This window comes from Trichoplusia ni, unplaced genomic scaffold (genome assembly GCF_003590095.1).
Source record: "Trichoplusia ni isolate ovarian cell line Hi5 unplaced genomic scaffold, tn1 tig00002118, whole genome shotgun sequence".
NCBI lineage: Eukaryota > Metazoa > Arthropoda > Insecta > Lepidoptera > Noctuidae > Trichoplusia > Trichoplusia ni.
This window is the reverse complement of record NW_020800201.1, coordinates 5,938-78,026: the sequence shown is the minus strand read 5'-3', so window position 1 is coordinate 78,026 and position 72,089 is coordinate 5,938. Positions and strand designations below refer to the sequence as shown.

At 33.4% G+C, this 72,089-nt stretch overlaps 1 protein-coding gene and 1 long non-coding RNA gene across 2 annotated transcripts in view; both read right to left on the bottom strand.

Moving 5' to 3' along the window:
* Nucleotides 1–11,634: 11,634 nt before the first annotated feature.
* LOC113507443 lies at nt 11,635–52,893 on the bottom strand. The gene is made up of 3 exons (XR_003401857.1): nt 52,709–52,893; nt 49,437–49,776; nt 11,635–14,272 (listed from the first exon to the last, which is right to left on the bottom strand). It is a non-coding gene; the product is annotated as an uncharacterized LOC113507443 (long non-coding RNA).
* A 15,990-nt stretch (nt 52,894–68,883) lies between these two features.
* Nucleotides 68,884–72,089, bottom strand: part of LOC113507444 (dnaJ homolog subfamily C member 11-like) — a gene marked incomplete at its 5' end in the record, with an annotated part of 8,574 nt that continues 5,368 nt past the window's right edge. Inside the window, 1 exon segment of the mRNA XM_026890299.1 lies at nt 68,884–71,871. Coding sequence (XP_026746100.1) covers nt 71,846–71,871 — 26 coding nt within the window.

Below are 72,089 nucleotides of genomic sequence, written 5' to 3'. Positions count from 1 at the left end.
TTCGGCGGCTGAGGCCAGTTGTGTCCGGTTCGATCTGATGCGGCACGGTTGATCGGGATGAAGGCGGTTTTATCATATGTCGTTGATCCCAACGTGCACAAACAATTGAACACTTGGGCAACCGAGGCATCGAGGAGGAATTGACAACAACCTTCGTAAAATTAAGGTTGCTTACACAATGGTAAGTAAATTCGTTTGTATGTGTACACATGCTCGTTTAAAAACACGGGTATACTTACTGCAAGGCATGCTAATGCAGATATTTTAATATGGATAACATGGTACACTCTGTAAGACATTTTTTGGGAGTTATTTCAATTTCGAGTTTTTTATGCATACTTGTTTTGGATGTGAAAAATATAAACGTGTAAAAGATACCTGAGTGAAGCTAATTTCTAAAACTGATTATTATTATTTTTCTTTTTAATTCAGAAAAACGGATCAATAATCTTTTCGTACCAAGTTTTAATTTAAATACTTGATCAATTATACGAAACAAAAAAACATATTTTGTCATTACCAACATGTACGTAACGTGTTTTCCAATTTTATTTTTCTTAAATGTAGTGAGTGTTAATAGCTTCTAAGATTTTTTGTTGAATTAATATTATACTGTTTGCTTAATCGAAGGTTGTATTATTTAGTTCTTAAACGATTAACACAATATTTTTTTATTAATTCCAAGAATCTATTAGCGGCAAAGTATTAACGTTACATGTCGTCTTTATTAATAGCTTCTTTCCCATTGAGATAAGTACCAATTAAATTGAAATGTCTACTTTGCTACGCGGCACATTTTGTAGAATTCCATGCGTGGTAAATGACTCGCTAATTAATAATCGTTCGCATATATTGCGAGATTTGGTACGCACCCTGTATCAGTGAAGTTATAGCAATATACATACATAACATAATCTAGTTTCGTCTGGTTTGAGATGGCATTCAATTGGTAATACCGAAGGGTGATGACGAGAAAAATTGTTGTGATAAAATGTTATACGAGATTCTAAGAAAACCATTCACGCGAGTTAAATAACTGTTTACTTATTCATAGAGAGACTAAAAAACATATTGGCTCTCGTTGTTTTGGCATCTCCGATCCGTTTCGCTTGCCAACGCTACTTGCCCGCTTGTTGAAGGTGCGGCAATCTCAACGTCAAGAGTCTTTATACTCATCCTGTCCGTGACTTTCGGCATGGCGTAATCTTTTAGCGATTTTAGCGACTTGACGAGGTTATATTTTGCATTCATTAAATATTTGCTACCACCTAGTAATTATGTTTAGTTAGTTCAGAGTTGGAGATATCCTTCAACAGAATACGTTTATGAAATCATATATTTATGATAAGGTTTCCGTATTATTCTGTGCATCTTCTTGCAATGCATGAACGAATGATGCATGTCTACGTGTAGTTCTTGGGTAAAGAAATACAAACGGAAAGTGAAAGTTGATGGATACTACGTACCTCATGTTGAATCGTGAATAATAAAGAAAGGTATTTATACTGGATCGCATGAATATTATGTTTACATAAGGACCTCTATGAAGAATTATTCTCATAATATTCAAACAAGCTGTTTTGGTTACTTGGTTCATGGAACAAAGTAAATTAATGAAGCGATTGATTCGTTATTTAAGTAGTGTAATCGATCTCACGTCATACATTTTTAGGCGCACAAACAAAAGAAGGATAACGATTAAAAAAAAAGTGGTTTGAATAAAAACTTTGCCGCGGAAGCAAGAATTTTGAAACGATTGGCCGTTATTTTTTTTTATATAGGAATATGTATTAGCATTGTATGTAAGTAATAATGATTCAATGAATTTTACATGAAGTCGACATCGCTTTAATGATTTATTTATTGTTTGCATACATTAAACAAGTAAGCTATATCAAATTACACTATAAATTCTATAAAGAGGATTTCTAACAGAACGATACCGTATATATTATGTGTGTGCCTTTGACTGCATTAATATAAGCCGTAAAAAAAAACAACATTAAAAAGAATTCCAAGAATCACACGCTTCTTAAAAAAATCTTTTTGGGAATCACTGCATGCTTTATTTTTTATCATGTTTTTTCCTTAAACTGTCAAACTTGAATGAATTTAAATTCTACATAAAACAGAATAACTATTATTTTTATTAAGATATGCTAAGTAATTATAAAAAATGGAGTCTACGTCAACAGCACACTAATATTTGCGGGGCCTACCTTTTTTTCAGTTTCCTCAAAAGATCAATTGCTTTACAACAAGTAATTAATGTTCATGTTTTTTCCCATGTCTAGGAACTGCTCCCGATGAGAGAATGCGTTGTTTTATTATGATTATTCCAGTAATGCGTGTGACTTTCAATGCAAGTGACACGAGGAAAAATGTCTTAAGCTCGATACGGCGTCGTGCATAATCTTTGAGGTCAACGCCATAGTGGCGAGTTATTTTTTTTTACGTAATATACAAGTTTTAAAAGGACTTCCTTTTTTTGGTATTTTAACGCTACTCTCATATTATTTTCTTTCTTACCGGCCAGTAAACGTAAAGACTCGAGTTCCGATTTTGAATTATAATGGCTATGAAATAATAAGTCCAGTGTTTTATTTACTCTACTATTCTCAAATTGATTGATTTATTAGTGCTTACGTTGTAAAAACTTTTTATCAACTTAAGGATAATACTTTAGTATTTCTAAATAGTTCTTTTTTAGTGACGCAATTCATTTCCTAGAGTAAGTATCAGAATAAATACTTAGGTAGACTAATTCAATGTTAAATATTGGTCCCGATAATTTTATTGCTCGTTTGCAGACATATTTTTATAGGACTCATGTTTTTTTTCTTTTTTCCTCATTAGTTAATATTTATGTAAAACTGGGAAAAACCATTACATAAAAGAAGTCAAGAAGAGTATTTATATTTAGAGCAATAAAAATCTACTAGGATAAATTAAATTCCTCAAAGATGACATGATATCGGTTTCAATGAAATAGGAAAATATTGCATATTTTCCCCATTTTTTTGTTTATTTTAATTAAGATATATTGAAAAGGTATTTTTTGTGATTTTTAAATCATAGTACAGCTGTTTCTCAATGTTAGGTAAACATACCAAGCTGACAGTCACCAGACATCCTAAACCAAGCGACTTTAGGGTAGAGTAGAGAATTAAATCGCGTTTTTTGGGGTTATCGATAGGAAGCAGACATTTTCACTGATGACGTACATAATTTACCTCTATATCAATAAATACTAAGAAATATTTTTCGGGCACTCATTTCACGCACCTGTTTTTTGCTGTTCTTATAAATAAATTAATAATGGACTCAATGTTAGTGCGCACTCGCACTTGTCCGGTTTTAAATACAATTCATTTTCTTTAGCATCTTTTCTATGTTTTTGGGTATTTCCGATGGCACGAGTTTCTATGAAGCTCTAAGTTTCGCAAGCAGTGCAGTGTGCCGCGGTGTTTCCCGGCTTAACTAATGTTCTGTCACATTTAGCGAACAAGTGTTTCGTAACAACGACTCGCCAGAATCGCGATTATCTACCTGTGCTCGCTAATAATGTTGTGAATGGAATTTATGTATAAAATGTTTGTGTTTCTTGGGAAATATGGTAAATTGGTGATTTTGAAAGTTGCTCTTATGCTGTATCTGTACAGCTCTATTACAGAATAGGTGAAGGAAAGTCAATTTGCCGAAATTCCATGTCATTTTTATAAAGGAGAACCTTCAACATACCTACTTCATAAATATCTTAATAAAGCTTCGCATAAAATACATCATGATAAAAACAAAAGAAAACAATTAATTAGAACCTCGTAAAGAAAAAAGTACAATTACGCTTTATAAATAGAATCATATCTAGTAATGAATTCAAACCATCTCAGCCTAAATACTATAATTGCGATACTTAAATAGCCTTATAAATGACGCAATTAGCATTGGTCTGAATTAATGTTTACTTGTTTATTATATAATAATTTATTACTATCACGACATCCGCGCGAGAAACAATAGTCATTAAGGCGATGATCATCGACCCGTATCCTCTCGATTTTATTATAAAAAACGCGATATGAACGAAATTAATTAGCGACCAGGCCACCTAACTTAAACAACCTCTTAAGTTAAACAGTTGAGAACAAAACTGGTCTACACTAGGTTGGCAAAGGAGATGAACAAGAGAAGAGGTTTTATTTTTTGAATCAACATATTCTTGTGCAAGGAGTTTGAGGAAACGTCTACAGTCTACAAATGGTCTGTGGTCAAATATGTCGACCCGTCAATAACAGAGTTCGACTATAATTCGGTGATTCAACCAAACCTTGAATCGATGTTCATAGTTCAATGCAGTTTGCATATTAAGTGGTTTGGCAATGTTGGTAAACATGATACAGTGATATACTCGGATACATGTACATAATATGCTGGATTCATTGAGTTTCGATTTGCTTCACTTGTTTTCATTGCAGGTCATGGTTGCATTTGATTGTTTCTCGACGTGTCGCGATTGGCAACATCGCCCCTATTGACGTATGAATATTAGGCTTAGTGCTCAATTCCAGAAAAATAGGTCATCAGCTTTTTATAAACTGTTAACATTGAAATTGAACTTGGAATTCATCTTTCAAGTAATGCGGATGTCTGTCGTGTTCATAAGGTTCATTATGGCATCACATTCGGGGTCAAAATCAATTTAATACTTTCGTGAGAAACGTTGAAATCGATCATTTCCTGACACGTAAAACGCAACATTCAAGACCATTTTAAATCTCCTTTTTACGGAAATACGTAATATAATTAGTGGAATATTTCTATCAGACTACTGAAACGGTTATGAGTCTTGTTTAAATAGATATTAAGTGTAATTTGACTGGGCAGCTCTGCGGGTTAACATCGTGACTTGTTGCTAACAACTATACAATTTCTTAGGAATGTCTCGAGACAATTTGCGATTTGAAACAGTTGGATTACAAGTGTACCTGCAAACAAATGTATCCTTAAAACTTTATCAGAGGCCTTTTTGAATTAAAATTAAATAAGTAGTTACCTCTCTTATTTTTTATTTGTCTAATCTGGCGGATTTTGGAAATGTTCTGGTAATACTTAAATAATATAAAAAAAGATAAAATCAGCTATCGCTAATTCAATAAAATATTATATACCATTAATACTCATGCTCACATATTTATTTATAATTTTCCTTCAAACGAATGAATGAAAAATAATACTAATATTTATTACCTACGTCTACGAATACTTCATGAATATTATTACCAAGGCGCATACAAAGTTACGAAGACCGAGTGTAATAAAAATGGACACTATCTCTCTTTAAGTACCTACGTACATATTTAGTTTAAAATGTATCAACAAGCAAAGAGTTCGCATTAAAATTCATGTTAAACTGCCTATAAGTAACTGAAGTCGCTTTTACTACTTTGTAGTTTGTAATCTATTTATAAACTAATACCTTCTTGTGTACGTTTTTTAATGCAGCCATCGAGTTGTGTGGCTAGTTTTTCTAGTTACCTAATACGAGCTCCGATTGACTAAGATATTCCAGACTTGTTCCAGACGCAACTAAGGCGAAACCACTTTTATTTTTAGCAGAGACTTCGACCCGACAACCTCTCCTTGCTATTAACACATGCATTTCTGAACATAAGATGTTCTGTGTAACCCTGGTGGTATTTGTGTATTCTTTTCAACATGCTTTAAAGGATATTGCGTATTTCTATGTTGTTATCGCTTAAATAGTTCGAATAATACAAAAAACTTTGAAAAATTTGGCTATTTAATTCTATGGTTCTTTATGTGTTTTACCGTGTACATATGAGCGGTCGTAAAGGAAGATTCGCAAAGAAAAGTGACACAGAAAATCTTTTTGTTACGCCCACAGCTATTTAGTGAAAGTAACCGGCGCGACTCGACAACCGATTTAGTTTACGATGGCGGTACCTGGTCAATGATGTTCCGTTTACACTGCCAACGACATGCCAGGAAACAACATTTAACGACACATATTATGAGCAAGATCCTTCATATTTTTTAACCAGCATACAATAAATGACACGCGATTTTATTTTTTTGTTATTCAATTCTAAATTCAAACAATCTTTAAAAGTTTGTTTAAAATCCAATCAATTTTATAAAAGAGGTTCCATTCAGTAATGACGTCATCATAAGGAAATGTTGTCGATCAATGTTCGCTCTTTCTAGGTATCACGTTTGTTGTCATAATGTTGTCCGGTAAGAATTGGATTGAATTGTTTTCGACTGGCGCTAACTGATTAAGCATCTGCCCGTACTGGCAAGTGTTTGGCCCTTTAATAACATTCATTTAGTCCTACAGTTGCAACTCTTACCACTAAGTGATTGTAATTACACTGTGACACAAGGTCAAGCCGTTCGTCGAACCGCTATGCTGCACCATATTATTATTTTCATTATTAACAATTAATTTTAGTTTACAATAACAAAACTTTATACGCATTTTAAAAAGGAATGATATTTAATTTTCAATCCAATCATAATCTTACATTTTAGAGAAATTTAAGTAATTAAAATTTAACAACGCATTTAAAATAATCGTCTGATTCAAGTAAAAAAAAAACCGGTTTTTTTTTCGACCACATTTAAAATTATTATCGTTTTCTCATGTGACTTGTTTCAGCTTTTGATAGTTTTTGTGTGAAATATAAAAACAAATAAAAATACTATTTAAGAAAATAATAATTAAAATTAGTTGATAGTATTTTGAGGTCATGCTGACTAGGTACTATTATTATATTGTACCTGTATCTTGGTCATTAAAACGAATGAAAAAAAAATCTTTCATTTTTAAGAACTAGTTTTTGATGATCTATGTTTCGAAGAATTTGGGTCTAGCTTTAGTAACTGCTTTAAGGCTTGAGATTATATTTTGGACTCTATCTTACATGACGTAAGATATCAATTTGAGTAGAAGAGGTTTGCGTTGCAATAAGTATGCATAACACGTCCACAGCACCCAATGCAGATCAGTTAATTCGTGTTTTTCTAATAGAATATTATAGAAAACGAAATATATATAAAAAAAAATACAATTAAAGTGAATTCTACAATTTTTATTAAGACAGAAAAATTACATTCGTTCTTTTCTTTTCAAATTCAAATTTATTCGAAGCCACACTGGCCTAATATTATGGTAAATATGCGACATAACCTACCCATGCATTTTAATTTTGGAACACTGAACCACTCTTGTTAATTTAAAAAGTAATTCATCAATGTTATTTATTACACAGACGTTAATGTATTTCTCATGCAAATGTTACAGGTATCGTCTTACAAAATTACAGTTTTAGGCAATTCTGAAATATTACATTATTTGCAAATTGACGTTACGTTTTTCAATTTTACGTTTATTATTTGAATCAATATTCCGCTTTGTTCGATATATTAACTTTATTATATTAAACATTTTTGCTAAAAAGAAAAAAAAAAAGAAATTTTCTTAAATTCATGAAAGAACTGCATGATATACAGATAGCTGATTACTTGCATGCGAATGCAATCTATAAGATCGCAATATGAAGGTTATTACAGATTAACTAAGGGCAAACACTGCACTATTTGCAGTGCAAGGCATATTAAACTTAATTAGTCACGTGCATTCTATTTTTATTTTTAAATATTTAACATTAATGACATTGTAATAAGTAGTTACGTCACGCATAACAATAGTACCGTCGTCATTGTGTATATTAATAAGAATATAGGTTTTCAATATTTGATCGAATTGACGTCGTAGAAATAAGTATGATTCGTGTTCAGCCATTTTCCGAAAATTGTATTTTTTTTTTCATAGAGTTTAAAAACAACCTCGTCTTTTGAAACTGCGTCTATTGCCGACGTTACTAACTAATGTGCTCTTTGTGACCCGAGGGTCAATCACCAGCGAAATAATATAGAAATGACGTAACACTGGTCATTCATCATTGTTTCCGTGACTCGAGAATATGAAAGAAACGAAACCGCTTACTAAGATATGTACCGACAATTTGGCAGCAAAATGCGAACTGTTTAGATTCCATTACAAGTTGTTGTCAGTAGCACTAATGACAATGGAATTGTTGTTTTGATTTAGTTACATGAAAATGTTTTTATGAAAAGGGAAAATTTAATAAAATACATAAGGAAAGAGTAGAGCAAATACTTACCATGAAAAATATTAAACACTTAAGGGATTCAAGGCTAGGAGCGAAAAGTGTTTTTTTATGATTTCTTATTTATAAAGTAAGTAAATATTGAATAGAATTCTGTGAAGTTAATAAACGACTAGGCTTGAACTCTCGACCTTTGAGGACTTAAACTGGTTGTTAATACACTGAGTTACATAAGAGGACTTTATTATTCACTTACATCCTGAAACATGAAATTGTGGAAGAGATACAGGTCTTTACGCCTTATAGTGCAGGCTAGAATCGAAATTGCTAATGGGGGATAGTCACTAGTCAGCACCTAACAATTTTATTAGTTTAATAAGTAAACAGTCATTAATATACCTATTTATAATCCGTACAAAAAGCGACGAAAACTCCGTTCAAAAAGCGCCAGTAATTTTTCTTTCATCGAACTAAAATCGCCATAAATACTTTTTGAAGTCAGTCTTGTTTTTCAAAAGCAATCCTAGCATTGGGGTGGTCCTACTAGTAAAGGCAAACCGCAAACCATTGTATTGTCATGTTTTGATGAATTGCATTTGCGGTTTACAAACCCAATAACTCCACTACATTCGTCTTGGCACCACCTAGTTGAGTTCAAATTAATTTGGAGGAGAAAAGGTAAGACCTGTTCCAATTCATCCCGTGTTTTGCGGTTTTAAGGATAATAGTCTTGCGTTAAATGTGTCTTAAATATTTACGGAGATAATAAAACGTGATAACAAAAAGGAAATGGTTTCGTTTGCAATTCACAGAAGGGAAGAAAACAGTTTATGGTGCAGTTGCAGATATGATCTGAATATTCGCCAATTTTTTTTTTAAAGGACATTAATATCAAAATGTTTAACAGTTTAAACCTACCTCAACACATTTACATACATATAGCAATGTTTCCCTTCGTATATTAGCAATTCAAATAAGTTTCCTCTTTAACTATAAAGACATATTTCCGTGTTGATGACCGCTCGCTTCATACAATCAATAATTGTAAAGCGTAGCAATAGTTTGCTCGATTTACAATGTAAACAGGAATCAAATAGAAATATATTTTCTTTAACTCATCACTTTATGTAAATTGTCCCGTGATTTACAACTTCCTATAGTACTGTTATGAATAAGGAAATATTTTCAAGACAGCGAAACAAGTGAAACAAGTGCACCAAACCTTTTTTCTTCGCACCTACTTCAGAATTTGCAAAAGTTCGATATTTAAACTTTTGCATGCCAGTTATTCCTACATGTTGATTTAGTTTTATAATTGTGTTGACTAAGGAGTCTATTAACCAAAGAGATAGGTAGTTGCATCATAAAAGGTTCTCAAACAATGAATGAACCCTGAAGAGTAATTTGTTGGACTCGATGGCCCTGCTCCTCCGACGATTGTTTTTTTCTTTAATTGCAGTAATTGTCACAGAGGAGACTCTCGATGTAATCATTGTCATCGTCAGACACGCAACGCCTATATATAAACCTCTTGTTAAAGCTCAGATTATGATCAAGTTAATAATTCGGTAAGCAAAACAATAATCAGTTACGTTTCTACCAGAAAAATGTTTTCATCGGTTTTTCCAGATTCTTTATGATGCTTTTTAGTATTGCAAAATTATAATGATGGCGCATGGTTTTCGTCGAATCATATTTTTTATAAATATTTTTCGCAGTTAAGATAGGTACTCATTTACTTTAATATGAAGAAACTTGTGTTGCTAAAAATAACTCGTATTTTATTCGCGCGTAGCTGACATTGCAACATGAAAAAGGTTGTTTTTATGAAACAATGTCTTCCTTTGTGTGATTGCGTCAAATTTTGTATTTTATAGCTCTTTTTTTCATTGACATTGTTGTTTCCTATAATTCCTTTCCAACCTTTGTAATTGCGATGTATTAAAAATCGACAACATCGAACAATCCCAAGTGGCCGACATCGAATAAAATGTATTTTGAATTACTTTATTGCGATCCTGAATTACCTCCCATTGAAACATGAAATATTATTATTGTCAATAAAATTCTGTTGATACTAAATTGAAGATGCAACGATGGTTACTAAAAGTAATATTAAAAAGTATTTTCATAATTAAAAAGTCGTGTCTTCGTTGGGCCTTCGAAGAACTGAAGCTATAAAAATGATATTGCACCTGACCAAGATTTTTTGTATCAATGTAAATACGTTTACCGCTAAAAGTTCTGAAATCCTTAAGGTAATATCACCGTTAACTTTAGAGCTATCGAAAACGCTTTCAAGAGCTGTAATACATGAGCCCAATAGAAAGAAAGGTGGACAAAATAAATGTACAAATAAAACCTATTTAACCTAAAACTCCTGGTATTAACAGAGCTAATTGTAAAAAATGTATAAATATCCCGGAGAATGAGTAATGGCCTATTAATCATTTAGCATGTAACATTATAATTACTACGCTATGTATAACCGTGGCTTTAGATTGATTTTGATTAGATCGAGGTCGCAGCGATCATCTCGCTTATTAGCTCCATGGCTGATTATTCCTGTCACGGAGATACGGAGATCCTAAACATTGTGTGGCTACCACACACGCAATTGTATTACAGATAAATAATTATTATTGACAATAGTGTTCTTTATTCTTCTGAATCCTAGATTCTTTTTAATCCTACTACTACTTGATGTTTGTTCCTCTTTAACTCAAAAACCACTGAACAGATTCTGAAGAAACTTTGTTAACAGATAGTTTATAACCATGTTTCCGTGGGATCGTTTTTGATTTGTATCGGGCAGGCCCGCGGTCTACAGCTCGTATCAATATATTGTCGGAGCATGCGCAATAGTAGGTATTACAACAAAATACTATTTGTAGTTTACTGTCAATTTGATTGTCTGCGCTGTGTGATATTGTTGCCGTGAATTAATTTCACTTCATATTTCTACACTTCCCTCAATCTTAGTGACGAATATACGGTCAATATAGATACAAGGTTAAGTAGCTCTTGTCGCGGTTAGGTGTTCGATCAACATTGAACATCTTCACATTGTGAACAAAAACTAAAGTACCTATGATGTGATTTAAAAATAAATTTAAAACATATGTTCTCTTAAAAACAATTGAGATTGTCGTTTAGAACAAAACATGGGTACATATTTAGCTATATAGTATAACTTGTTCGTCAGAAATAACTATGTACAAGAATAACCACGGTAAATATTAATAAGCATATCGAATGTTTACAATATACCATTAACAAAAAAAACCTCTATTTACAACTTAAACGCTTATTTCCTTGTTTTAGTTAGGTAGTGATCTTAAGCGAGTTTAGCTGAAGAATTGTTATTTATTATTTACAATCATGGTTAAAATATGAGAAATCACGAACTTTCAAATCAAATATTTATCTAAAGAACAATAACAAATAGTTTTTACTTAAAAATAATTTACAAACTAGGAAGGAATAGAAAATAAAAATGTTCTTTACTCAAAAACAAATAGATAATTTATGGCAAAGGCATCAAGCATACAGCCAATACTGCTATAGCGCGGTATGTAAAAAGCGCATTTACGCAATCGAAGTGCGCAATCAATAGAGAATAACCGGTATACTAGAAGTATATCTTAAACATTTTTTCTATACATTTCTGACGAGGATAACTTGTTGGAGCTTCCTAGATGTCCTACTCCACTTTCTTGACGTCATAATTAACAACAAAGACATTAAATAAGTACTTATGTTTCTTCGAAGCACGATAGAGCTGCCTTTTGACATTCAGAAAAGAAAATAACTTAAAGAATTCGTATTATTACCTTTATCGGTAGACAAACAGAGTAGGTAAGGTTTTCTTACTATTTTTTAAACGGTGGCTGAATGACAAGATACTGTACATTCTGGCCTCAAGAATAAAAATACAATGTCACAGCGCTAACGAGAAAATTATGACGTCTCATCACATCCCATGAGAATTATACAGTGTCCTTAAAACAATGTAGGAAAATGACTACTAATGTGTTGAAGCAGTTTTTAATTACAGTATGCATCAATTCTATGTATTTTTTTTCACGTTTTGTTTCTAAAGTTTCCATTTTAATTATATTTTACGCTAGTCTTAATGTTCGAGGTTGAAAGAGGTTACAGTTTAACATAAAATTGAACAGACAGGTGACATTTAACATTCTTTCTTAGAGTAAACATAAAAGATAAAGAGTCTTTTGAAAATCCGTGAATAAATCGTCTGCATTACTAAAACTGTCAAATGTTTTATTTATGGACGAAATAAAATTTCCTTCTAAAACTTGTTTTGAAATTGCATCTTTGTATGCACTGCCAGTATTCATAATTCATGAAATTGTGTGACAAACCCAGACATTTCTTTTTTGTTTTAAAAATCGTTCCGGTTCGAAAAATAAACTACATTTAAATGGCGCAATGAGAATTTAATTTGTGACCGTTTAATCCTAATTTCTAATACCTATATTTTTAACTAAGTATACTCGTTTTCCTGTGTCTCGAAAAAGAAATATATTACAAAAATGAATCACAGAAAGTCACTATAAATTTGGAAAACCCGTTGTTAGTTGATATGCTATGAAAAACTGTAAGGATGAGTTACATTTAAATCCTTAACTATATGTCATCGTATTGTTTTAACATGAGTAACGCACTATTATCTAAGCCCTACCGAAGGCTTCAGGTAAACACAGGGTTATAAAAAACATGAATCACTATCTAAACATTTTGAATGCAATGCAAAACAGCTGTGATAATAATCAAAATGATAAAGATGTTTCAATAAAATACAGCGTGATTCATATTACTGCAAATTTGACGACACTCTGACACAATTGTTTTTATAATATTAAGAGCAAGTTATAATGTAGCTTGATTTTATCCTAGCTCTGTATGAAGCAGCTGCGTCAACATTGCAGAATTGTTCCTCAATCCATTCAATATCATTCACTGGACTACTTGACATATCCCCAATCAAATCAACTTGAAAATAAAATTGTTTCATACAGACAAAGATTCAATCTAAAATCGAAGTGATTCTCGAACAACTGAATCATGCTCGAATAGATACTAACCCTGAACTAACTTTCCCAACAGCCTATAATACAAATACAACGCAAAGTATACACAGAACCAAATCATCAGCTAACTTCGTCAGTTGAACACAAATATTCCATTCAAACTGTTCAAAGTCACACGAATTTCAATGGCACATGTCACCATGACACCTTTAACATGAGCATAGGATTACCCACTAATTAGTACAACGATAATAACAATTGATTCGTAGTCCATCGCCTGATTTGCATAGCTCCGTTACTAAGGCCGTGTAAGTAAAACGGAATAGTAGATAAGTTGTGGCAGTGCCGTGTGAACGGACTCTACGAATTAGAAAATCTTGTTGCACGGACACGTAGCAAGCTAGCATTTTAATATTTGTCGTTTAGACTCCGTTCGGCACAAATGAAGCGTGAAGCTGAAAAATCACAAGGTCGCTGTCACCGCCCGCAAAGTTTATTTGAGACTTATACTAGGTACTTATATGTTTAAAGCAAGAACTCTACAAAGTCGGTCCACAGTTGGATAAGTACCGGCGCGCGGCGGCTTGTTGACACGCAACTACCGGATAGATAATGTACATTGATTGAAGTTCAAGTCAACATTAATTAATTTGAGTACACAGTTTCTTGTAAATTATTTTGACGATTAACCCGGTAAACATTCCGCATTCGACTCTACAAAGAAATTAATAAACGCTAGCAAAAACATAACCCACAAACCGTACTGTTGAGCGGTTGATGTATATTAAAAAATGAACATTAACGTCTGTACCACCGTGTGTGTACTTGCACAGCACGAGAAAGTTTCAATATAAGACTAATACATATAAAGAGTTTATATTAGTTGTTAAAACCAAAGACAGGCCGTAACAAAAAAAAAACAAAATAGAGTACATTAAAAATAAATAACAAAATTAGATTTAGTCTTAAAATATACATACTACGTGTTTGTTGTTATCGCGACGTCGATGAGTCCCCGCGGGCCAGTGGCGGGGTCCGGGCGAGTGGCAGGCCAGTCCTCGGCGACTATAACCAGACCGCACCGGTAAGAACAGGTTCCAACTCGATTGCACAGCCATCATTCGCAAGAGCCAACATTCGCTAGCAATTGAAAGATACCGTCTTACACGGAATCGCTAAGTGTGACTTCGTCCCCACGTTTCTATTTAAGTGTTTTGATATTGACCACAAATTATAATAAATTCGATATCGATAGAAGTCTTGGACTTTCAATGAAAATTGTTGTTGTAATAAAGATAATAGAATAATAGAATTTAGAAGTGTGTTCAAAATGTTTTTTAGTATTTACCAACATATTACCAAATCAGCCACCAACACCTTAAATTAAAATCAAGTTTGCAGCTCGTTTGCGACCGCATTATTAAGGAGCTATATCGGTCAAACTTTATATCTCGTGTTCACAATAAAAACTAAAAAAAATGATGACGCACAGCGAAAATTTCAGACATATTTGACCATTGGATACGGTTTTGTTTGAGAAAATCACTCGGGTGACGTCAGGAAATAAGGCGGAGTTTTTATTGAACTTTACGAACGCAACTCGTTCCTTTATTCTTATTGACGCAGAAAAAATGTACACAGACCAAGGAAGTATTTTTTCTTCGCCATTCTATTATGTACAATAAAAGGTCTGTGATAAAATGTGTCATAACTAATGGCTTATTTCATAAATTGTTTTAGACCGTTGAACATTCATAGAGTCATGTTTGGTGTTTCAATAAAAAAAAATGTTTGCCAATCCCAAACATTATATTTTTATTATACTGTTTATCATCTATTCAAATATCATAATATTTGTTTAGTTTGATCATCAAACATGTTCTCTTTGACGTGACTGGAACACACATCGTCAAGATTTCTTTATTTCGTTATATGTGCGAGCGAGTTACTTAATTAACTTATTACCTATGCGAGTAATAACTGTAATTTGTTGTAATTATGATGTTACGAGCACTGCAATAGAGAATATTATCCAACAACACGGGTAACCGCAGAAAAAGTGTCTAGCTGATATGGAAAACGGTTGGTATTATACTTGTGGTCTAGTAAGCGCGTTGCTTAAGTACCACAATCTGAATCTGTTCTTAGAACCTAATAGCTTTAGAACAAAACAGTTGGTGACACAGTCACACATAAACATTTTCTACTATTTTGCGGCATTGGAAGACTATTGAGTAGAGGCTATAGGATAGGCTTAGAGGCTGGATAAACATCACAACGAATGCAATAGAATTTATCTATCTGTAATAATGATCTTTAAAGCAGGGTTGAAGGCCTCTAGTAAAGAATCAAGATAATAAAACCGCGCATTTTCCCAGCTAATGATCTCGCTCGTTGACTAATGTTTTGCAAAAACAACAGAAAAATGATATAATCCTGATACTAGATCGATGTTTTTCAAACGCTTCGCAATCTTCAGACCTTGAAACAATTATTTCTATTTGATCGACTTTTTTATTCACATGCGTACACACGTACGTTATAAGTATGTAAATGTTCATGTGTAATATTTAACACATTAACGTCGGTGGAAACTGCTTAATTTATTCGCTAAATTATTTGTTCGCATACCAGTTATTAATGATACAAGTACAATCTAAGATAAAACTAAGCACTTAATAAAAACATAAGTAAAAATATTTGCGTTCTACATTTTTTTTATAACTTATCAGTAGTATTCAATACCTTAAAGTGAGATATATTAAGTTGTTAAAGAGAGGTGCCACATTACGTCGTGACTGAAGAGGTACCAAGCTGAGCCGTCGGTTTGTAAGCGTCGCTTGAGGAAACCGCTGCACTCAGCTACGCAGTATAGACATCAGATCTTATCACAACCCTCCACGCCAGTTCCTTTTTCAATGACGTGCGAATACCTTTAATTGCTGAACTTACGTTAAGAGTATTGCAGGTTTCCGACAGCTGATAATCTGTCAATAGTGGAAACAATGAAGTCTTGACTAATGTGTTTGTGACCTTTTAGGTCGGTAGCTAATTATCTAAGTACTTCTAAGAACCTATTATCATTCTTTTTATGATCTGAGCAGACATACTTTTTAAACATCAACCTAAGATGTTATCAATGACTGCCTACCTCAAGTATTAATAGATAAAGCTGTGAAACAAGTCGTTTGCCTAAGCGATGTCTACGAACAGTTCTAAGAACAAGCAGGCTATAATGAGTGAGTACTCATTTTAATTGGTATTTAAGTAACTATTGGCTTCCGCAGGAGGCGCATGCGCGGTGGGAAACTTGGACAAGAATGGCAGTGTTATGGCGTTAGATTTATAAGACAATTATGCTTCGCGGGGTTTCCCTGCATGGTTGAGGAGGCACCGGAAAATGCAAATTCAATGAACATTATAGCTCGCAGGCAAGCCTATGAGGTGAGCAAAATTCTAAGCAGTGTTAAACTCAAGAGATTGCAATCTAAATGGCGACAATGTAACTTGTTAGCCTGCGTTACTGGTTTGTTTATTTATAGAAGTACTGGCGATCCGCCAACGACTTCGTTCATCTGAAGTATTTGAAAATCTTTCACATATGTACACGTATACGAATACTTTTACTAAGTCACAATAAAATCGAAATTTGATTTCACGTGTTTACTATAAAATACAGGTGTGATTTGTTGCACGAAGATCACACGACTACACAAATGACAAAGATTTCTATTTTTTTTTTATACGTCAATGACTCTCGTGACGTCAGTCAAGTTAAATGGAGGTTAAGTTGTCCAACATAATTTGCTTAATGAGCGATTCTAGATAATGAACGGAGACTCGCGAATTGATGCGATCTTTCACGACGATCTGCGCAGCCACATGCACTGCTAAACAAATGGTTTTTATCACAAAAATTTATCTTTTCCTGTTAAGCTAATTGATGTAAAGGTTCTTTGTATTGCTTCACGTACAAAGGTTAGAGAACGAGGTCTATAGATAGGTAAGTTCAAAGTTGGAATTGAATGTCCTAGCGAGTAGTAAACATTGTGTTTATACATTGCGTAGTATGCGTGAACCCACACCATTTTCCGAAGAGAAAAGCAGAAACGTACCACGCCTTTATACATGCTAACATAGTACCTAGTGTACCTACGTTTTCTGTTCTGTTAGCTTACCATCACATCTGTTGCGGATGTGGAATGCTGAACTTTAGGGTAAAGCGGTATCTCTCTTGTACCACTACAATCGAACAGTCGTCGGTTTAAATTCCTCCCTCTAAAGAGATGTAGGTACTTTTTTTTCAAAACGTCATCTCCAATTTTGTCATATAAAACGATTTGTATATTCAAATTTGCGGTAAAGTTTTTACTGTCATATTTTTTGTTTCATTAACTATTATTTATTATTGTTTTACGATCACAAATGATGATCGTTGATGGATTACTATAAACTACCGAAGGATTATCACCTCTGGTAAAGGTTGTGCACACGCGATACTTTGTCAATGTGTTCAACGTCGAATAGAGATTGTCCACAGTTTACATAAAAAAAATAACTAACTTACAACTACAAGTCTGTAAATAAAATAAAAACGAATAAAACTGTAAACTAAATTTTGAAACCAATTAGCAACCTTATAATTTCAAGATTCCATTTTATGTTATAACATTCAATTTAACTTGATTTGATCATTCTCTTATCAAGAATAAATCGTTGTAATAACCAATAATACATAGTAGGGGCCAATAGAAAACGAAAGTGGCATTAATCTTATAAACTTGCAGTTTCTATTGCTTTAATGCAGCTGAGTTAACTATTACAGATGTGTAAGTACCTTTAGACGCCATGTTTTTGCTTGAATCACAAAAGGTGTCGAGGTAAATTACATTATAACAACCTAATCATAAAGACACAAGTCGGTATCCACCATTTATTACTTCTTTCATTATTGTTTTGTATCACGCCTTAAACATTGTTGGTTAACTAGCCAGTTAATTAAACGTCATATGTACTTACGAGTGAAACAATGTATATCAAATGTTGATTTGTTTCACAGTAACTTGATTTTTTTAAAGTACCTAATCTCTACTTTTTTATATCGTCCTCTATTCTGCCTTTTGTTTTAATGCATTGAGTATTCTTCGAAATTGAGATGTCCAAAATAATCATATATTCGATAGGTAAATAAGTGACATTTACCCAATAGAAGTTGTCTTACTGAAACCGTAGCTATCCAAGTTAAAACAACAACACACCTGTCCGTGCCATTTGACGGCAAGACCTGCCTTCAGGTCGTCGAACTCCATGTCATTTTTATGTATTATTTGGCCTCAAAAAGATTAAAATATTACAATAGAGTTTGAAAAACCAAGAATATAATGAACTCAGTTTTTTCGTAGCACTGTTTATTTGTTCCACTTCTAGGTTTCCACAATAATATCTTTTTAAATTAACAATAACACAGATATAGATTCTTTCTTTAAAACACTAATTGGGCTCATTGTTTTATTATTACTAGACTAGTGCTTAAAAGAATTTTAATTTGATTCTATTATTTGCGCTAACTAAGCTGTGCAAATATGTTTATTGTGTTTATTTCCCCGACTGTTACTGATAGGTATACATATCTATTATATTAGAAGAATTAGAACGAACAAAGAAATCACAAAAACAGATGAATGCTATTTAAAATTAATAGTGTCATCAAATCAAACGAGTATCTCCCGATAGTCAAATATTAATTCATATTATTCGCAAATCGCGCAACACCAACTTATTATTCACATGATATTTATGTATGAAAACAAATGCTTGCGAGAATTCCAGTATGTCAGCGTTCCACTGATTCAGCTGCACAGATAATAGTGCACAAACAAGCGCAAGTACATAATTACCTCTAACGGGCCCTAAGTACTAAAACTTACATTGTACGGTTAGGTATGTAGGACTATGTTAGCCTGTGCAAAGTCTTGCGAAAGTTGGTAAAAGTTAGGCAGGGCTTAATGAGGGGTAATTAATAGACCACAAATAGCCGGCGTAAAGCAAGACAACACTGGCTCACAACCGGTTACTTAGTCTTCATGATATAATCTTACTTATTTATCTGCTTGTTTCGTTTTCCCTTGCGAAATAAATTGCGACGTCAGCTCTAAGGGTCTACACTCTACACTGCACTATACAAACTCCTCCAAAGAGTTTGTTTCTAATTAATAAATAAAACACTGTAGAATAAAAAATACTAAAGTCATGTTTTTATGTTTTTAATAAGTCTGTTGACTTGAAACACGTGAGGTAGCACGTTTTTACAAGCCCGCCTGACCACAATGATAATTATTGATTGTTCATATTATATACTTCTAAAACTACCGGTTTTGCTCACTAATTATACTCCGCTCGTGAATTTCATGTATTTTTGTCATACTTAGATCGGTAGAGGAATCATTGTAACTCCCATTGTGTAGTCTGTAAGTACACGTTGTTTATACGTTCCCACATAATTACTTAACAACTCTACAATTAAAATAAAACTGTCTGTTTATTATTTCAAAATAGCTGAATTTTTCGTAAAATTTCCGTAAAAATAGCTCTAAAACGGCTGTACCTATTCTCATGAGACCTTGAAAAAGCTAATACCGCATTCCGAGTGACGTGGCTCCTTTAATTAAAAAAAGGAATAGAATTTCTAAATATTCATGAACTTCCGAAACTTTTCGCGGACAAAGTCGCGTGTGTGAACTAGTAAAAGGACCTCAATAAAAGGTTTCATCACTGACATCCTTGTGAGGTAATGTTGAACATAATAAATTGTATCGCTTTGCAATCTGACTGATGTTATGTCCGCTGTTAAATCCGCTTTAACAAAAAAAAAACACAAAGACGAGAGGAAAAAAATTGTTCTTCTATACGTCAGGTTTTTTTTTCAATTTTAGAGGCCTTTGGCCTACCGAAGATTTATGTAGCTTAATGAATCGTATGTGCACATTAAGTTGGATGTATTTCGACATACTAAACGAGTTGAAATATGTCTCAATTTTATTCTCTCAAGGTACAGTCCCTTATGCCATAGATTACGACCATCGTATAAAAATAATAGGATATTTTTAAACTGTAATAAGAATATCTACAACACTGCATAAATGTAGATAAGAGACAACGTTCTACAAAACTATGTGTATTTTACACTTTTAAATAAATACAGCATGACTTCATTACTTTTCATAGTTTTACTTTTATCATTTAGTTTCCAAGATTTTTAAAATGGCTATGTGATAGTTTTCAGAATAACGTCTTTAATAAAACAGTAACTTCGTTTTCACGTCATGTTTTTAATCATTTTTCTATTTCAACGAAATGTTTCGTTCAATTTTTTACGAAGGATTCTCGCGAGTCACTGGCGTGCGAAAAAAAATAACTATTGATAGCAAAAAATTAAGGGGAACATATTAAAGACTGACCGAGCACCACGATTACAGTGAAGCAATAAAAGTAATGATGATATTAAATAACTTATTAATTTACAAAAAAAAACTATTAATGTAATTTTATTGGAAATCACAGTGGAATTATTAATTTAAAAACCTTTTGCAATTCTAGCTGAACAATCTCATACAGACACTTTAGAATATGGTTTTATCGGATGGTATATACTAGGACTAGGATCTGTCAAGGCTAAAATATGTAGTTAAATATTCCTAATTTACACCTTGGCGTAGAACAGCCCTAACAGGTTCACAGATACCATCTAGATATAATTACTGCAGCTATAATTATCTCGTTTAGAATACATTGGATTATAGCCAGCCATGTCTAACATTAGTAACATTTGTTAGACACAGTCATTAACAACAACAGCCTTAAATTAATTTAGACCCAATTGTAAATTCAACTTTAAGTAATTGTGTAAAAAAAAAGATTTTTGTTCAATTTAATTGTTTTTTTTTTAATAATTTCAATATTTGCTGTTACGAGTCACTTATGATATAAAAATAGAGTTATTAATCGATTCAATTAATTGATTTTATTTCCCTTTGATAATAAAACTTGTCTCGTTCCTGTGTAGCGTATGAAATCATTGTTCTAATATAGTATTGTTTAATTATGTTCGCCTTGTCTTCAAGTTATTTTATGCAACGATGATTCATAATCGTTTCGAATTATTTATTTCGTGTGATAAAATGTGTGAATGGAAATTTACGTACCTAGTGCTAATCATGTGGTCTGTGCGTCATTTTAATTTGACCACAAACGCCCCTAATAAACATACGACTTCTTCAAATAAGTGAATTAATATGTGATGTGATGTAAATTGCTTCCGAAACATGACGGAATTTTAAGACACCGCCCTCTGTAATAAATGTGTAACTTATTGTCTTGTTATTTAGGACTGCATAAATCGAAGCATCATAAATCATTGGTATCCATAAAATTATATTTTCTTTATGTAATGGCATTTTTATAGTTCATTAAACGCATAAACTTGTCTATTTAACTTCACTTGTATGTCTGTCCACGTTTGCGACTTTCTCTTGCTCCGTGTTGACGCTAAATACTTGAGCATTGTCATAACTTTGCAGTTTTATTTTTGTATACAATCCTTCGAATAGATGTCTTAAGGATTAATCATCTGGTAACCGTAACAGGCGACACGTGAATGTAACTACACATCTTATTTCCGACGTTTTGTTCAAGTTTCTATTATTGTGTCAAGAACTGACATTATAATGTTGTAAAGACGAACGGTAAAGTAAGAAGCATATATATTTTTAAGACTAAAAGATTGAGAACTTGCTAAATAAAGACCAGTTTTCACTGTTATTTTACTTCTTTCGGAGATAGGACCGCGAATGATAATGTTTTCACCGAACTTCAATTGGCCCAAACGTGCCTTACACAGTAATGTGACGCCATTAGAGGTGCATTTACATATTATGTAGGCTCATTAGTGTTGGCATCATGTAGAGCACGAGAGCATGTCTGATGTCGAGTATCGATGACATTTGTCGAACATTTATCCCTATGAGCGAAGACACGTAATGCGAGAAGGTTACAGGGTCAATGTTAATTTGAAACGAATCATCAACGTTGAACCTCTTAGCGATGAGGTGCGGAATACTAATGAGTATATTTTTATTGACCGTACCAACAGTTAAAATTGTTTTATTACTAAATCGGCCACAAGGTCGTCGCGAAGATTCAGCCTTCGATGGCTTTTCTAAATATTTATACATTGGCCCCTCAACTATGACATTAGGATACGGACTTCCGCGAGTTCGCAAATAAGTTTGTTGGAGAAAGTTAAATGTGAAATCAGATGTACTCGTTTGCAAAAATATGTCTGTCTTCGATGCGAAGGACTGAAGTAGTGTTGAAGAGGTTTGGCACCAGTAAGCACGGCCTGTTCGACTATCGCGATGTTTGACCAGCTCGCAATTTGGGAAGGCTAGTTAATTTTATGTATCGTGTTGTTAATTTTAATTAGTGTTCAACAATTACAGAGCACAAAAAAATAAACTTTAAACTTGTTAATCTGGAAAATCCTAGCAGTCAGACATATAGGTATATTTAGAAACGAATTTAAGATTTTATTATTGTTGCTGTATCACATCATTCCTTAACCAGTGGAAGTTTTAGTAAATACCTATCGTTTTGAAGTAGATATGTATGTCGAAAAACAAAATCAAGGTAATCTAGTAAAAAAATTCAAGATCGCAGGCGTCATACCTGATGCAAGAATTTCGAACGTGTAGTTACATATCAAATACTGGAACCATTAAAAACGACCCGAAGGTACGGTGAGAATTGGCGCCAAAGTGACCAGACACTAAACATTTATTTAAAATGTATAACAGAAGTTGAAAGACCACTCATTTCAGTTTTTAGTGATTTTGCAGTAGCCCATATTAACAAAATAATGCAACAAGATTTTCTTTAAACTGTTCCGGCTGCTTCTATGGTTAAAGCTCCTGATTATATTTTTGAACAACACCATTAGTCTTGTTAATTTTGGAACACGTTTATGTAACCCTTAGCAAGGTATCTAAGGCAGTACGTACGTGTTGGCAATGTACCATGACTTCGAATTGGGTTCTTCAACCAGCACCAAGGCACTCGATAATGACACGTCAAGGAAACAACAATGCCCGCATACGAAATTAGCCGTAGGACTTGTATAAAAATTGTGAAATGACGAGACACTGCGAAGTATAACTAATAGGGTTGTATTTATACAAAATGTTTTCTTGTGTAACCTGTAGGTGCTAAATGTTAAGACATTGCAGGGTCATCGTTGTAAGTAGGTACACCCAGTTCTCAGAATCTTATATTCTAAGTTTAGAAGCGACGCTTATCAACATTCACCGGGCACTATTCCAAGCCTACTTAGAATTTCCTAACAGAAAAACCCAATCACAATTCGTCCTATTCATCAAATTCACCAGCTCACGAACCTCCAACAGATGCCTTGTAAATATTAAATGAAAATTTTAATTAAATTATAAATTGTTTCGTGTACAAAATAAAAGGTACGCGCATTGGATTTTCCCGTTATCGTTAAAGGCTATAAACGATTCTCGCGTGCAAGTACATTGCAGTAACTTAGACGTTTATTACGCTGTAAAATTGAAGAACTGATAAAACGGCCCTCTTTACTTACTTTAGGACTATCTGATTAAAGGAAATCATTATATTTTAATATTTAAATGCACTTATCCTTATCAAAAGCCTTTATTATGTTATGATTTTCTTGTTCTGTTTTGAAGAGTAATATTGCTGTTTACATCTGTAGCAATCTATGTTCTAAGTCAATAATACGGTCATTTCAATTTGATGATTTCTTTTTATCATTTTAAATATCTAGCTAACTATATGCAGGTAGATGATAAATTGTTTTAATTCATCGCCCATCATGCCAATCGAATGAATGCACGGACTGGGCGTGGAGACGTCAGTCATTCAGATCTGAATCTAAAACGATAAAAAACACCTCAGAACATCTTAGCCCGTGGCGTTTCAATGAACAAAACCAGATTTGTATCTTCGGAATCTAATACTTATTATTCTTGAAGCGAAAAAATTAAAACCTGTTGATAAAGTAATGACTTTAGTGCGGAATAAGGTTGCTCGCCTCTTCACCGTCGTAAGACTGTATGACCGAGCGAAAGTGGTTCGAGATGTCGTTACAAAATTGGGTCTGAATTTCGGGTACCGTTTAAGAGCGCATGGGATAGCGTGAGAACCGGATCCAACCGGTATTTGAAATAATAAGAAATCACGTGCACCAGACACGCGTGACACAAAATCACACATGAATAAATACAGATAAAACAATAATATGTTGTAAATATTACTTGAGCGACCTTATCGTGAATAAGAATAACATAAATAAAAGAATTGTATGATTATAAATTATTATTATTTGCTATACGGAAATGCAAGAATGAGAAGTTTTAATCGCTTAAAGATCTAACGACGATAACATCTCTTGGTATTCGTAGTCTTACCTACATTAGTAGCTTACCTATACTCTGTATGAATGATGAATATTGCTCTTGTAGAATACGCCAAATGTATATATTTGTAAGATAAACAACTTGTCACTAGTCTGCACAAGTTATGTGACAGTGACAAAGCAATTTTGATGATTGATTCTTCGAGACCCACCAAAGAGAAAATTACTATTGAACGATTATTTTTTATTATTTGAATCATTGTTACTTTGATTTTTGTTTGGTTCGGGAAACAAAGTAAGAGGAATATTGTCGCATGACTGTGTGAACACATTTTACATGCAGAAAAAGATTCGTTTCGACCAAGGTGCGCCATTTTTCCGAACAAATAACGGATAAATATTTTTATTGTTCTCGAAGAATGTATCTGTCGATGGACTATTCAGGTAAATTATTAACAAAACTAGTCTCTGATGTTTAGGAAAATTGCTCATTGTTGTGAGGTAACCTATTGATTTGTAATTAATATTTGCTTGATGCGTCACCTATAATATTTAGGTCACAAACTACCTAGGACTCCGAAGCGGTAAATAAGTCATTTGTTTTTTTCACTTTGGGGAAATAAGAAAATAATCTATTGCATACATAGATGTTTGCTATTTCACGTAATTTTAAGACGTAAGAGGTTATTTATATTATGATTATTACACAATATATGCGTGTCGTGTTAGTACGAACGCTTTCTTTGTTAGACTCTGTTAAGCAATACACCTTAAAGTGCCACTTACCTAAATGTTATGCTAAACAGATTTTAAATCTTCAATCTGTAGACATGAAAAAATCTGAACAAGGGTTTTTAAGCTCTGACTGTGTCATGACGATTGTATAAACTTATGTTAATATTTAAAATATCTAGCCTCAATGTCACTCGAACCTTCATTTTAATTTTCCGTTGGACAAAATAAAAATATGTTAATTATAAGCAATAACTATTTCACACAGACTTGAATTTTTAAGCAACTACCGGTGGCTGTGAAAATTTCGATAAATGATCTCTTGGATTCAAACATCCTTAAAGACATTAGGCGTGTTAATAAAAAATGTAATCAGGTCAAATTCTGGGCTTCATTATAAAATATCTAAACGATTGTCGACTCAAAAATATTTTTTTCCCAATACCCACTTCGAAGCAGGTATTTAAAATTTAATTACTCAAAATCAATTTAAAATAGCAGCTTTTAAACGGTTTTTAATACAATTCTTACTGTAAAACTTAAACATATGCGCTGACCTACATTCACAATGTGTTTCGCTATTTAAATAAGTATTTGTTTTATCCGAAATAATAGTTTGGCCTCTAAATGAATCGTTATCGCTTTTTAATTCTATTTGTTTCCGTCCTGTAATTTTCACTATTTGAGCGTCTTTCAAAGTGTTATATCTTTGAACATGTAGGTAAATGGACAATTATAGAATACTAAAATGTAGGTCATCATTACTCTATAACGAGATCGTCATTTCTTTTAAAAACAAATGCGAAGGTTTCTATGATGAACATCTTTATTCTTTACTAACATCATAAATACAGCGTGGCTTCGAATCGTGCGCCATTATTTGAATACAAGCCATTGATACGACACTATTGCCTATTGTTTGGAAGATCACGGTGTCATAATGAAGAGTCGTTTATCGATTAGACATGGGTGGCTTGCGATGTTATTGGACGTCCAATTGTTATATAAATTAACCTTAGAATATATATTATAAGGTAAGGTAAGGTTACGCGTGATTTTGATGCCGGTTCTGACCATTTGCTTTGATGACACTTTTTTATCTGACAACTGACATGTTTATATAGCATGTATGGCACTTGTGTACAACAAGGATGTACGTATGTTAATATACCCTACTTAAGTTACAAAAGAATTTTATACTCGTACGAGTACATTGTGATATTAAGTTTGGTTCGAAGAATTGTTATTGAGTCCATGTAGTGATGCGCACCTATGTATGGATCGGGCTCGCAAGCAAACTTGTTTGTGGTACCGTTCACGACTAGTGTAAGTGAGAGCAATTACAGTTGCAGCGGAAGGCTCGCGCGCCGGGACCCGCGTCGCTAAAAGCGGCGCCGGCGCACTCAGCCGGTTCACTTATCTCCGAGCGCCGGCCATGCTAAACACAGTACAATTTGCACTTAGCAGATATTTTAATGCTCATTCTTTTCGTAAAGTGATAAAGAAGAAATGAAGTCCAATTGAATGATTATTTGGTCTAACTTTAAATTATAAATAGCACTTGTTTTTTGCTATTCTAACTAAGCAGATCGCAGTTCCGGAATGATGTCTAATGGCATTAAGACAGAGCACAAAAGGTACCCAAATTACAGAATGATGACGTCATACGCCATTTTAATCCACTAGATATAGTTATAGTTTTTGAAAAACGACTCCCACACTAAGGAATTTAATCCTTGTGTCGCGGGGGGTTTACAAACACACAACTCACATGCACAAAGACACCCATATAATTACTTATTTAGGACGAATCCTGCAATTACTGGGTAGTGTTACACAGCATGTTATTAGCACGATCATCCATAAAACGGATTTCTATAGGCACATAATATGCAATGAATAAAGTCCCATCAATTACCTACATATAAACATCCTTAAAATAATACTGGCAGAATAATTTATTTCCTAAGCTACTCGTCGTGAACATGAATGACTAATTAAAAAGATGAATAGATGTCTCGTGTTTATTTATATATCTTTTATAATTAGTAATTAGTTGTTACGACATGGAAACTCTAGAGGTTCCCCATGTAATGTATATCTTAAAGCACGGGCCTTTATTAACGGGTTAGGTAATAAAAATGGCGTTCTTACGTCACTTGTCATGTGTAACCTGATAGTGACTTGAGTTTCGTATCAGTGATAATTATAATATGACAGAAAGATAAAACATTGAATTTAATAAAACAAGTAATTGAATAATTCAAAGTAGCTGTGTTTTAAACATTTTAACATTAATAGGAGCCTATTTCTTTGATTGACCGCCGTCTAAATGCTAATTTATTTCGAACTGAAAATGATATATTATTAAAGTCATCAAAATATAACAATAAAATTATCGCTAATCCGAAATACCTTGATCTAAGTTCCATTGACCTTTGAAAACAATTATGCAGATCTATTTTCATGGAAATCGCTAAATATCGAATTGATTGATAATAATTTAATTCCTTGATTTTGCGACCTTTTTGTTAATTTTGTTGTTCTTCCGTTTGAATTGTTTACCGGAACATCTCTGTTAATTTGTATGCATGACACGTTTCTTCGCTTCCTAGTTGAGGGTCGTACATCTTGAGGTTAACAGTGAGGTCTACATTATAATGTAGATCGAATTCCAATAAAGTAGGTTGTTATGATTAACATATTCGACACATTTGGCGAAATTTTATATGAAATTCTAAGTTCTAAAAATGGAATTGTATTTCAAAAACAATTCTTGTCTTGAAAATATTCCCCTTATCGACCTACTTCATAAAAAGAGGTTTTATACCGAAACGTTTTACTTTCATCATGTTATTAATTATCTTAACTAACCAACGTGTTCTTTATACAAATGTTTCATTTAAAACAAATGACGATCTCTCATAGCAAAAGGGTCACCGATCTCATGAACCGAGTACCGTGGCACATAAACAAATGCAGTGACAACATAGTCGTCCTAAATTATATATCGCAGTTATGAGTAAATAGTTACAAGCGCTCCGAGTACTTACACACATATTCTTTGTTTGACCGATTTGTTTAGAAATTAACGGCTGTTCGAGTCTGTGCCGACGTCCTAGTTAGTTCATGTTTACTAGAGCCCAAGATAATCAAGGAGTTTCCAGTTCTTGTTGTTGCTAAGTTCATGTTAAATAAACTTCGGGTTTGAGATAGGTGATTGATTGACTGACAAGAAGTATTAGGCGTTATTTTATTATCTCTGTTTGTCAATGATTAATTTATTGACCTATGACAAATTGTTTAACTGAGGATTCCTTTTATATATCTTTTTGAACAACTTTTCTGCTATTACTGCATTATCTTATCATCATTCCATTGATTGAATGAAGGTATACGCTTGATCGTTTTTAGAACTTTTGCGTCAGACTCAGAATTTTTCTTCGCAAATATACATTCAATGGTGTCCTAAGCTGAAGTGGCTCTTCATTCGTCTTACAATTTACGAGTTACGTTGAAATTCGGTTCTAGGTCTTCCAAAAGCTGTTTAATTCACTTTACAATTTCTTCCTTGAATGTTTTCATTTCGATGTCGTAACTATGTTGAGTTTAGATGAAAAATGTGAAACAATGTATGTGTAACTTAAAAACTGTTCAAAATTAACTGCGATTTTACAAGTAGGTATATCACATAGTTATTAGTTGGACCATCAGATGCTCATACGCTCACTCCAAAAACAAAGTTATAAAACAATATAAAAACTATACTTATATACTAAAAACAAAACACTGGAGAGGATACTCGCAATCAAAACTTTGTTTATCTTCTGTAGTTAATGAAATTGATGAGGCCGGCGGTATTCGACTGTAATTACATATTCCGTATTCATATTTTGGCAATCGTTAATAAAAAACAAAAGACTGCAGACAAGTATCATTAAATCGGTTGCCAGGGAAAACCTGTTGTGTAAAAATGTAGACTTTCTTAAGCTACACGAGGGCTTATTGAAGAGGATTTTGAATTATTCTATACTGCTATAGATACACATTATGTGCATCAATTTATGTTTTTAAATAGTTTGAAAACGCGTATTTCACAATAACAAACGTGACTGTTACATCGATTTTACTCACGTGATTTATTATAATGAAATAAAACATTACAAAATCTAGCAATATTATACAATTTAACAAATATTTGTGAATATATTTATCTATAAGAATTTGTTTATTATAAACGCAACAAGATTCAATTTTGGATCTCAAAATATTAAGCGTACTTCAACTGGTTAAATCTCAGTGAAAACTCATGAAATGCAGGCCTAAATTAATAAAACTTTATGAAGAAATATTTGAAAGCTATAAAAATGTCCTTAAAAATATCGTGTTTAAAAAATACTTTGAAAGTGGTACGTCCGGTTTCGCTTGCGGACTCGTTTTCTGCTCAAAATATTTAATATTAAGCTGTCCTGACAACGACAATTTGTTAAAGTTGCATAAGCGGATGAATAATTTCTTCATTTACTTGACCATTAATTTAGTTCTTATATGTCCAGGCTAAGTGAATTTACAACAAGACAATGAAAAAAAAATTATCCCTACAACTTTTAAATGGCTTGACTAATTTTATGTTACACTTCTAAATAACGCTCATAATTCACCTTAAATACAAAATAAACTAAATTGAAAATACTCAACACCCTGTCTTTGCGCCAGGATTTAAAATTATTAAAAGTAAAGAAATCCAGAGAGCCTGTGGACCTACCACTGCCTAGCAAATGAGAAAGGGAGACACTGCTATGGGCAACATAATGCGCTCTCGCTTCTTTAAAAAAAAAAGGTCCATGACAAGCGCCGTGATTGGTTGATGGTCTACTACACTTTCATGAATACATACTGATTTCATTAAGTTTTTTACAATTCGATACTACTTGTTCACTTCCATGTAAAGCTAAGTCAGAATAAAAATAGATTATTAACAAGAACACGAGTGATATTTATTATTTATTCATAATTGCATTCGTATTACTTGTTAATTCTTTTCTACGTAGATCATCGTTTTGCAATAGGCGATGCAACTACTAACAAGGCGTATTTTTTTTAGTTTGTTACTTTCTCGATATTTTTATCTCTTTAACGTTCGAGTCTTGTCAACAATGTTGTGTTTCATTTAAAGAGCTATCAAAAATTTTGACTAAATGCGTTTTTCTTTTTTTTTTTTTATTTGACAGATTGCCGTACGCATTATACAGAATTTAAATAGCTATAAAGTAAAATAGATTACACAAAATATTCTAATTGTGATAAAACTGGACCAGCAATTAATTCAAAAGATAAATCCGCAGACAAACCCAGTCACATCACTAGTTGTAAAATAATAAATAATAAAAGCGATATAAAAAAGAAAAACGTGATTGATCGCACACTTGATGTAGGTATAATCATTAGATCAAAGTCACGCTTGTCTCAAATGAACATTGCTCTTTACTCGCACAAGCAATCTCTACAATTGCAGGGAAAATGAATTTATTTTGTCCTGCAAAAATATTATAAAAGTATAGACACCACATTGTTGATCGAAACAAAAGATCTAACAAGGATTAAAAAGTCGCGTGACGTCACAAACATTAAAGTTTATTAAGAGCTTCTCATAGTTTAAAAAATGATCTGTAATCCTTTGCCTTGAAATAAATTCGCCGTGTATAAGCAAAAATGCTAAATTATTATAATTAATTTATAATTATTTTTGTCGTTTCATAATAACATCAGTCAATGAATCAATCAAACAAGACTGTTGCGGTCAACCAATTACTTATAGACCTCAATCCATTTGTTAATAGGCCACATGAAAACAGATAATGCCGAGATTAGCTTCAAATATTGTATTCGTAGCATTAAAAATAAATTTTGTGCGCAGTCGTAATCGTTTGCTAATGGCTTAATTAATCAAACTGAAGTTAACTGAATAAAGCAATTTTGTATTCTATTTTATGTAGATAAGGTTAAAAATAGTTTAATCGTATACCATTTTCTAATATGGTTGCACTTTATGCGTGCATTAAGAGGTTGTTTATTTTGAATTGATAGGCTATTTTTGTACCTTAATATGTTCTATTTAAAGTAAGAGTTAATGGTAGGGAACTTAATTAACGAAGCTGTATATTTAATAATAAAATAAGCAAGAAGACTTAGAATTGCTCTGATGTCGAGACAAGTCAGGCAGTTGTTGCATTTCACAAAAACCTCAGCCACAAATTTTCATACAAGTACAAATTAAAAAATGCTTTTAAATTATTTGTACACATCAATTAACCGTAACTTTACCTTAGCGAATACAGATAAAGTCTCGTAAGACATTTACGAACGTAATTCCAACGAAATTGAACGGTTCGATGTTAAACCTGTACTCAAAATAACCGGTACATGCTATTTTTGGTTCTCCGGGACTGGGGGCCTACCACGAACTCACCAAAACTTAGTGGATGCGAGACAACACTCTACCTACGTAGAGCTACCTCTCCTTCCCACAGCTACAAGAGGCTTAGTTGAAAAGGTGGTGGTAAGCAATGGTCGAGGAAAATCAAGTTAAACGTGACGGTATGTGTTTCGGGAAGCCTGCAATCAAACTGACCATATTTTATTTATTCAACCTCTGGGACTTGTTTTTGGCTCATCGTTTATTACTCGTTAATGTATTCGCTCATCATTTTCATTGACCCGCAGGCGAGGCAGGAAAGTTTTGTTGATGTTTATACTTAACGACAAAGTTTGGTCGGATGAGAATTTTTATCCATTGATATGCTATAGGTACCGTACCTGTTTATCTTTCGTTAAACCTTATGAAAATCATTAGGACAGATTTTATGATAATACAATTAAAAGCTCTGTTGAAATCGCCTTCAAAGTCTCTGATTTATGTAATTGCATACGCAGCTACCTCAACACATTAAAATGTCTATAAAATTAATACAGATGAGTTTTAGAAAACCGTTCCTGTCTCACTTGGTCAGCTGTCTGTGTCGTTGGTCAGACAGAGAGGCACGTAGTCTGTGTTGTTTATATTCTGCAAGGTTATTATGGATTCCAAACACGCGGCATCGCGCCGAAACAACCTTGTTGCAAGGCTTTTTCGTTGTAAACCGACAACTTTAGACGTGTACCACGGTTTCTGCATGAACAACGGGCTCCACTGAATTCATAATTACTTAACCAGTGTGGATGGCTTTAGTGCTTAATGTGCTTATGTTTAACTTTATCTACACATTTTATGCGCTATTAAATATCTCGTAAACGTAAATTACTAAAATAATGAATAGATTAGTAATCTTATCTGTATGCAATTATCGTTTATTTTAAGCTAAATTTAGAATCACATGTATGTTGCAAATTAAAAGCTGTAAAAGTACTATTTTATCACTAACACTACTATGGCAATTTTAATAGATACATTCTTATATCAATTCATTTTACACTTATTTTTATATCTGTTTGATTCTTAACTAGTGCTCAAAACTTACATAATCGATTTATACTAAATTTGTTGATGAAATAGACGCGTCGTGTTTGATGTGGTCAAGGTATAGGCCGCGGGTCATATAAAAATATTTGACATACGATCTCATAAAGACATAACATTGTCTACAGCGCGCTCGTGCCCAAGTCAATATTATACTTAATTCTAATAATGTTTTGGCAATTGTTAATTCGGTCACCAAGTTCCTTTGCTAGTAATATACTCGTAGTTCGGATGGTCACAAAGTTATTCAATCAAAATCATTCTCTATCACACAGAGTTTAAGGTTATTTTTTATTACCCAAAGGTGGTTGTATGATTTAGCAACACACTATTTGTAAATAAACAATCGATTCACAATAACAATACCAAGAACAGTTATTAATTAAAGGTAAAAACAGGTGCAACTATAATAATAAGCGAAATCATAATTTTACAGTTAAGTGTGAGCGCTAATAATAACAAGTTTATTTTCAACTATAATATGTTTCGGTTGGATAAAATTCTATGGATTTCCATGAATGAAACGTCAAACCATCATACTTGAGTGACATTGACAGTAAACACGGTTATTAGACAGAATAAAAAATCTAATGGTCTTCAGAAGTCATTTACTTGTGAATAGGAGTTATTGCATTAAAAACTTTTCCATTTATCATTACGTTTCATCATTTCCTGATTTGTAACGTTTGGTTTAAATTTGAAATTCGATGTGATGGGTCTAAGGATGTATTTAGCCAGTTTAGTCAGTGTTTAAGTTGAACCCAAGCCAACAAGTACCGTTACGAAGAACAAGAGAGGAAAATGCACATATTGTTACTTTCTTACAGACGTTAGTACAATGAGGTACCAATCACCGAGTGTCAATGACTGAATGTAGGTACAACGAACTACAAAAGGTGTTTGACATTAAAATGTGGATAAAAAGAAATCTATACGCAATATTGTCGCGACCCTAATTGTATTTTAAAGTAACCTCACCTTGCAAAAACTCTTTTGAGGCTTTTAGCAGCTTACGAAGTATACGATTCTAGTCTCATACTAATTCTATAGGGTCTTTATTCATGACCTATTAGACAATTTGGAGATTTCATAAAAAAATTTGCTTAAATGCTGACTTCTACACAATTGGCGAAGGAGGGACCTAAGACATGTGAATACTAAACAACTTGAAGACAAAACCATGTAATGGAATATTTATGTAAATCCAAGTGCAGATTACAATTTAAATATGTTCGGATTTCTTAGGACTGTCAGGATACGAACCGTGACTTGACACCTCACGAGAACCGACCGAGCAAACATCCGCTACGGATTAATAGAAAAAAAAATGTATGAAAACCCGAAACGCAGTTTTTGAAACCAACATGAATAAGATCCTCGGGCCATTGTTTAATGATCATTATAAAAAAGGCTAATGAATCGCCTATCTGCTGACTAGCTTGAGTAATTTCCGTGGAAACTTGTTTCTAGAAAAAGTCTCCAAGGCTCAACAGCATATTCTAATAATAGTTGCGTTTGCCGTTGCAAGTACGCTTATCCGCTTCTGCACCCACTGAATGCATTCATACATCTTAATTGTATAAGAAAAATGTCTATCTAACGAGATACAATGTAGGTGCGATGGTATTAGATGTACTCTTGACCGCTTTGCGTGGTCCTAGCATTATGCTAAAATATTTATCGTTGCATATCTTTTAGATGCAGCGTAGTGATAAAAACACTATTCAAGGAAATATAGAACTGCCTGTATCATTAGTAGCCGTCCTTATTATTTCTTGTTAGTATTGCAGCTATGTTGTTGTTTTGTTAGAAATAAGTAAAAAGCTGTACAGTGATGGCTACAATACTCAACAATTTAGAACACATTATGCGACCTCTAAAATATGTAATGTCCCAAAATGTGCGTCGCTTTTATCTGGTGAGTCAAGGGCTCATTCAACAGTCTATGATTATAGCATATTTCCAATGACAGTACCTTAAATACCGTGCCGGAAACAAATTGTTTGGATTATAGCTTGGCCCGTATTATTGCGGTTATCAATGAGCAGCGTAATGTACAGTTTTTGTAAACATTTTCGTTGTTAGGTAAGTGCTAACTCGTAACGCGGGTGTAACGTTTGCGGTAGTTTTTAAGACGATTGAAATGTTTAATGAAACAAGTACTGAGCGACCGGAAAAAAATGTCACAGTTTCTAGAAAACTATGTATTAATCTAATTTTTTTTATTTGCTTGTGATTGAACCTTCGACCTTTTGAACTTTTATATTAGGAGGATGCGTGGCACTGACAGCAAATAAATTCTACGAAATGATAAACAATTGAAGCTGTCATTGGTCAACGATGAATGAATGTCATGGGAATTACACGAGCTTGGCCGGGCGAGCCGCGCCGTCTCGAATGGCGGGATTTTAAATCAAATTGATTGAGCTTGATAAAAATGCAACAATAAACCTCGCTTATCATTAGTTTTATGGTTTTAAAACAACGTAGTGGTTAAAAAATAATTGTTGAAGTGGGTCATGCGATGAAACGCACGAGTCACCATAAAATAAAATACATTCATACATCCATACGTAGGTATAGTTTAATACAGATTAAACTTTGAACACTCTTAGAACAATAAGAGCTATTAAAATTAGAAGATAACTTCTTTATATACTAAGCGTCATAAATTTGCCATTCCTAGGTATACGTATCCCTAAAAGTTGCGCCGATTCAATTTGAAATAACTACGCTATGAATAGAGACCTATCTGTTGTTCCAACTTCGGCAGACGTTGTCGGAAGACAATAGAGTAATAAAAATAATTGTACAATTAAACAAACCATTTCGTTAGTCTCGAGACGCTAACGCGGTAGATAAGTACCTGGCTGTAGATTGTTTATGTCAGAACGAGGCGATTCATCGCATCCGATTGAACCCGCATGACTTTCAATAGCACGACACTATAAATCCGTGATTTCAGGCCAAATGTATAAGGATCGTCACGCAAAGTAAATTCGGTCAAGAGAAATGTATTCAAATTAAAACCTTAATTGATTTACAAAGGTAGTGGTCGCTGTTTAGTTCCATATTTAAAAGGTTGCATGCACCTATAGTCGATGGTATAGGTCAAATTCATAGAGCGAGAAGTGTAAAGGGTTCAATCTCTGCATAATTATGATCGTCTTTGTGCGATCCACGAATGCGTATTCAAGTCTGGATGTCTTCTGCATGTGACTTGAATGCTTGTGACAATCCCTCCAAGACCCGCTTTTTTTAAGATAATGCAACCTCTTTTTGACATAAATGTGTTGATTTATGTTCAGTTTGTTGTTACTTCAATAAACGGTAGCTCGATATCAGTGCTCTATCCGGAACGTGCCTAGCCCTCATTCATACTCATTATATTTGTACACCATAATTGTCACGTCTTTTGTAAGTATGTTTTCTACAACACATTGTACGTAACAAAAGGAAAATGATACGTACCAGAAAACATTTAAGCTTTATTATTCTTTGGCAACTAACACTTGCTCGACAAAATGACGTAGCGGTTAAACAAATAACAATATGTTTTCAGTACATAACAAATACAAATGTGTGTTTTTTAAAATCTAATGAAGATGTTCGGAGAAACTGCATAAGGCGTTGCCTTTCCACTTATGACAACTTTGTAAAGAATTGCATTTGTGCAAATAAAGAATTCCAAGAATGTTTAAATTTCTTGGAGGGAAAAACGTCTTCGTTTTGAAGTCGGTGTTTAAGTTTTATCGGTTATTTTTTGTTTGTAATTACGTGGTAGATTGCGACCGATTATGTTCAATTTAATAAATAACAAATCGTGAGTGTATCATATTTCCGATTCGTTTCGCATCAAATTAGATGGAAATAATTTAGCCGGTGGACTTTTTACTAATTGGTATTTTTGGAACCAACAGTTTTAGGAACATTGTTAAGCTTACGTAGTTATCCGTGTGGAGGTTAAACTTGGTTTTAGATTAGATAGTTTTAAATCGTTTTCTACATCGGCGAGATTCTGAAATAGTTAAAAAGAACTTTCCCTAGAAGGATAGGTGATACTGTTTCTATGGATGGATTTTTGGCTTAAAACCTTGAAGATGCTTGCATTGGTTTCAAAGAAAAAAAAACCTCTCGAATAAATATAACACCTAATTGCACAGTCCATATGAATATGAAGTAATTGAACCTAATGATTTGGGAAATCTCGCAAATTGAAAACCTAATATTGACTAGCATTTAGCAGTCAATTTAAAATAATTCTATAAACATACTTACTTTATTCTTGATAAAGATCAGCGTAAATAGACTGATTTGTAAACAGAAACACCAACTATAGTGTGGGAAAATTGTTCTTATTGTTGACGTGAACAAGTCTAATTGGATGTTAAATTTTATGAACTTTGAACGTAGAATAATGTTTAATTAGTCGCTAATAGTAACTAGTTGGAGATTAATCAATTAGTTGATAAATAAACCTATAAGAAAAGCCTCAATTTCAAGTTAAGCTCCAGTTTTAGACATTAATAAGAATAAAACCTTTTTGTTAAGTTAAACTTTTTACTTAGAATTTCTGAAAACTTATTTACATATTCTCTCAAGCAATATTGAGTTGACTCAAAGAAAATTTGGTCAGAAATTCATTGTTGTGACTCGGTCACCTGAAAACCCGTCATTGACTAAACTCAGACAAGGTAAGCAAGAATAACAGTTATTTTAGGGCTACACACACTCGAGACGTACTTATTAGCGTATGCCTCTCACTATATGGTACGTGAACGAAATTCACTTGAAGTGAAAACTAGTATTATAAATTCTTGAGACCGATTCTTTAGCGAAATTGTCGTTGTGAATGCGACAATGTACTTAGCTGGCTTCCTTCAGATCTGATAAGAGTGTCGACTAGGCGTTTGTTATTTTACTCCCCAATGTTTGTCTAGCCTCTTAATTAGAATCCTTTCTTGATTGTGTTTTCCCCGAGAGTATTTTGTTTTCGAAGCATTAAGCTGCTTCTGAATAACAATGCTGAACCTTGTATCAAAATATTTGAGTTTCTATTCAATATATTGTAGTATAGATTATGTTGTGATTTCGAGGAAGCGTAGTGTTATACAAACAACTTCAATGCTTAGTTTTGAAGCTATCATTGTTGTGAATGTTACAGGTATAAAGTGAGTTTATTTGTGCATATTTATGTCTATCAGCCACCGTTATGCGTATCCCGATTTGTAAATAGTTTTCTAAACAATTCACATTTAAAACGCAACCAAAAAGTCTCAAAATACTATTTTTCAAAAATATATTCCAATACATTATTATATTCAATTTAAATTTTAATTAACAACATTAACTGTATAAATAACGTCATCAGAGAACGAACAAAGAAATTCGATGGCAAGATTTTCTGTAAATGCAGTTGTGCATACTATTTAACGAAAAACAATATTATATGTGTGTCACATTTGTGTACCCACACGACTCAACTGTGCATGGTGATACGTCAATATACACATCTTGGAATATTCGAGGTTATAACTTTTTCAATTTATTCCAATATTTCTTAATTCATTCTCCGCTACTCATAGGTTTCAAACGTCTCCACGTCAAATCTAAATGCGTTTTGTTGAGACAACATAAACAAATGACAACGCACCTTAATCACAACATACTGAATACAATTCTTACATGTCTATTGTAAACAAGTCAAAGAAGGAAGCTAGGTTACATAAAAATACGTTGCGCAGACAAAATTCAAAGATTTAAAACGTGCAATGTAGTCATTTTACGAACGATAAAATAGTCGGAACTAATGTACTGCGAACATGAACATCGGGCATCGCGAAGCAACACTGCACGTGGACGAAACGGAAACCCACGCGTTATGATATCGAAGCCATTACAGACCGAACAATGTGTTTATATACCACCTCGCCACTACTCGAATTATTATGCGAATCATTTACAATCTAAGTAGGTTCTCAAAAGGAGTTTAATTAGAAAAGGATCTTAAACGCTCTCTGATGACGTCAACATTTTCAAAATATTATATTTATTTAATTATTTTTCTTGTAAAAAACATCGATTTATAAATATCAAAATATAACAATTTCTCAGTCGTGTTGTGGACTATTTCTAGCCGAGACATAAGAACATCCGCACACGTTTAAATCGATGTCAGTTTATCTGTGCCTAACGGTCAACCCCTGTCTTGTGTTTGCTTTGTACATTTAAAAACTTTGCATTGAATGTCTGTATAAAAAAATAATAATCTCTTCTTGTTTGACGGCTTCGAAGTGTGCCGATTCCATGAGTAAATATGAGAATGCGTCATTCATTTATTCGTTACAACGCTTTGATAAGAGATCTGAGAGTTGAGCGTATCGAAAATAGAAATGCTTAAAATGTTAAAACGATATTGAATTGGCCGGTCGGAACTTGTAACATTTTATTTCATAGCGGTGAAGGTTGTGATAAAATTAATTAATTTTTCACACGTATATTTACTCAAAGAATGTGATATATTAATTCAAATGCCGAAATAAATTGGTGTGTGATACACTCTACAATAATATAACACCATCTAGTCTCAAAAAGCAAAGTTTAGCTCACATTATAATTAGGTACTAAACAACTGTAAAACATACCTACTAATATATTTCAGACACAGACACAATGTGTTCATCTAACATTTATCCTGGGTGGAATCTAACCCACGACCTCGAGTAGCAGTCAGGGCCACTAACCACTATACCAACAGGCCAGTCAAAACGATATTCTGAGATCTGTAAGATCGTGTCGTCCAAACTTCAAATCCAAAGGGGGTTAAGTAAAACGGTTAACAGTAGAGCGCAGTATTTTAGGTCAATAAGTATATAATGTAGTCAAAACGATCACAAGTGCCGTTAATTACCGTCCGCTTAGCGCCACACAACAGCACAAAGTTTACAAAAATCACTGTTAAAATATCGAGTATTCAATCAATCCAATGTAATTCCATCTTGTTAGCGCAGCAGGAAACTCGGCATTATAATTGAATTAGAATTTTAATTATCTTCGTAACGTAACTATAACTCGTTGGCCTTATCAGGACTAAGGATACAGGCAAAATCGTTTGCATCAACTATGCTAGGTTCACGACCTTCAATCTCATGATCAACATCGCAAACACTGAAAGAATTCAACAATCTCACAGAAAAACTATTAATTAAAATACCTTTTGTACTTCATACCAGCGATCCAAGTATCTTATTAAGAATATTTTGCCACCGCGATGGCTGAAATAACTTACACGTTTCCCATATTTTAGGGTACTACTCGTTATCGAACCGTAATATTTTATACGTGTTATGTATAAAAACATATTGAAGTATTTTCACGTTACATAACAGCCATTTCAGATAAGGGTAGCAGAAGTATTGATTATGGGTACGTATTACAAAATACATGCGTATACTTCAGCTGTTAAATAACACAAAGGCAATAAAATTTATAATCGTACTATATTACAATTTTGATTTGAGTTTGCTAATGTGCAGTGAAGTATATTACAAAGATTCTCTACAAATTGCCTTTTTCACAAAATCTTAAATTCCAAAATGTTTATATATGAAAACGGATCGCCGTGTTATAAATCGTCGTTGGCTATTTTTATGGCCAATAATTACGTAGAATCTTCAGCACCTATCACGAAGTCTTGCAACTTTATAATCAATGCTAATTTTATTGCAGGCATTTGAAGCGTAATTAACTTTTGACACTGAACAAAAAATCATCATGTATCAGCTATGTGCCTAATTATTTTATTATCCTAAGGTATTATCGCTATGAGAGATATTTAAAAAAAAACTTGACGCATCTACGTTGGTCTCCAAAGGAAACAATTTTAATGGGGAAGATCATTAGTGTCCAAAATGTCAATTAACATTGTCGTTGACTTTACGAGTTTTTGGTGTTATCTTAGATGTTTGTGTCAAAATGTAAATTTTATAATTTATGTAAGTTTTAGCTACTGCCCGCGGGCCCACCCGGTACAAGTCGATAATCATGACACGGGAACATAAAATCGGGACAAAAATCTAGTTATAAACTATCTATTTGGCAAGCTTCGTCTAAATGCGTTCAGTGGTTTTTGCGTGAAAGAATAACAAACTTCACTACGTACACACTTTTGCGTTTATAATATTAGAAGGATTTCTTGCGTATCGTAGTATCAATTTACGATCGTCGTTCGCCTCGACTCGTTGCGACAATCGTGCGTCGATGAGTTTAGGAACAATCAATGTATTTATTCAAGTGTGTGCGATTTATTTGCTGCACACATTGTACAGTATTATTGCCAGAACACGATCCATACTCGTGAAGACTACATTTTGTACGGACTAGACCAGAATTACCTGTATCATTATAATGGTTTCCTGTATAGCCCGCTTGTCATTATTTCGACCATCAATTTTAAGCACATACGATAATTATTACGTTTTAGTTCGATAGCTAACAGCTACAGCTAATATGAATAAAATCATTCAATTGGTGTTTTTTTTTTTATAATTATAATATCTATTCTAATTAAGTTCTGTGTAACCTTAAATTTTGATCTGATATTCCTATTTTTTTAAATAAATAAATAGTGCAGTTAAATAATGAAACATTTTCATAAAGATTATTCTACAACTACCAACTTCCTAGTTGCAACTGAGGAAGTAAAACAGATTGGTTAAAAAACCACAATTAATAGCTATGAACTGATAAGCGATCATTAATAAACCAGACCTAAGTGAATGACTAGAAACATGCATCGGTTCATTGAAACCGAAGACACGAAACCAAAACAAAATGATCCCCATGTACAGTAAGGTCCTAGCAAAATTACAATTTAACAGTTCATAACAAAATGGTCTGAGTAACAAGTTTTATTAGCGGCTTATCGCCTGTTAATTGTGTAGGAAAATGAGGGAATTAGGTTACGTAGTATAACTACATTTAATAGAAAGAAGAAAATAAGCCTTTAACGAAAGAAAACTTAAATCTTTAACGATTTAAGTCAAGTGATATTTAATAAGGTGTTTGGTTGTCCTTAAAAGTCGAATGCTGCTTATACAAGTATTTTAAAAGTACTTGACATAGCTTGAGTTGGCGTGAAGACCGAGTAAACGAACAATATATGTACGTGTAACTACGCTACGCCATTGAAAATATTCTAAGAGATCGCACAATCAGTGACGGTACACACATATTTATCTCGGGCCAAAAGTACAACGATTGTAATTCAATGAGCTTGGATGTTGGGAACGTTTCATACAACTAGGTATTTCTTGTTCCAAACAATCAGTGCTAAAGTATACTCGGAGCTCGAATAGAAAATTGAGTAAAAAAATTGGACAAAAAAATATCAACGCCTGAATGAATAGTACTGAAACTAATTTAAGTTATGATTAAGTATCAATCTATCAGTTGTGAAAGTTGCGAGAGAGATATTATAATAATTATAAAAAATATAATCATAAATCTTTAAAGTTGTGGTTTGTAAGTTGCACAAGGAAAATGCTGCGTTATTGACATTATCGCAAAATGTGTCATAACGCATACACAAGTATGTATTTGGCCATTCATGCATGTAATAAAACTAAACGTGTTTGTCGTTTTAATAAAAATACTTGTTTTTATTCCACCTTTCCGTGACAAGCTCCTGAGCAACATAGTAATAACAGCTTCACAGATTCTATCACAATATATTTTGACATCTGTATTTATGTGTTATCACAGTTTTCATATTACGAAACTAAACGCAAGAGAGATAAAAAGAAAAAAATAGATAACGTGATTAAAAAAAACTTAATGCTTTTCTAAAACGTATTTGTGATTAAATGCACTGGTTGCAGTCGTTTTAGTCTTTCTCATTTATAATAGTACTACATCACTAGTTCTTAGTCCAAATATTTGGACCTACCTACTTGCAAACCTGGTCACGTTATCTCTTCATACTACATTTTAATTTTCGGTTAAATCTGCGAGCAAGTGTTTCGCATTGGATGTGCTTACATTATTATGCTAATCAATTCTATTGTTATATCAAACCAGAATAATTAAAGTTAACGTTTTTTTTTTTCAAGTAACAAGGTAAAGTTTCGTCGTATTTGTAAACACCATTAAGACTACGAATTTGGATTCTTGGTTTTTATTTTTGTAAATTAATTACCGGTATAACCCTTCGAGTACGGAGCGCATAATATTGGTACTAAAGATTTTGTAAATTGGACTTAACTGCTTTGTAATAAGGTCGATGAAACTCAAACTTTTGTCATCTGCTTGTGGACCATTGTACCGAAAATAATGAATTACCTCCGTATTATGATGGCCCATTTATAAAGATTTGTAAAAACTACAATGTTTACTTCATTATTGTGCTGAATCAGGGAAAACCCAGTTTGTATCCTTGTATTTAATATTAGCGGTCAAATTAGATTACGGGCCAGTGCCTTTAAAAGTTATCTCTACAGGTTGAGCCTGTATATTAGGCCATCGTTGTTGAGCCCTGCAAGTTCCTCTACGGTGTCTTGTGTAAATCCGTCCTTAGGGCTCCACCGGACAGCCGTGGAAGCAGCCTTAGATTTAAATAGCGGACGCTCTACCCGTCCTATCTCCCATTCATTAACATAACTGTCTCAAAACTGAACGCTTATCGACTAATTAGTATTAAAAGCCAACAAGATTTGAGCGCTCCGTATAAAGAATTCACTTTGATATAGTTTGTCACCGTTTATATGTTAATGAGGAAGGCAAACAGGTCGTGCGTGTTCCACTAGTTTAGAAGTATGGGGAGCTTATGCATGTGCAGGAGAAAATACTTTGTAAACGAAAATTCTGGTCCAGAAACAGAAACCTCTTTGGTTTGTTCGGGTGTAGGGGTGTTTTGTCAAAATTTCAGGATGTAAAGCACGAAAATTGATAAGACATTCTCCACTTAATTTCGTAAAGATAAATATAATGTATAGAAACAAACATCCTGTAATAACGACATCAATTCCTAAACGGAACTTGAAATGGCAATTCCAAATAAGGTTAAATAAATAGATAAAAAGAGGATGTAGAACATTAGTGCTGTGTATATCTCATTTGCTAGAATGATTAATAGTCGACCGAATATTGGGTCGCACTAGCAGTATTCTTACCGACAAGTTTTTCGTCTCTCATATAAGTTAACCTAGAAACGCAGATCACGATGTTCACTAACAGGATACTGTCGTAAGATACACTAACGGTTGTTTGAGGCGCCACTCACTGACACTCAGGCCGTCATGATTGGACCGAGGTCCTTGTTCTCAAACCGAGCATAAATACCTCTCGCGATACTCACAAAATTGATGCGACAACAGTCTCCCGTACATTAACATAAATTTTTATTTTATTGCTATATAAAATCACGATGGAGCCGCGCCTAAATGACTTGTTTTCTTTCGGGACCTAAATTATACGCTGCAAAAACATAAATTTCATCTTTGACGCACCTTCGAAAATCTTTCTCTTTAAAACAATAAACTAATGTAGTTTTCACATTTGACACAGATCTGTATTTAAATGAACTATGGCGACTGATATCGCAGGATTTCTTCTTATATCTGCAGTTGTGTATAAGGCGTATGACATGCTAATAAGAACGCACGTTTTCTTCTAGAAACATGTTTCATTTATTTTTATTTTGGCACGGTATGAAAATACTCTTACGGTCATTTAGTTCCGGTTAAATAGGTCACCGTACATCGATTGTTTATTTTCATTAACTGAAAGCCTTGACAGAGAGTCCGAGTGCATTTGCCTACATTGCCAAATCCACATACGGGCGACGCACTCAAATAACCAGTTCCTTCGCTTATCTCGGCATCCATTCGAGACCGGTTACAGCCAACAATAGGCGTGTTCTTAAGACCAATATAACCTGGAAAATAATTGAATTTTGCCGGACAAAAAACAGTATCTACATGCGCAAACATGCAACAATCTTCGGCCGCAATCCTAAAATGTCAATTCCATTTGAATGTTGCTAGTCATTCAATGAATGTATGTCGTGTCGGGAAAAAACTTGTATTTTATTTTATTGAAATGTATTGAACATAAATTGCTATCAAGCTCCGTTCTGGTGCGAAGTCGATAGCGGCTGGCGCGGGTGGGATCACTCCCGTTCATTAATATCAAGTGGCTTCGACAACTAATCATTGCTGCTAGGAAATGTTTAGATCTAAATAATGAAAATAATGATGTATATAGAAAATAATCTACGTGTTATTTTACAGCTACAAATAAATTAGAATCACAAAATAAATTGGAAACTTAAAAAGGTAGTAGAATAGTTGCTATTGCTCGAGTACCGTCTCCAATTGGCCAATTCAATCACCAAAACGTGATGTTTTCATTTCTTTTAATGGCGTTGCTTTGTCAATTTCAATTAGGTAAGGAATAAAACACGGTTCATGTAGATATGTAACTGGCAACGTTGTACAGGAATTGTAGACTTAACTGCTTTTAAATTCCTTGGAATATTATTGAAATTGTTTTGATATCTACTCGCATAGGTGGTAGGTACAGTAGTCACAACAGTGTACTCATTGTAATACGTGACGAACGTCATTAGGCATGGTTTAAACAAGTGTAAATTTTTGTTCTTATCCTACGTTTTCACTTGTTTTAAGCACATCCCAAACGTCAAATTAAGAGTGAAACAAGATCTACGAGTAACTACTAGAACGTCGTTTAAATAAAATAAAAATATCCAATGAATTATATGGAATTTCTATAAAAGTTAAATTTTAAAAATTGTAAACCATTTTCTTATATGAAAGAAAATGGTTTGTATAATTTCTCGACCGCGTCATGAACTACTGCACGTGAAAAATGCACCGTAAAATCGTAATGAAGTTTACATTACTAAATTAATCTTGCCCGTACCTTGTACATTTAAATGATTGTAATTATCATGACATTGAAATTTAAAAAGGAATTCTTCTGTATTGGGTTTTAATATATTTATGAAATATTGTAATTATAGAAACTAAGCGTTTATAACAAAGAGGTTTAAAATAATAATACTTTTTGCCGCGTTTATTTTGCTTTTTTATATTATTTTAGAGTTTTCCTTTTACCAGTGTTTTAGATTCAAGTTTACATTGTTGTTTTTTACGACGTAGTTGTATGCCTAAACGACTTACTGATTTACGATGGCTAATGCCTTAATACTCGTGGTCTTTAAAAAACATCAATTCAATTTCTTACAACAGCCTTTGTAAATGTTTTTTTCAGTGAAAATAAAAATAATGTTTCATATATAATCTTTTTTATATCACAAAATATGACGCTTGTCAATCCATCATTAATTTAAATATTGAATGCTTTACATTACTTATATAACACACATGTTTCCAAGATTCGCAAAAAAAAACGCCTTGACGAATTTTAAGCGTTGCGATTTTCATATATTGGGTTATAATATTGAATTCAGTTTTATCGGAGACTTATAACTTAACACGTTGCGTATAATAAAACTGGTTTAGATAATGAAACAGCTATTGTTACTTCAACGGCCTTTCTCTCAAACATATAATTTCCATCCATTTGTAACTCCCTTCTGGGAACTTGGCATTAAATACATAAAATAAAATTTAAATTTAAAAAAACATAAATTAAAAAAAAAACAAAATAAATTGTACCTACTACAGAAAACGTTGAGGAGGTCGCTTTTGAAGTTGTTTAAAAAAGTCTTTAAATTAAAACATCTAAGTTCGATAAAGATTTAAAAAAATCTGAATTTCTTCAAAATACAAACAACTAAATTTAGTGTTAAAGGCATGTTAAACTCTCAGTTTATGTAACATGGTTTCCACCTCCACATATCGCAGCACAAACCGACCAACATCTAGCCAGATCAAACTAGTTATATCCAGATTATTTGAAATAACGACGCATTATTTTAAACGTTTTTCGTCCGCGCTTCGCGGATCTTGGTGGCTTGTATGATTGTATCGAAGGCCTCATTGGCCTGATATAATTTGCTAAGTACCTTCTGTACATCAAAGGACTTCCTGCGATACACTGACGTCAGCAATAATAAATAACTAGTGTGCAAAAAAGAATAATTATTGTACGATTGCTGTTACTATTGAAGAATATTTTTCCGGCATAAATATCTAGACTTTTCCAGACTTCAGAAAAGGAGGAAGTTCCGTGTTTTATGTATCACCGATTAATCTGGAAACTGCAGACCGACTTCAAAAATTGTATTTACCAAACACGACTGGTTTAATAACATGCTTATTCGTTGTAGACGGGCTGAGCCTTTGAAAACTCACGTTGCTTCTTAAAGAAGTTTCGAAATCGCGGACGGAACGTAAACACGTCCTCTGGCGTCGTCACCCTACTTACGACATTCGCTATGATAACATAGACCTGAGTTCCAAGTGTTCCAACACTAACAACTATATTACACAAAGAATTGGATGAAGTTTCACCATTATTAATTCAATTTAATTGATAAATATTTTTTATTTTATTTATTCTATTTAATTTAGCATAAGTTGTCGTTCTAAAAATGAAAAGTGTATTTGTATTTTAAATTCATTTTTTAAATATTTCATTGTAATTGGTTAACATTTCGATTTATTTTATTTATTGAATATACATTTTACTTTATTTACACCACAATAATTGTAAACGCGAAGTAAATAAATTAGAAAACTAAAGTCTTTTACAAAATATTAATGTGTATCATTAAATGAATAAGCTGGCGTGTTTTTGTACACATTAAACAAGTTGTACCCATAAAACTGATAATCATCAGTTTAGTGCTATTAAAAACGAGCTGTCACTTATTTTTTATATTTCTTTAGTCCATTTGTAAATGTTACACCCAGTTATGTATATTGATTGCCGTAATTAATTCATTGGTTCCTAAAGTCGAATAAAACGGTCATTTTTTTTTTTGTTTTTATGACGAAATTTGGAACAGCGCTTTGGTGGGTCATTGCCTGCTTTTGCTAATAAAATTGAATATATTTTTATTCATCTTTGGGTGACTACAAAATAATTATATTTTTTAGTTTGATAAAACTAGTGCTTAAAATGGAAGCTTCAGGCAGACTAAACAAGACAAACTATCTTTTTTTAAATGAACAGTTTAAAGCCTGCAGCTGCGCATGTAGCGCCATCTTGTGGGTAGGTAAAACTTAAATCAGTCTCATCTAACTGTAGTCAATATAAACATGCCTCTAGTTAGAAAAAAATAGAAACTCGAATAAATATTTAAATAACCGTATGGAATTATTATCTATGCAAAGATTGTTTTTTATTTCCATTTTGTTTCACGCGGGTATCGAACCCGTATTCGCGCGACTCAAATGATTTCCTACATATAGCATAGGTAGTTAAAAAAAAATGTATATTTTTTTAAAGATTAATATTGGAAAAGTATGATGTCTTAAGTGCATGAACAAATAACCATATTTTACCTTGTATTTCATTCGATAAAGTATTAATTTACAATTTTTATTCATACTATAAGGAAAATCGGCACATTGTTTCATGTTTTATGTGGTAATATTTTTTACTGCTCAATTTTATTGGTTCTAATCAATTTAATTTTAATGTTTCCCAGAAAATATGCAAATATATACATTTTCACATGTTTATTTATTTTCTTCTCTCCGCCTAATCCCTGCTTAAATGACTATACATTTTTAACGTTATATTGTTATTTTATTGTTCGAAAAATACATTATGAGTTACAAAAACTATTAAACATAATTGAATGTACATATATTTACACTGATATAAGTATTGCTGTACGTTTTAAGTTATCTTTCATTACACTAATTATTACTTAATTAATTGTGTACAAAGCAAGAACATTATGTATCTGCCATACACGTTCATGATAATACAAGGGAGGACTGCAGACATTTCAACATTATTTACAATTACAAATGCTTCAAATGTAATTCAACATTTTAATTGTTTATCCATATTTTATGGTTTCGCTGCATTATGTTTTTAAAATAGTGTTGTGTGTACCAGCCGTGAGTAGATAATACCCGAACAAAAGAACGAAACATACGCGACGAATGGCACGCCGCTTTTCACGGTAATATCAAGTGAACACAAAAATTGTTAAATCTAGAAAAGGCAAATAAATATTCGTAGCCACAACCAATATTCCGTGGCTTTTACAAATCACAACGGCGGCGGTCACTGATTATTTACAAATACCGTCAGAGTTGTTAACCTTACAACGTGCATGTACGATAGGTTAATTAAGTATTGGTAGACGGAGTTGTGCTGAGGGTGCGCGACCGCCGCCGCATACTCCGCGAGTTGCAGATCGCGACAAGTAGTGAAGGCGCCAGAGGACGGCGCCGCGACAACACTCCTTTCAAGGAGGTGTCGGTCTATTGGAAAGTAACATCGAAACAAAATTATCGACTTCGGACGTAACTCGCAAGTGCAGACAGTCGCTGTGCCTAGTAATAAAAAAAAATAAAAAAAAAACTCACCTGTCGATATATTTCAGAGGTCCACACCGCTGCGGATTCCTTGTAGGTGTCTCGTGTCAAGAGAGTAGTCCGGTTTTGCATTCACGTACCGAAGCACGATCACACTGCGTGAGAGAAAGGGCGCGCAACTCGTTCACAAGTGAACACTATCGCGTGTTGTGCCTCGGCGGTGCGCTGCGAGAGTGGGCGTCGCGAAAGCGTGTTGGCGTTCGCGGGTCTCAGCTTGAACTGGAGGCCGCGAGGTGCGGGGGCCACTTTATGCTAGCGCGCCACCCCGCCGGCGCGGCGGCGCCCGCGCAGCCTGCAGCCTGCACCCGCCGCACGCGCCACACGCGCTCCCCTGAAAAATACATTCATCATCCAACCTTATCCTATCATTTTCCTCACTAGCAACGAACAATGTACACCCACCATAGTAGGTACAAACTTATTGTTAATTCAAGTTTTTGCTAATTTAAAAATATCATTGAAAGTATAACGCGGTTTTCATCGCCTCTTATTGTTAACCACATTATTTGTTGTCAACACAAATAGCATTGTTTAACATTAAACTTAATTGTAGGCACTAGCCTGAATGATGACAGACAGGAAAAGTATGAGATTTAACTATGTGCTAAGTATATATTTTTTCTTAAATCTATTGTATTTTATTTGAATAACTTTCCTCACGAAAAACGAACAATAACGAAAAACTACCAACGTTATTGCACATTTTTTTTGAACTGAATAATTCTAATTATTCAACATTTGTCATATATTTTCAGGTAGGTACTAAAAATAATATTGTATTTCAATTTTTAGGTAAAGAACTACGCGCTAACGAGAATGTGATCCATACAAAAGACAATCTGGAAAAGAGATTATTTCTGCAAAAAATACTTTTAAATAATTAGGAAGTTAAGTTGAAAATGCTACTTAAATTACTTAGACATTTTTACTTTCAATAAAAGATAGTTAAAATGAGTAAGTACCTATACCTACAGAATCTGAAGATAGCAGCTAAGAAATTATCTGAAATAATATATTATCCTTCTAATTTCAAGGAAAATATATGTTGACAGCAACTGTAGGTATACCTAAATGAGTCAGAAACAAATGGAAAATACCTCAGAGTTAGGACTTTTGCGATTATAGAACCCGGTAAACGTCTCATTAATTAATTTGGACGAATAACCTAACTAAAAATTCATACTTTTATAAATTTGGTGTACATATTTCCTTAAAAATATAAACGTTGAAGTAATAAACTCCATCAGGATTCAAACCTGTTACCAGTGGATCATCACTCCAAAAATGTAAACATTATAGTTAGATGACAATAATAAATTATCTCTTACTTCCATTTTAAAGCAAATCTTTAAGTTATTCTAAGGCTTTGAAAAAATTAAACAAACGGGAAGGGCCGAGCTACATCCAAAAAAAGAAAATCCCAATAGCTTTTATCAAACTATTACGATAAGAAAAGGGAATTTTAGCTTTGAATGTGCAAGTACTCAATACTTCATTGCTTCAATATTATACATCTTAACATATAGGTTATAATTGAGAACAGTATGGACACTGTCGTGTAAAGTAATTGCACCAAAGCTTAAAACATTTCAAAAGCCTTAGCTTCCGCCTACCCATACAAACGTGCTCATCTCCAAGGTTAAGCATCAGACACATGTACTAAGTATGTGTCTGTTAATGTCCATCATTATAACAAGATAAGTAATAAAAAAATAGCCAGGTCACCCTCTTAATAGTCTTCTTGCTAATCAGAATAAAGGACAGGTGTATTATCTGGGTACTTTATTGTACCACATTCAATGCAACACAATGTTCTATTATACGTAAGAAAAACAGGATGACAATTTGTAAAATTGCCTTATTAACCTTAAACTAGTTGTTACTGTCAACTTAGGCTAACGTCGGCAGATGTTAAGAGCAAGAGTTTCATTATTATTAATTGGATACTCCTTTGATAAAGTCACGTTGCAAAGGGATTCACTTGAAAACAGTCATTATATACGCCTAGAACGTTTCCGAAGTGCCTGCTTTAGTTAAAGTGGAAAATTTTGTCACAATTGAATAAAACTAAGTTTTTTGTAATTTCTGTCCAGCAAATCTTAGTTTTCTGCTGCTAATCCAAGACCTCTTTTCAGTTTGCTTCCTGGCAGGTAAGCATTTACTTTTCAGTCTTTCTTGCCTTTATTTACCGATAGTCAGAAAATTATTGGTCAATTATTTAAATTCAGTTCCAGATAATAAGAGATCTGATACGTAATTCATATACCCAAAACATTTGTTTTTATTCATGTTTTTAGGTGTAAAATATTTTTTCTATCCACCGTTTTTTAATATATTTCAATTTCAGATCACTTGTGCAGCTCATTAGCTCTTGTACTTTTATGGGGCCAAACATCAATTATTAAAAAAAAACTGTCATTAAAAAAAACAAGTTGTATACAGGATCAACTCTCATTTTAACTTTTAAAAACTTACTAAGTATTCTGTGACTCCAATCATTCAATGTAAACGATGAAAGCATCTAAATGGATAAAATTTAACATAGATCTAAAGTAATCTAAACTCGAACAAGAAGTTCTACAGGAACAAGATTGAGATATAATTGTTTCTATGAGGTGTGATGCAATTTTTGATCGATTCTCTCAACTACATCTGTATCAGCAAAGGGCAAACTAAGAATCAATTGATATAGATGAAAATAAATGTGAATTGCAATACAAATGCAATAAATATTAATTGAAATGCTTCACTGTTACACTACACTATTGATTCGAGAACTCATGTTGTATTTATTGATGTTTTTACAATTATATTAAGATCCAATGTATTTCTTATGTTTTAAGTATTCTGCTTGTTGTGCTAAGCTCGCTCAGAGGGTCTTCCAACAAGCCTTAAAATGATAGTATTTTGGTTGTAGAAACGTGATAGCGCTATGTACGGATAACAGCGCCATCTCTGTTTCGTGCACCCAACAATGTACTTAAAGGCGTGGTGGAAAGCCCCATGTTGTTGGTGGGGTGATTGAGACGTATTTTGCCAGTGCTGGAAGCTTACCAACTTTTATTACTTGTCTAGAGTCGTGAGAGGGTTCTGCACTGCGAGAAGCGGCATCTATCCCACAACTTTAGTAACATTATTTTAAAAGGTGGGAGCAGGCTAAAACGAGGATAGTATCGAAGGATTCTAGAGGCTTGTTGAGGGGGAGAAGGACAAAGTATATAGAAGACTAAGACCAGTAATAAATTATAAGATTAATAACTTACCTTTTAAATCAAATTCTTTCAGTAGCTCTTTCAGTGCATTTTCGCTCCTCCTCAACGTCACAAAAAAGTTAAAATTTCCATCAACTGAAAACTTGATGTTTTTTATAAAATATAAATCTAATACGAAAGGTATCGGTCACCATTGCAAAGGAAATAAATCAGGCACGAATGAGACTCCTGCCAGGACTTAAATAGTTAGTAATAGTCAGTAGAGTTACCGTCGAACATAGGTATTAAAACATCATTCTGTTTTATATACTAAAAGCAATTGTCAGAACATACAATGGTGTTATATTAGGTTTAGTACTAAACGCATGTTTTGTGCTGTGGCGCAAGCTACCGTAAACATTGCTGCTTTCGTGGTGGACTTATAATGAATCAGCCAGGCGTGGTGGAAACCCTGTTTAATCCCACTGCTGGTATTGGTACAGAAAGAAGAATTGATCATCAACCTTGCTTGCTGGAGGTTGGCGATTTTAGAATCTAGAAATTCTTCCACTACGTTTACAACTTTTTCGATCACTGTTTATCATTTTGCGGTTCTTCTGATCCAAGCTACCAAAAAAATCTATCGTTCAAGACAACATCTTGATACGATATGTAAACTATTTCAGGGTAAGAATAAAACTTAACTAACTTTCTTCAAAAATGACCCCAGCTCGAAACTTAAACGTAAAGAGACACCCAGACTCAGGACAAGCATTCGATAGACCTCGTGTCGTGTACATAGTTTTTTGTTTCAGGATTAAAATGTAAAAAAACTTTAACCGACTTAGTATCTATGTACTTAGTACATCAAGGTACTTGGGATTCCCAAATGGGGTATTGCAGTGTTGCAAACATTTTCAAGAACAGATTTGCCAGATAAAGTACTGAAGTACAAAAGCGTCACGTTTGGTAGTTTAGTGCCTTTTAAATAGGTATTATCTCACAAGTCTATCGTGTTAATATTTCCTCCTGCATTTATTATGTTCTTCCTTCAAATGTAAAAAAAAGAACAGTCTTTTGTATGAATGTCAAGGTTTATTGCTAGTTATGTTAATTCAATTGAAATCAGTTCATTATTTGACATATATAAGTATTGTTATTTATTTGTGGTGTTTTTTTTTATTGCTCGTGTTACCATTGTTACTTTTTCTAGTTTAATTGAGTTGTATACACCTATGTGATACTGTATTACGTGAACAGACACTAAGCTGGCATTAAATTATCTACTTATGATAAATAATATGACAAAATATCGGTCCAAGATGGCCTCTGCTACAAAATGGCGGATTTTATTTGATTTTTCACAAATGTCTTAGAACAGAAATAAAATAAAATAACTTGAGTATTATATACACTAATAAAGAAAAAAATCAGATCCAAGTACCAACAGGGTTTTTTTTAATATTTTAAATATATAAACACACAACCGCTTTTGCTGCTTTAACCAGAGATAAAAAAACTGAGTAAGTACAATTAATTGTGAGGCAAAGATGTTAATTACACTTGAAGGTATTCTAAGCCATATTACTTAGTGACAAAATGTTAGCGTGAGTAACACATCCTGTCATAGTAATTTTATGCAATTTGTTTATTGTTTATGGCAATTTTACGACTCCATTTCTATTACATTTACAGATCTTAAAATATTTATGACTAGTTTGCCATATAAATTATTTTAAGGGGCATAAAAATAGCCTAAGAAATATTCTCTTTTTCTTGTAACATGTACAACTTGTCAAGTGTTTTTTTTTTGTTATTTACAAGTACCTTCTTTAGAACCTACGTATTTGTTGGATCAATTAATTATTCTTTTAATTTTGTTATTAACGGTTATTTAAGTTTCTTGGCGCGAAAGTCGTTGACAAGCATTCGAGTACCTACAAAATTGCAAAAATGATAAAAACTGGTTAGGCAATTTCAGAGGAAGTAACAAATATGAAGCAAAAATTTTTCGCGGACAACCATTCGTAGATAACACAAACTTTTGTCGTACGCGGACATCGAATCCGCGCGACACGTCTGTCACAGTGGCCCTAAACCAATCGGCTATCCATGTATATGACAAACAAACGAAATAATGGACTTCGCCTCAGCATCATTGCCTTGATTTGTCATTTGGTCATAATTTTCAAGACAATCCTTTTTATTTTTATCATACGTTTGGCTAACAACCTGGTGTCAGACTTTTGACCTTTCAACTGCCTCTGAAATGCCCCACACCATCATTGGCCTAGCCTTTTCCCAACTATGTTGAGGTCGGCTACCAGTCCAACCGGTTTCAGCTAAGTACCAGTGTTTTACAAGGAGCGGTGCCTATCTGACATCCTTAACCCAGTTACCTGGGCAACACGATACCCCTTGGTTAGACTGGCTGTCAGACTTTTCCAAGCTTCTGACTACCTGTAACGACTGTCAAAGATGTAAGCCGGGACCCACAATTTAACGTGCCTTCCGAAACACGGAGGAACTCGTTATGACAAAGATGGTCACCCATCTTCAGACCAACCGCGTGAAGCATAGCTTAACCTGTGATCGAATCACATATGCGGTTATAGCTTAGCCACGAGCTCCTCAAATGCCCCACACCACACCCTAAAATTATTTTCAGGTATGCCTGTTTCCTCACGATATTTTGTTTTCCTCCACCGTTTCTAGCAAATGATACCTAAGTACTCTTTAAGCTTTACCATTCGCAAAGATATTCGTGTATGACGCGATGCGAACCCATGACCATTGACAGCGTAAAACGGTCACACCACTAAGATATTGCTACTCCAATGCAGGCAACAGGGAAGGCTTTTTTGAGTCACGTGCCCAGAAGCTCTACAGCAACGTGACGATCCTTTAATTGTTGTCTACGAGTTTTGTTTGAAACCAACTTGTTTATGTGCATAAATATTAAGAAAACAAAAAAAAGTAACGTAATAAATTGAAACACCAGTTTTGATTTAGCAAAAACCAACCGTATCCAATTTTAAATTAGTCTCTTTATTGTTTAATTTATAAAAAGGGAATACTTTGATTGATATTTTAAATTGCGTTAATTTGATTGATAGGAATGCACAGGAAAATGTTTTGTGTTACAAATTAACACAACCTAAACGGATTTAACAAAAAATCTAGTACTTATAATTATCCATTTCAAAATCCATTTATTTTTTTAAATTATATCTTCATTAAAGTAATAAAAAAAAGAACAAATCAAACAATAAAAATATCTACTTATAAATGAAAGGAATACTAAAACAAGGCAAGTGCGAGTCGGACTCTCGACACTGCGGGTCCTGCACAAAAAGATAAACAAATCGGTTGGATGTCAAATAAATGTGGGTCAATTTATTTATCACCCACCAACAAAACTATCTTAATTTAGAGAAGCAGTGTCGCTTTTGCTATTGTCTTATGTGTGCCTTCGTAAATTAAAAAATAAATTAAATTATATTTGGACTTTAAGTATGTAATATTAATTGTTGTTGTTGAAACACTAATGTTTAATATACTTATGACTTTTTTCTTTACATTACTCCAAGAGAAAAAATTTAAACAGATTTTTCTTGACCTTTGAAAAAAAATTATTTTTCTTTGTTGAAAACAGCTACGTACAGTAAAATAACAATGGGTACTCAAATAAAAATAGATGCTTATTTACTATTCAGAAGATACATATAGGTACAATGATAAAGCCTTTTATATATAAAGAGGCAATCGCAACATTGTTGCATTCATAACGACTTCACATATTCAAATTGTAACATTACCATGTCACTAGTTAAAGAGCAAATTTTACTTGAGCGTATATTAAAGTATATTGTCGCATAGGTAAAAACATCCTGAAGCTATAATGAAATATGACCCCCGGGTCACTTGTCAACACTGATGAAATCTTTTACAGCTGCGTTCTCACCAATAACAAGGTAAAATTAAGAGAACCTCACAAAAATACATTTCAAATAAAAGATATGTACATCTAAATCGGCTTATCCGTTTCAGAGACACGCTGACCTAGCGGTCAAACTTATAACACCCGTTTTAAAGAGATCAGAGAGAAAACAGAATTGCATCATCAATAAATGCTTCGCCAAGAGGCAAGAGGTAAGGAAGCTGTTTTGTTTTTCCGAAAAATTCCTCCATAGAGTCAAACTCATCAAAAGGATTATTTGCGATGGATAAATAAGATGACTTATATTTTTTACAAATGGGATAAGTTTTCAACTTTTCAGGCAAATAAAAATAAAGGCGATATAGAGAGTTCAAATTGCATTTACTTATTGGCACAATTTTTACCGGGAAAATGACTTTTCTAGCCTCCACTTCCATACTTTATACCATCTTGGATGCGTTGGCTCCTAATCTTTTATTGATTCGTTAAATAAAAAATATGTGCAAAATATCATCATCATCGGCCTAGCCTGTTCCCAACTATGTTGGGGTCGGCTACCAGTCTAACCGGTTTCAGCTAAGTACCAGTGTTTTACAAGGAGCGACTGCCTATCTGACCTCCTCAACCTAGTTACCTGGGCAACACGATACCCCTTGGTTAGACTGGTTGTCAGTCTTTTCAAGCTTCTGACTACCTGTAACGACTGTCAAAGATGTAGGAATAACAGACGGGACCCACAATTTAACGTGCCTTCCGAAACACGGAGGAACTCGTTATGACAAAGATGGTCACCCATCTACGGACCAACCGCGTCAAGCATAGGTTTACCATGTGCAAAATATACTTTTACAAATTAAAATAAAAGAAAATTCTAAGTAATATGATCTCCAATGAAACCTCATAATATTCTTGAGATTACATTTCAAAATAGTATGGAAAACATAGCATCAATGTTATTCTTTAAATCTAAATGCATCCTTCCTTGTTCACACAGATCGCGATAAAATTATACACTCATGAATACTAAATATCATAGAAACCACTTATTATTCTCAAGATCTAAAGGGATATACCTAGATATAATTTCCGTAAGAGCAGATCCTAATTTGTCATTTATTTCCTTAATAAATACGCTTTTAATATCACACGTGTTGCAAGTACTATGGACGCAACGTTTTATAATAATGTAATAAATTGATAAAAATATTATATAATATTAGATTATATTTTACTATCGGAGGAAATAGATATGGGCAGTTAAACAAATATAAATAGCTAATACCAGTAGGTTAATTTATAGTAAAGGTAAATATTTTATCTCTGAAAGCTATAACATATTTCTGCGTCAACCATGTACCTTCCATGTTATGTAATGTAATATTTGTCATAGAAAATGAGTTTATATAGATACCTATTACTTGACGGCTTGAAAAAATATAAATGTGAGTTTTAATAAAAACTCTCACGAAGTGTTTGGGGTGTCTTAAAAAATACGGAGTTTTTCGGCAATACTGCTAACCAGTGTTTTGTTATGACAAAAATCGATAAAAATCAGTAGGAAAAATTATTCTATGAAACCCGAAGCAAAAAACAAGAAAAGCTCAAAATAAGTTTAAACACTAAAAAGTATAGAATTGTTTTATCTTCTATCCTTAGAAAGAGTTTTCGCAATGAGGTTTATTCCACATTGCATTCGTCAATATACCCTGCCTTTTGACAAACAGAAAAGCAATTAGTCAATCTCCATTTGAAACTAAAAAAAAACATTTAAAGCCACACAATCCCGCTTAATGAGTAGGTAGGCTAAACTGTCTCGCACTAACAAGTGGTTGCAAGTAATACTCCTGTACGCACACAATACAATTTATGAGATGGGTGTAATAAGTAGTCCGCGTGACATTGTAACAGCACGTGTCAGCAACAGGAACTACACTGCAATATGTACTAGATCCTCGCATGGAGGAACAGCAAAAATACGAACTCGCATTCAAATTTTGTTTACTACAAAATTTTATCGTGGTTGAACGCGGAAGAGTACTTACGATACCGACTCTAGTTTGGTCCGAAACTAGTCGGGGGATCCTGATAGAAACGCGTGACCGAACCGTCCTTAAAAATTTTGATATGCTATTATATACACACGGAATATCTGAATTTTCTCGTTGTTATTAATAAGTCATGTCTTATCCCTAAGTTATTAGGCTTTCATTGGCCAACAAGAGGGCCTGGAATATGTTAATTGTACGCATATTTAGATCCGAGAAATTAAACTCGTTAACAAACGAAAAGTTAAAATTAAACATCATGAAGTCGGTTAAAATATCGTGTTTTTGCATTTAGCTTACAGAGGACTTTCTCATTTTCGGAAGACTATTCACGTCTATTCTTTTGATTCTTTTCATGTTCTTATAATATATTAATTCTTAGCTACCTCTTAGATTAAGGTAAAATAACATTGAGTTCACAAAAGCACCCTGAACTGTATGCAAATACTTTTTCACTATCGTAATTTTAAGAAAATATTTACCTTTCTAAGTAACCATATGAGTTCTTTCAACCTCCTTCTTGGTACAGACAGCCATTAACTCAAAAAGATTTTTCACAAAATTAAAACAATAAATTTAGTCAATTTTAAGTACATAGTTAACAAGTCGTATTAAATTAATTTCCAAATTAAACTATGGCTTTTCTTTAACATAAAAACAAAGCTAGTAAAATACGTAAAAGCTCGCGATAAAAACATACGAGTATAATTTGTACTCAGATAGATTAGATGTAAAGCCTCTGTCTTCTTTGACGACCTCCGTGGTCGAGTGGCATACGCACCGGTTTCAAGGTGTCGCTAGCTCTGAGGTCCCGGGTTTGATCCCCGGTCGGGTCAATGTAAAAATTCACATTTCTACATTGTCTCGGGTCTGGGTGTTTGTGGTACCTTCGTTGTATCTGAATTCCATAACACAAGTGCTTCAGCAACTTACTTTGGGTTCAGAACAATGTATGTGATGTTGTCCGCATTTATTTATTTATTTAAAGCTGAAACTATATGCATTTATTTTGCAATAACAAAATAGTATAATAATATGAAAAAAAATATACAACAGAAAAACGCAAACAATATTAATACATACACTAAGGATATCCCAAAATAGTAATGTTGCGTAAAGCTGCTAAATGTGCGAAATTCCTCTGCACAAAATACCAGATTTAAATAATAAAGATGTGCACAGTATGATAATGCCAACGGATATTTACTTAGAAGTTTCCCTTGACCCACCCACTTTTAGGTATAAATTAAAATATGTAGGGACCTACTTAAACATTCGCATAAACCTTCGGTATTTTGGAGTTTAAAATCGACAATTAAAAACAAAAAAGAGATGATTTCATCTGTGGAGAAAGACTGTTTAATGTTCTTGATTTGAACTTTTATTAAATAAACTGAGGTCTTAACAAACTGAGGAGTTTACATTTTGAACCTAAGTAGTTGAAATCTACACATAAGTGTAAAACTGTATAAAAGTGGCGGATTCTCTCCATAATAACTATACAATACAAAAATAGCCATAAAAGTAACAGAGAACTAAAAAGTCATTACATAAACATATGTATACACATTAGGAAAACTAACTATATCGTTTGTAGACATACATACATGCACAGGGATACCCTTAGGCTTTGCGAATAGCCGAATGTGACTGTGAGCGAAGTGTCACGGGTTCGAACCCCGCTTCGGACAAGCGTTTGATCAAGTTCCGCGAATGTATGTCCTGAGTCTTATTTTCTTTGTGCACGTGACTTAAAAGTTTTTGAAGTTTAAGACACAAGGATTAAACTCCTTATTGCCTGAGTTGTTATTTTTAACACAAAAATACTACGCATTTTACTGCCAGATAGAATAATGCCTCCTGCCTGATTTCGGCTAGTGCGGTACGCGTGTGCGCAAACACAGGTAGACTCTCTGTTCCTATACGCTTATAACCCAATAGGGCGGCAACCCGATAGAACGGAGGGGCATCAGATCAGGCGCAGGCCCATATTACGTGTTTTCCATTGAACGATAGCTGCGATTTATTTTTCTAAACACAAAAAATCAAAAAGCCTGTGCGTGACTTGGGATCAAACTCGAGACCTTTAACATTTCAGTCCTTCGGTCTCACCACTCGGCCAAACTCGTCGAGCCTTCCTAGTTAAAACGTAGACTTGAAAAAATAAACCTGCTCATACCAACGGTATACACACAAATGCGATTCTGGAAATATTAACTTCCACAACGGCTTCGACTACCTACGATACTTGTGTCAAAAACGTTCTAATCTCAAAAAAACCGTATATTGTAAGTGCCATTCAGCCCTCCACTCGCATATAAATGAACTTGACAATCAACTACGTGGTCAAACGTAATTGTCACGTGCCTCATTCACTGCACAACGTATGTAAGTGCAGCTAATTCAACGGATGTATTTTATAAAGTACTTAGGCACTCGCGTCAAAACCATGCGAATTATTACCCTGTGTGTAATGTGGGAAAGGTTGCACATTACTACACGGCTAAGTAAATAATGTTAATAGCTCGCTGTCATTTAAATACAATTCATTTTAAACTTTACCACCATGTGTTAAAGTTTATTTTTCATTATCAGATTTTGAATACTAATCTCTTCGTGGTACTCTAAATTAGTGTTTAAATCGCACTAGTTAAATATCAGTGTTAGACAAGGATGACAGTGATAAACTATGACTATGGCCGGTAAGTATTATTACATAAATATAGTGGATGTTGCATTTTCCGCCCTGGTGTCGTTAATTAGACAGAGATTGATACTACATAGTAAGTAGCAGCTTAATACTATTTTAAATTGTAGTACTGGTTTCTGTCACAGGCACTTTTTTTTAAGGCATACTAGCAACTAGATTTATTTTGCAGTATAAGTAAAGTTGTCAAAGTTTTTTTCTAAAAGAAGCAAAGTAGAAAAGTACTACCTAAATTACTCCTTATTATATCAGCTACCAGCCAATAAAAGTGCCGTCAAAATCGATCCAGCCATTACAGAGGCTGAAACTGAAAGGAAAAAATATTAAGGTTTTTTGATGTGTGCCGTTATTATAAAAAAAAATATTTCAATTATACAAACAGACACTCTATTTACTTATGTGTATCTTCGAGATTCGTTCAGAAATTCTGTCAATTTCTTCGCAAAAACCGCTTCCTCAATATCATCAAGGATGTCATTTAGATTTAGAACATGCTAATCGTGATAATAGTGCTGGGCTCCTGCAAATCATAATATTTATTTCCGGCATTTCAATGTTATAAATGAAGTAATTCTCATTAAAATAAGCAATAAGCAATAAGATACTTGTAATTATTTTGACCAGACGTTTGCAATAAAGAAAGATGATTTACCTCGACGTGTTCAGGGCCTGATTGCCAAATACCCGTCCCTTATACACGGGTATCTAGCTGTATAATATTCAGTAAAAATGTCTTTAAGTATGTTGCACAATATATATTTATTCACTTAATACTTTACTATTATTATTACACGATTTTTTTCATATACTTACTCCGTGCTTGGTTTTCGAAGAGTGCTTAGTAATAAAAGCACCATTTTATAATCAATTTTTTGGCATATATATAAGCCGATTTTTGGGAAATATTCCTAAGCAAAATATCTTTATTTTAGATACCTTTCAGTCCTAGGCGCCGTTCTGCGGGTATATATCAGGACCAGGCTCGAGCTGGAATGTGTTCCACACGAACCTCAAAGAGATACCAGCAAGCTCTGTGGAGCCCTTTAGGGCTGATGCCTGCCGGGGAAGCGTTTTCGTGGCCCAAGTACACGAAAGGCAAAGGAAGCAACGTGGGTGAGTTTTAGTAAGAAGGAGTCAAATGATTTCCCATCCGAAAAAAATAGTGAGTAGGTAATCTGTGGAATATTATTTAGTATGATCGGGGATAATTCTTATTTTTGGAAAATAATTATTTACTAAATTTTTTTTTTCCGATTATTTACTCATTTTACGCTACAATACAACCCCTGAATTGATAGGACAGGTTTTTAATTCATACTACACCTATAATAGGTAATTTATTTTTACGTCAATGTACATTTTGATTATTATTATAAATTTGGGTTTAACGCTCACAAACTCTGATTATTTATTTAATACGTGCCTAACAGCGCATTCTAGCTCATCATGCCTCGCCTACGAATACACGTTTTTTATTATCATTATTTCCTCACGTCGACGCGTCGCCTGTTTGTTAATTGAAAGTATTACCTAAAAATATTGATAAATAATTAAATACTTTTCAATAAGTACCGCAACTATATTGTTATTGAATAATTTTGATGGTGTTGATGGTATAGATTAATAGTATAGCATTGTACTTATATGGCAATAAGGTATTTGACTAAATCTAATAAAACTAACCTGTTTAGTAATTATTTTTCATTTTATTACAACACTAGTTGTTGCCCGCGACTTCGTCCCCGTGGGTAGAAGAGATAAGTTATGATTTAGATATACCTGCCCTGTTTTTTTTCACATTTTCCATTGTATCTTCGCTCCTATTAGTCGCAGCGTGATGGTTTATAGCCAAAAGCCTTCCTCGTTGAATGGTCTTTTCAAAACAAAAAGATTTTTTCAATTTGGACCAGCAGTTCCTGAGATTAGCGTGTTCAAACAAACAAACTCTTCAGCTTTATATATTAGTAAGTATAGATATAGATTATAAAGTAAGGAAGATAAAAACTAAAAAGCATCGTATGGCAGTGGGGGCTAAGAACGTAAAAGGCTAGTAAAAACGTACTGTTAAGTGACGTCAGACGGGATTTTTTGTTAACGATATAAAAAATACGTAGGTATCTTCTTTGTATACCCTCCTGAGACTCAATGAGTTTATTTTTAAATAGGTTATAAATAAAATATATAAAAATCGTAATTATTTTTTCTATAATCATCGTAAACTTAAATTGAAGTATTACGACTAGCCTTCATAAAACTATCGACTAATCTAGTAACATTCGTAGTTTCTTACATCGCGTTGAACAGGAAACGACCCCAAGAAATCTATTAGTAATGGTCATTTATACAGATGATGAGCGTGCGTCGCGATAACTTCCTTACGGATTAAAACACTACAAACTACACCACTATTCAACAAACAAATAAAAATAAAATTGTCTGTTTGTGAAGTCAAACAATATTTATTATGTTTTAAGCTCGTAATTCCTGCGATTTTCGGTACTGAAAGTTTGATCATATTGTTATTTTTCAGCTTAATGTCAGTTTATATACATACGTATCCGTCTATATATTGCTTTCACATCTTGAAAACCGCTTGGCTGATATAGATGAAATTAAATCGATATAGTAAGTCCCAAATTGTTTGTTCAATTGTATCGCTTACTCCAATTAAATCCAAGATATCTCTTCTAAATACCTACCTTTTTTCTGCTTACCAGGTTGAAACTCCATCGACTTCAACCCACGCTGAGGGCGCGGCTTATGGATATCTTGGACTTCCACCGGCAAAAAACACCCCGGGCCAATTGTACTGACATGGGCTTGTTTGCGCATACTCTGCCGATTCCGATGGGAAAAGGCACATTAGATGCGCCAGGTACTGTTGCTCATACCTGAACCGATACACAAGATCAACTACTTAGATTCCGATATCAAAATATATTATGGTATAACTATAGTTAAGAAAATAACAAATTATAAAAAAGTAAACTTCAGGCAATGCCGCAGCCAACACAAGTTTTAATAATAGTTGCAAAGCAATCATCGTCTGTTAGCCGACAGATTTAGCTTTATAGTCTAGACAATTAATAGGCGATAAATGCCAATAGTAGAGAAAAATGATCCAGTAATAAAGATTTTTTTCTTAAACTCAAGTAGATTACATTTCAGTCTATTCGTCACAAACTCATGTTTACGTTTGTCTTCCAAGTTAAATTTATAGACTTTCAGGTTTTTGATCGAGCTGAAATTTAGGATGAAATAGTATTTTGCGTAAAAAATAAGTATTGCGATAAATGTTTCTGAAACGTGGCCTTAGAAGCTCTGCACTAAAACGACATAGTGACATAACCCCATCGAGTTTGTGCTCGTTTGATTCATATTGGCCATTATGAACGTATTCTGAATCCAAAATAAGCAAGCAATAAGTATAAAATCGGTAAGTATCTTTTAGACCTTTTTTACATTTTGGGAATGTGGTATGTCTTTCTTCTAATCATGGATATAATATTTGTACGTTCATTTGTTTATATATAATCTTAATTTTTCAGTAAAACGCAATGATTAGTCTTTGACGTAAAATAATGGACCATAAGTAGTTACCTACAATAATATGTTTTTGTATTCATTTTTTTTAGAATTCCTGAAGTCGACGTAAATTGGGAAATACAAAGCCTAAAAATTCCTCAATTTGAACAAAAACATCTTTATATCTATCATTTATCATGACTGGAGACGAGATTTACAACTAGAATTACCTAGAACACAGAGTCAGGTATAGGCAGACAAGTACTTCAAAGACTTAGAAGAACTCACTTCAAAAATAATTTAAAAATATTCATGTTTCTTAACAGGTACCTAATTTTCTACTTATTAAATAATGATATTGACAACATAGTGATATTAAAGTTTGAAAGTTCCTCCAAAGACGTGCGAAAAATAATATCTATAATATATATAAAATCGCTTCATTTACGTCGCCTTGGCCAGCATAGCTCTGTTGGAAATGCCTACTTTAGGTTGCTTTGCGCCTACATAACAGGCAAGGGATGTCTGTGACAAATTTGTTGCGAAAATGTGTTTACCACTTCGTCGAAACATTTCCCTACACCATCTCTATAATATTGACTCAAAACATAATGAATGTACCCTCATTCCTGTTTAAAAGTTAGGCCTTTACCCAACCGTGGGACAATTTCAACCCTGTAGGTATACCAACATTACAAAACCTGAATGTCTTTTGAAACTTTATATGCGATATCAGATTTCAGAATCGGTTTTACGCGACAAACATTCATCCACGAGTTAAAAGATCGGCTCATGAGAATGACACACACCGGTTTTATCTGGTTTATACCGAAGTTAACCGCTGCCATCCGTCATCATGTGCTTGTGTGCTTCAGCTAAGTAAAGGGCGTGTTTTATCTTTATCCCTAATTAAGATTTGCGTGTCACGATACACTCCTGGGAATGGAATTGGTCGACGAGGTTAGTGTAACACGCAATGTAATGTATTAAGGTGGTCTTAACTAGATTGTGTCGGATGGAAACTGATTGATACGAGGAATGATCTCGTCATAATGCCCATTTGGATGTCAATGTTTGTAAATAAGAGATAAATGAAAAACCGACTGTCTCGTGTAATTTTTTACAGTTTAGAAATTAATATTTTATGAATTTTGAATTGTTGTTCGTAGGTGAATGAATTATTTTTGACAAACCTGCTATTGGCTTCAGTGAAACTTGCATTCATGATTATTATTGAAACACTTCTTTCAGTCAGTTGTTTCAAACATTCTGGTGTCTGGGTGTAATTTATCTATAATATGTAGATATGTATTTAGGAATATATAAGTAAGTTTATCAGTTGTCTGGTTACCATAACACAAGCTCTGCTTAGCTTGGGATCAGATAACCGTGTGTGAGTTGTCAAAGGATATATTATATATTATTTTATCTTTTTAATTCAGAGAGCGAAAGCTTCTACTCCAATGCAATGTTTTAAATCGACAGCGTTTCTTTTTCTCTTGTCCTATAGCTTTCAGCAGGTTTAATAGTGGATGCGCTTCAATAATATTTTTTTATGTTTTTAAAACATCAAAAGCGTTTCAGATGTTTATTAGTGACATGACTTGCTATGATGAGCAAGTTCTCATAATATGATAAACACAATAGCAGACAACGTATTTTTTAATGGGCGGAGTAACTGTAACCTATGTCAAGTCTTTAAATTGACTTTATAATATGTTAGATTATTCTAATAACATGAAATAAAAAATGCAACGTGCCCACTACACGTTTGCAAACTTGTGACCAAAGTGGTATCTACCTACCTAATATAAGTACCTGTATGCTGTTTGCAAACATATAATATTTTCTTTATGTAACCGGCTTGTAATAAATGAGATCATTATTACCCATAAATAATAAAACGACAAAATACGGACTCCAATGAAATGAGGGGTGGAAAAATCGTTATACGTAGGTATTTGCCACTTTTTTATTAATATAGGTAATTTTGCGTAAAGTTTAGGAATATGAAGAAGTAGAAGTAGAATGCCTAACTTAAAGAATTGCATTAATTTCCGTTAAACTCTACAAATCACATGATTTTAATTAGCCATGCAAAAACTTGCTTACTAGATTAGCTACAGATTTTTTTCAACTAATTAGATAGCTAAACATCGACCTTTAGTCAGACCAAAAAAGTATTACGCAATTTTAGCGGTTATGTGGAAATTCTTGAACCCAAGTAGGGCTTTCAGGAATTACAATACAAACAGTGGAAAAGTCATCGCCGAGTGCGTCATGCGTCTGAGTCACATTTAACTCTATAACCGCGATACAAGGTTGCATATGAGAGATGACTGTTGTTGGCGCTTGCGACGTTTTATTAATGAGCTGTACACTAATTACAACCAATTATTTTGCCTTTACTGAAGCGAGATTAGAGGCAGATAGAGTCAAGTGCGCGGGATTTGCACACAATACGGTTTGAGTATGTTTTCCGGTGACCGAAGCTGCGACGTTGTCTGTGCTACATGAATCACATGGTGTCAATCGTTCGTTTGACATCTTGGTAGCTCGGGAAAATACGAACTTAGATAAAATAAATTGATTTTCAGAGTTTGTAGCAAGTAGGTACCTACCTAATTTGTTAAAAATATTGTAGATATCTACAACTCTTCATTCATGCCACATTTCTTTCTTCGGAGGGGTAAGCACAGATCAAGGATGCTCACTCAAACACCTTCCGCAACAATCAGCAATTGATTCCTTTATTCAGTTTGTTGTCTTAACAATTATTACGCGTGTCCAAATCGCAAATTGTCATTTCGCGCCATAATTGGTTTTATTAGCCATTGTTCTTCTATACAAAGAATAGTATATATGCAAAATGGATAAATTATGTCGTTAACGAGTCGTATCGTTAAATGCAAGAGAAATTAGCTTCGTCAGTTCATCTTTATCGATCTGTAGACGAAATATTTCTAGACTTTAACCTCCGCAACGCTTAATAACGTTCTTAGGTACCTACGTTCATATTATATGTTCAAGCGTACCTAATCTCCCTCTTAAATTTGTAAATCAGGATGAGAGATGTGAATAACTCGATGAGAATACAAACGACAGCTACGATCACAGAGTAAAACATTAAAAAGAGTGGGGAGCCAATTCGGGCATCGAACCCGTTGACCGTTCAATTTTCAGGCTACAGCCAATTATTTACTTAGACAATTAAAATAACAAAATTGCCGCACGCAAGCTTTGGCCACAGGGCAATGCCAAAAGTACATCTAAATTACTTTCAGTACCTTTGATATTTACCATATAGCCCTTATACTTATCGAAATACTAGTAGCAAAGTAGTTGAAGGTCTGTACACATGCGTATATCGGATAAGATTTTAAAGTTTCGTACCCAAAGGTTAAAAACGGAACCTGTTATAGAGTCCTCCGTGTGTCCGTTCGTACGTCGCCCGTTTACCGCTGTAACTCATGATACGCGATAGTTTTAGTTGGCATTATAACCACGAATACTTACAAAACGAATAATACGAAAATAAGATCATGGCTAAGCAACGGCTGTTACCGTCATAAATTTGTTGGTGGGTAGCAAGTAAATTTACGGGTAACTTAACGGTTTAACTTAAAATAATATATTTCCTGATTTATATTTTAGAATAAAAAGTAATTGGTAAAAAGAAGACAATTTATATAGAAGCTGCCTTGAAAAACTCGTAACATTCCAGAATTAAACAGTTATAATGGTAATACTAATTAGTTTTAATAAAAAACCTACACCAGAAAATCTTTAACCAATGCTATGCTAAGTAATCATTTGTCAAATCAATTAGGTACTGTCAAATGGCAATATCTAGAAAAAATAAAGTAAACGTTGAGTGAGTTCTTGAAGATAATATTCCAATTTCTCGTGAACCAACGAATAAGTATAATGTGCATAATTTGGTTTATTTTTATGTACCTCATATCATAAAGATTCATTTTTTAAGGGTATGTCAACAGTTGGTCGATAAATAGGTAAAAAAAACACATAATATCAACAACTTTCATACTTTATTTCGCAGTATATCGCTTAAGGCCTTTTAACAGAAGAAACAATAATATTTATAATCAACAATCTAAATAGTTATAGGACTCGCTCAATATAATATAAGCAACGATTGTTTCTGGAGGTTCCAAAACGCATCAAAGTGAAATTATATTACAAAAAAATGAGCATAAAATAAAAAAATATTAATCAAGAGAATCAGTACAAGAAGCAAGGATAAACTTGTAACGCCAAAAAATAATACAAAAAATTACTAATTTGTTGAAATGCCGCTGTATTCGTTCCTTAGTTCCAAGTAGAATTAAAAAATAAGTAAGCTGCATCTTAATTTATTTGCTGCATTACATGGACGACAAAACTTTATGGAACTAAGAAACTGTTTTTGCAACATTACAACAAAGGTTTAATAGATTTTTAATTCATGTCCATTTCAATTACAATTTAATTATAAATTATTCGTATATAAATCAAATTGTAATTATGCGACCACAAACAGCGTTCTGTAATTTTTTTTACCCTAGCTATAAATAAGCGCGCAGGTTTGAGTGTAGAGGGCTACACAAGAGTCTTGCTGATTGTAAGATATTGAAGTCAAGTCTGATCAAACCTGCATTGGTTCTAATCCCAAAGGAAAAATGATTGACTACTTGCCACCATTATTGCCTTTTGTTCGAACTTTAAAAGTCTCGTTCACCTCCCGAATTCAATTCGGCGTTTCTTCTGAAGGATAGTCAGGTAGGAAATAGGCGCCTACTAGTTTACAAACATAACATTTCAAATTAGTAAACCTACTTACAGATATAAAAACATTACCTATGTTCGTGACATAAGGTAATAGACCAAACAAACGATTTATTGTGGCTCTTCGCGCTAGAATGCCGAAGCACAATTCAAACAACTAACTGTTTAACAAATTTTACATCTAACTACATATCAAAATCCAGAAAATTAATTATACAAGCTTTTGTGCAAGATAAGTTTCAAGATGAAGATCAAAATTACCAGCTAATATTTGTGCGATGATTGTTAAATATACACGAGTGATCCCCAACTAACGAATGTACTAATAACTTACGATTTATAACAGCGAATAATACTACGACTACAATACGTCTAGCTCAATACATTTTTATTGCGGCAATATGCACATAGAAAATATATTCGTCCTCGCCTTAAGGAAAAACTGTCACAAATCGCGGTCCTGGGTTTTACTGCTACAATCATGTTCGTAGTAAAATATGTCAACAAACATTTTACAATATCCAATTTGGCCTATTAATCTATATGCATGAGTATATATTAAAATGTCACTTAGTTAATGTGATAAAGGTCTAGTATATTTGCAGTAATACAAATTGGTATACTGATAACATATTAATTTATATTTGAAACAATTAAAACCTTATTTCAGGTATGATTGATACAGATCTATAGTTTAGTTAATGGTATAAGCATAATCCTGTAGTATCAAAATCTTCAATGTCATTTATCAAAAATATTTATTCTGTGTTAAGTCGTGATTGATATAGCTGGATTGTTAACATATCCCATATGCGTGCGACAGATCTTATCGCCATAGATATGTTCAGTGACCGAATTCGCAGTTATTTTCCACCCGCACGTTTAATTGTTCTAATACGAATTGTTCGGTATGTAACGACACAGTCAGAATTACATTAGACAGCTCACAGTGAACTTTGGTGTATGAATAAATTTCTACATATTCGATTAGATACCTATACGATATCGTTTTTTTTAATATTAAGATTTTTAAGATAATTGCCCAAAAGCCGCTAAGAACGGAAATTATCTAGTTTTTTTTAAATACTCTAAAAAGGCCATGAATTAAATCATGATAATATATTGCTATCGACAAATTTATTCGACACATGGGTTCTCCTTTTGAATATAATTCGTTATTTCACTAATTATTAAATTAAATGTAAAGGCTCACAAATCACAACTTTTAATGCTGTTCCAAACAATAATGAAACAATCATTGTTAAACATGCAACATGTAGTTTATGCTATTGATATAAGAAAGACTATTGATATAACGACTTTTAAATTCGTTCCTACTTCCATAAATATAAATGTAAAAATTAAACCCTCCAAATAATTACATATTATTTTAAACGCATATTCCAAAGGTCCCATTAAACATTATTTAATTTGTACCACAACGGTAAAACAACTTACTAATTTATATAATAACAATTTGGGCGAAAAAACGTCTTGTGAACAACGAGTACATATTAAAAGCCATAATATCAGTTTTAACGGATTAAATTTAACAAACATACGAAATATCGCATTTTAACTAGAGAAAAATGTAACTACACGTAAGAAATATTTATAATTTAAATAATTGAATTAATTTAAGATTTTCTTCAACTAAATTATAACGATGGTAATTAAACATGCATATTTATTTGTTTAACGAATTAATATAATTTAACAGAGGAATCAAAACGCTGGCTAGTGCCGGTAATGGCCTTATATTCTACCTATCGCACCACCACTGTAAGCCTACTTTTATAATTGGCATGCGACTAAGTTACAATAAATATCCCCCTATTAAAATTGTTTTAGTCAAAATTCTGCGATATATAACTATAATATTAAACTGATTGTAAATAAGCGCATCTTTCGGTGTTATACGGTAACGTGTTATCGAGGCACTTTCAATGTAGATCGTGTTATGTATGTAAATGTATCAAATATTTATTCTATTAACACTACGGCGGAACAACTCAATGAACTGGAACTGTTCGTGTAATAAAAATGGAATGTCATTAGCTGCCTGTTCTTCTAAAGCTTCGTATTGTAATTTTCTGGATTTGTGAGTAACATTCATGTCGTCATAATCACAAGGTGTCTACTCGATAAGTTAAGGAGGAGGGCGGGGGCGCGCCGTCGAGTTTGTACCTACGCTTCGACTTTATGTTTCAGGATCTATTCTTTATCCGATGATCTGTAATAAAGTATTACATTATTGATAAATAAACAATTGATATAACTTTTTATTTAGCAAAACTCAAAACAAAATCAAATTGAATATTTTTGATACATTTCTTGAGGCATTGCTGAAATCCTTATTAAATAACAAAGAAGACGAAAGCAAACGCTAACTAACATCAAAATTTAAACAAAAAAGGCTCTTCAAATTAGAAAGAAGCAGGTTCTGATTAG